This window comes from Apium graveolens, chromosome 10 (assembly GCF_009905375.1).
Source record: "Apium graveolens cultivar Ventura chromosome 10, ASM990537v1, whole genome shotgun sequence".
Taxonomy (NCBI): domain Eukaryota; kingdom Viridiplantae; phylum Streptophyta; class Magnoliopsida; order Apiales; family Apiaceae; genus Apium; species Apium graveolens.
In genome coordinates this window covers 230,372,613-230,444,202 of record NC_133656.1, presented here as the reverse complement: position 1 = coordinate 230,444,202, position 71,590 = coordinate 230,372,613, and the positions used below count along the sequence as shown (strand labels likewise).

At 34.2% G+C, this 71,590-nt stretch overlaps 8 protein-coding genes and 1 long non-coding RNA gene across 12 annotated transcripts; 2 read left to right on the top strand and 7 right to left on the bottom strand.

Moving 5' to 3' along the window:
- Positions 1–11,172: 11,172 nt before the first annotated feature.
- LOC141692988 (mitochondrial carrier protein MTM1-like) lies at positions 11,173–17,080 on the top strand. Its single transcript, XM_074497967.1, has 11 exons — positions 11,173–11,345; positions 11,589–11,908; positions 12,449–12,538; positions 12,963–13,091; positions 13,330–13,389; positions 13,481–13,651; positions 14,235–14,334; positions 14,535–14,626; positions 14,917–15,066; positions 16,091–16,149; positions 16,677–17,080. Exons 2-11 carry the CDS (start codon positions 11,627–11,629, stop codon positions 16,807–16,809), a joined length of 1,266 nt encoding a protein of 421 aa, XP_074354068.1. The 5' UTR covers positions 11,173–11,345; positions 11,589–11,626; the 3' UTR covers positions 16,810–17,080.
- Positions 17,081–21,459: 4,379 nt separating this feature from the next.
- On the top strand, positions 21,460–24,009 carry LOC141693362 (F-box protein CPR1-like). Its single transcript, XM_074498444.1, has 4 exons — positions 21,460–21,617; positions 22,244–23,368; positions 23,544–23,621; positions 23,743–24,009. The coding sequence occupies exons 1-3, from the start codon at positions 21,568–21,570 to the stop codon at positions 23,581–23,583; spliced, it is 1,215 nt and encodes a 404-aa protein (XP_074354545.1). The 5' UTR covers positions 21,460–21,567; the 3' UTR covers positions 23,584–23,621; positions 23,743–24,009.
- Positions 24,010–25,542: 1,533 nt separating this feature from the next.
- On the bottom strand, positions 25,543–26,803 carry LOC141691965 (F-box protein CPR1-like). The gene is made up of 2 exons (XM_074496713.1): positions 26,745–26,803; positions 25,543–26,614 (listed from the first exon to the last, which is right to left on the bottom strand). Exons 1-2 carry the CDS (start codon positions 26,801–26,803, stop codon positions 25,543–25,545), a joined length of 1,131 nt encoding a protein of 376 aa, XP_074352814.1.
- Positions 26,804–29,124: 2,321 nt separating this feature from the next.
- LOC141693590 (uncharacterized) lies at positions 29,125–30,878 on the bottom strand. The gene is made up of 2 exons (XR_012563150.1): positions 29,810–30,878; positions 29,125–29,632 (listed from the first exon to the last, which is right to left on the bottom strand). It is a non-coding gene; the product is annotated as an uncharacterized LOC141693590 (long non-coding RNA).
- Positions 30,879–34,064: 3,186 nt separating this feature from the next.
- Positions 34,065–35,039, bottom strand: LOC141691964 (uncharacterized). Its single transcript, XM_074496712.1, has one exon. It carries the CDS (start codon positions 35,037–35,039, stop codon positions 34,065–34,067), a length of 975 nt encoding a protein of 324 aa, XP_074352813.1.
- On the bottom strand, positions 35,036–36,222 carry LOC141691963 (uncharacterized). Its single transcript, XM_074496711.1, has 2 exons — positions 36,116–36,222; positions 35,036–35,963 (listed from the first exon to the last, which is right to left on the bottom strand). Exons 1-2 carry the CDS (start codon positions 36,220–36,222, stop codon positions 35,036–35,038), a joined length of 1,035 nt encoding a protein of 344 aa, XP_074352812.1.
- A 7,982-nt stretch (positions 36,223–44,204) lies between these two features.
- On the bottom strand, positions 44,205–46,218 carry LOC141691962 (uncharacterized). The gene is made up of 4 exons (XM_074496710.1): positions 45,369–46,218; positions 44,968–45,233; positions 44,460–44,867; positions 44,205–44,369 (listed from the first exon to the last, which is right to left on the bottom strand). Exons 1-4 carry the CDS (start codon positions 46,216–46,218, stop codon positions 44,205–44,207), a joined length of 1,689 nt encoding a protein of 562 aa, XP_074352811.1.
- Positions 46,219–47,833: 1,615 nt separating this feature from the next.
- On the bottom strand, positions 47,834–50,595 carry LOC141692594 (F-box protein CPR1-like). 3 transcript variants are annotated; one of them, XM_074497485.1, is made up of 4 exons: positions 50,132–50,595; positions 48,361–49,471; positions 48,193–48,274; positions 47,834–48,076 (listed from the first exon to the last, which is right to left on the bottom strand). In XM_074497485.1, the coding sequence occupies exons 1-3, from the start codon at positions 50,179–50,181 to the stop codon at positions 48,242–48,244; spliced, it is 1,194 nt and encodes a 397-aa protein (XP_074353586.1). In that variant the 5' UTR covers positions 50,182–50,595; the 3' UTR covers positions 47,834–48,076; positions 48,193–48,241. The 3 variants fall into 3 exon arrangements, with proteins under 3 accessions (XP_074353586.1, XP_074353585.1, XP_074353587.1); XM_074497484.1 differs by having other exon boundaries at positions 48,347–49,471; positions 50,132–50,591; XM_074497486.1 differs by lacking the exon at positions 48,193–48,274 and having other exon boundaries at positions 48,347–49,471; positions 50,132–50,594.
- A 392-nt stretch (positions 50,596–50,987) lies between these two features.
- LOC141692470 (uncharacterized) lies at positions 50,988–57,536 on the bottom strand. 2 transcript variants are annotated; one of them, XM_074497324.1, is made up of 4 exons: positions 57,424–57,536; positions 56,503–57,104; positions 54,489–55,812; positions 50,988–51,304 (listed from the first exon to the last, which is right to left on the bottom strand). In XM_074497324.1, the coding sequence occupies exons 2-4, from the start codon at positions 57,074–57,076 to the stop codon at positions 51,109–51,111; spliced, it is 2,094 nt and encodes a 697-aa protein (XP_074353425.1). In that variant the 5' UTR covers positions 57,077–57,104; positions 57,424–57,536; the 3' UTR covers positions 50,988–51,108. The 2 variants fall into 2 exon arrangements, with proteins under 2 accessions (XP_074353425.1, XP_074353424.1); XM_074497323.1 differs by having other exon boundaries at positions 57,306–57,445.
- Between the last annotated feature and the right edge of the window lie 14,054 nt (positions 57,537–71,590).

Genomic DNA, 71,590 nt, shown 5'->3' with positions numbered 1-71,590 from the left:
TGTCCTCTCTTTTCGGTCCAAAATTCGAACTGGATGTTCCACATAAGACAAATCAGGTTGGATTTCCACTGGTTCCAACTCGATCACATGGCTCGCATCAGCATTATACTTTTTCAAAAGAGATACGTGAAATACATTGTGCAGATGTTGCATTAGCGGAGGTAGCGCCAATTCATATGCCACTTTCCCAACTCGTCGCAATACTTCAAATGGTCCAATATACCTAGGGCTCAACTTTACTTTCTTTCCGAATCGGGTTAAACCCTTCCAAGGAGATATCTTTAATAAGACTTTGTCTCCAGATTCGAATTGCACATCTTTTCGTTCTTGATTTGCGTACTTTGCTTGTCGATCTTGAGCTGCAATTAATCTCTTTCGAATCATTTCTACCTTTTCCTTCGTTTATTGAACTACCTCTGGGCCAATTAATTTGCGCTCACCAACTTTGTCCCAATATAAAGGGGATCTACATTTTATTCCATACAATGCTTCATAAGGCGGCATGCCAATACTCGCATGATAACTGTTGTTGTAGGAAAACTCAATTAACGGCAAATGATCATCCCAATTTCCTTTGAAATCTATTGCACAGGTTCGCAACATATCTTCAATTGTCTAAATTTTCCTTTCACTTTGTCCGTCTGTCTGCGGATGATATGTCGTACTCATTTTCAACTTAGTTCCCAAATGATCATGGAATTGTCGCCAAAATCTCGAGTTAAACCTTGGATCTCTATCAGATACGATAGATACAGGGACTCCGTGACGCATCACAATTTCATCCAAATACAATTTGACCAACTTTTCCAATGAAAACCTTTCATTTATCGGCAAGAAATGCACTGACTTTGTCAACCGATCGATTACCACCCAAATCGCATCATGATTTGTCTTGGTTTTAGGTAATCCTACCACGAAATCCATCGCTATATGCTCCTATTTCCATTCGGGTATATCCAGTTGCTGAAGCAATCCGTTCGGCCTTTGATGTTCCTCTTTGACTCTTTGGCACGTATAACATTTACTTATCCATTCTGCTATTTCCCTCTTCATGTTTGGCCACCAATAACTTCCTTTTAAATCCTGGTATATTTTCGTACTTCCAGGGTGAATTGAAAATCTCGAGTTATGCGCTTCTTGCAAAATCTCGTGTTTTAGTTCCACAACATTAGGTATTCAGATACGTGAGTTAACACGGTATATTCCTTTTCCATCTTTTTGAGCTTTAATTTCTTCTCCTGTCAACTTATCATTTTCGTGATTCATCACTTGCTCTTGACAGCATCGAATCTTTTTTAAAATTTCAGGTTGAAATGATATTGCATATATAGCTTCACCTCCAAATTCTGGAGTCTGCACCTCTATTTCCATATTTTCAAAATCCTTGATTAATTCTTTCGATGGCGTTAATATATTCAACCTTTCCCTGCGACTTAAAGCGTCGGCCACCACATTTGCCTTTCCAGGATGATAGTTTATCTCACAATCATAATTTTTGATCAATTCTAACCACCTTCTTTGTCTCATATTCAATTCTTTCTGAGTAAAGATATACTTTAAACTCATATGATCCGTATAAATCTCACACTTTTCCCCGTACAAATAATGCCTCCAAATCTTAAGGGCAAACACAATTGTTGCCAATTCCAAATCATGCGTTGGATACTTTTGCTCGTGCGGCTTGAGTTGCCTTGACGCATATGCTATTACTTCCCGTGATGCATTAATACACATCCCAGTCCTTTATATGAAGCATCACTGAATATCACAAATTCCCCTTTTCATCTGGTAACACTAACACTGGGGCGGTTACCAACCTCTTCGCTAACTCTTGAAAACTTTCCTCGCACTTTTTCGTCCATACAAATTTCTCGTTCTTTCTTGTCAACTTCGTTAACGGAACGACAATCTTAAAAAAAATCTTGCACAAACCTCATGTAATATCCGGCTAATCCCAGAAAACTTCTGACTTATGTAGGAGTCTTGGGTCTTTCCCAATTCATTACAGCTTCTATTTTGGCTGGGTCCACTTTGATTCCTTCTTTATTAACTACATGACCAAGAAATTGCACTTCTTTTAGCCAAAATTCACACTTTGAAAACTTAGCGTACAGCTTCTTTTTCCTCGGAATTTCCAAGAAAATCCTCAAATGCTCCTTATGATCTTCTTCCGTCTTGGAGTAAATCAGTATATCGTTGATCGAACTTATCCAAATATTGCTTGAACACTCTATTCATAAGATCCATAAATGCGGCTGGCGTATTTGTCAAGCCAAATGCCATTACCAAAAACTCATAGTGCCCATATCTCGTTCGAAACGCAGTCTTGGGTATATCTTCTGCTTTAATCTTTAATTGATGATACCCAGATCTTAAATCAATCTTGGAGAAACACGAAGCTCCTTTTAACTGGTCAAACAAGTCATCGATCCACGGTACAGGGTACTTATTCTTAATCTTCAATTTATTCAGTTTGCGGTAATCAATGCACAACCTCATACTTCCATCCTTTTTCTTTACAAATAACACAGGTGCGCCCCACGGGGATACACTCAGTCGAATTACTCATTTGTCCAACAATTCTTGTAACTGAGATGCCAATTCCTTCATTTCAACTGGCACCATACGATAGGTAGCTTTCGATACTGGTTCCATTCCAGGAGCCAAATCAATCGTAAACTCGATCTCTCTGTCTGGAGGTAGTCCAGGCAATTCATCAGGAAACACATCCGGAAAATCTCTTACTATCAGAATATCCTCGATCCTTAAAGATTCCTTCTTCATATCTATGACATGAACCAAATATACTTCGCATCCTTGACGTATTAATCTTCTCGCCTCAATAGCCATTAGAAATTTCTTCTCTTGCCTCTTTCCTTTAAATATTACCTCTTCTCCATCCCTGGTTCTTAACTTCACGTTTTTACTTTTACATTCTATTTACGCTTCATGGTTTGACAACCAATCCATTCCTAGTATAACCTCAAATTCTCCTAACTTAAAGGGAATTAAGTCAGCAGAAAAGTGTCGACCTTCTATAGTCACATCACAATCGGGACAAATCTTATTAACAATAACTTTCTCTTGATTTGCTACCTCTATAATCAAATTAGGTTCCAGAGGGTACGCAACACAATTTAACTTATCAAGAATACTTTCAGAGATAAAAGATCTAGTTGCTCCAGAATCCATCAATACTTTTACTTCTACTGAGTTAATAACAAGCATACCTGCTACCACGTCCACATCTTGCACCGCATCTTTCATCGTCATGTTAAAGGTCCTAGCTCTGGGTTGAGCTGGTGGTGCTGGGAGAGACAGCGGTACAGCAATCCTGAGAACATTAGCCTTCTGAACAGGCTCCTTGCAATTCCTGGCCATATGGCCCACTTTACCACACTTGAAACAAGCCAAATCAGGCTTCCTCGCTCCACTTGGGCATTCTGAAGAGTAATGCCCCTTCTGGTTGCACTTAAAACACGTTACATCCAACTTATTACACCTTCCCGGGTGTCTCTTTCCACAATTCTTGCATTCTTGAATCTGGGGCCTGTTATTCTTCCCCGGTTGTCCTGCTTTCTGGAAACGGTTCTTCTGAGCTCCGTTACCGGGTTTAAACTTCTTAAATTTTTGGTTCTGACCTCCACCATTCTTTCCAAACTTCCCTCTAAACTTTGAACTTCCTTGCTCTTGCTCTGAGCTTTCAAATTTCCTCTTCCTTCCTTCATTTTCTCTCCTTGCAGCTTCCCGCTCACCTTCCACTATCATTGCCTTTTGAACCAAGGCAGCATAATTCTTGATCTCCAGCAATGCTACTTGACTCATAATCCACGACTTAAGTCCCTGTTGGAACCTATTAGCCTTCTTTGCTTCTGTATTCACATATTCAGGTACGAATCTAGACAATTCCGAGAACTTCACTTCATATACTGTTACTGACATATCCTCTTGTGTAAGGTCCAGAAATTTCATTTGCAATTGATCTTGCATATAGCTCGACAAATACTTCTCCAGAAATATTTCAGTGAACTTCTCCCATGTTAAGTCCTTGCCTTCCAACAACGCCTTCGAAGACTCCCACCAGAAACTTGCTTCATCTTTCAAGTAATAACTTGCATACCGAGCTTTCTTATCGTCCTTAACTTCTGCTAACTCAAAAGCTTTTTCCATTTCTCTCAACCACGACTGAGCTTTAATTGGGTCTGAAAACCTAAGAACTCTGGGGATGAACAGATTGAAAGTGTTTGAAGTTTCCAACTTTAGGGGCCACAGGTTGTTGCAAAAGCTGAGCAAGTCTGCTCATCATGGTGGTTTCTGGGTTTACTTCTGGGTCTTGGGTTGGAATTTCTTCTTCTTGGTGATCTGGTGAGTTGGCCATTTCTTACAAACCTGATTGAACAATTATTTAGCAATATGATAGCATGGCATAGATATAACAACATTTTCCATAAAATCTCTTTTGCGGGTTTTTAAGATTTACCTAATTCGCACATGCAATCTTATTACTACATAATTCTCATGTCAGTGTTGTTTTATCATGGCATAAAATAGGGTTTTACGATCTTTAAACATGGTTATATGGAAACATGGTTGTATGGAAATATGATATTGAGAACAGTTTATGAGATATTTAAGGTGCACAATGGAAAACAAGACAATGGATTTATTTAAACAAAGGGTACATAAAGATAAGTCTGGCTATCACAGGTTCTGAAATAAGGTACAATAATATAGCATGGTTAAATCGAGGAAAAACTGGAAAATATCCCCTATCTACCCCTAACTTCTAACAGCTACTGCTACAACATAGTTCTGAAATACAGCAAGATAAATGAAAAAGGGATCCCGACATCTGACCAAGTATCCCAAAGCCTATCGGCGCTGAAAAACAACAATCTACGGGCTCAACCAACAGTCCCGTGTAATCGTCCAGAATCTCCCTCAACACAACCAACATCCAGCGAATGATCTTATGCAGCCTCCGGGCCTCAACATCAGCATCACTAGTGGATGGTGCCTCATCCAGTCTCCTCCTGGCAACCTGCTCCACCAACTGAATCGTAGCTCTCCACTCCTCCATCACTACTGAAGTCCTCTGCCTAGAGTCTCGAATCAACCTATCCACCAAAGCTCCCAACTCATGAATGCGGGAGTAAACAAAGTCTCGATCCTGGGCTAACTTGCCACCAACACTGACAGGTACAGTCTTAGGCATGCTCAGGGGCAGGGGTCTCTGAATCTGGCCTCAAGGGTGAAATCTGCATAGGGTTCTCACTACTCTCAGAAGGGTCCTCCTCTGGGTCTGAACTAACATACACAGGCTCTTCTGGAGAAGGTGGAATGGGGTCCACTGGGGTACGAGTCAAACTAATCTCTGAGTCTGAGTCACTAACACTACTAGGATCCTGAGAGAGAACACAAAACAACAACCAAGAAACAATGTTAGGGTTAAATAAAGCTTCCAGCTAACTCACGCCCTAACTCTAGTTTCCCACTTCACTAATAAACACTTTTCTTATACTATACCTAATAGTCTAACTCAACCCTATATGAGTCGAACTCTCTCGCAATATAGATATATACCCAAAATACCCCTTTTATTCCTAACTTGTCTCAGGGACTAGATCCTGTAGCTCTGATACCAACTTGTGACGCCCTCAATCTCGGGATTAGGAAATGAGGACTCACATACCTTTAATCTAATAATTAAATAAGCATAAACCCCGATTAACTACTAACATGATCAACGGGATAAAGTATGAGACAAGATTATAACTACCAATCATAAAATATAACTTACAACCACAAAATATTATTAAATAGACAATATCGATTCCGGCTGGGAATCGACATATAACCCATTGTATCTTTATAGATTTCCTTCTAGGCGCGTCTCACTCAAAAATACCACTACCTGCTCTGACAACCGGAAGCCCTCAACACGATAGGGACCACCAGGTAAGCTCTTACGAGCAGTGCGCCTAAACCTGACCATCTTCTTGCTTAACTGCCATGGTTAGATTAAAACGAAACATATGAGTATAAAACTCGACAAGTAACTATAAAGCAGTTCTACGATATCAATTCACAATATACTTTACCAAACTAAGGGCATTCTACTTTATTTGTTCTAGGTGGCAGATTTCCAGCTTTTGGGTTAAGGAAAGGTTTTGAAGGATAATGTGGGGCTTTCAAGGAACAAGGCTCTATGCAGGACGGAAGCCGACATTCATCACAAATCATTAAAGGATCAGAATAGATCTTTCAAAAAGAGGAAAGCAACAGTATTTCATTATATGGAATCAATCATATGATCAACAGATTTAAGAATCAGGGTTCTCGAGCTTTACTGAACATAAACCATTTTCATTTTCAAGAATCAATTTACTGAACAGAAAGTTTCAGTTCCCTTTTTAAATAATCATTTAGAACCCTTGATTGGATCACTTTATCTTTCCATTTCATTATAATACGGGTGATCAGCCCGTACCGACCTCCATCCGGTCTTTAAGGTACCAATCGTCATAATTTCAGCCTTAAGTTGGACTAGCCCCGCTAGCCTCTTAGCATGACTGGACTAGTCCCACTAGCCTTTTACGTCCCAATCCAATCCATCAGGAATTTATTTGGAAAACCTTGAGTTGGAAGAAAACAAATAGGTTTTCTAAAATCCATTTTATCATTACCAAGAATATGAAATCATTCAGACTCTTTCGAGTAGAAACTCATTCTTAAGTCAAATTTGAAGAAAACAAAGTTCAGGGAGTGATTCAAAGATAAGCAAGGAACAATTCTTAAGGATTCGGTATCAAGGATAACAAGGTACTTAAGTTAGAGGAATCAACATCTGTTGAGGGACCAATAGGGTGATCAGGAAATAAAGTATCATTAAACAGGGTTCGCAAGGATAATTATAGGGTTCAATACAATTCATGGATTAATAAATAACTTGAACAGAAGGATAGGTTATCAAAGGGTTAAATCAGTAAGCTTATCAATAACCGTATATCAGAATCAAAACAGGATATCTCAAGTCATTAACATGGTTCATTAATTAACACTTCATACTCTACATGGTATGAACATCAACCTCTCTATAATCATTTTCACAAATAATGAGTGTTACTTGCCTGAATTTGCTTTCCTGAAGGTTGAACTAGTGCCACCTAGTATACCCTTTCATTTCCTAGCCTGAATGCCCTCACGCTCCGAATCTACAATAAAAAAACCAAAACCTTAATCAGTTTCTCAACTCTCGTTCCCAGAACGATCACTCAATACGATAACTCGATTATATCCTTGACTCGAGTATACGAATATTGCTTATACATATAAGCACATAGCACATCATACGTCATATATATTTTACTCTTAACCTTTATATCTTTATATATACTTATCGATCGACGCGTACTTGCTTGACCTTAACCATTTCTCAAATCACACCAGTACAACTCTTACGAGTACATGATTTATTCACAACTAAACCTTTTGCGACCATAACTGTCACTTATAGTTCTTTAATAACAAACCATTTAATTCCGTTTTTCTTTTATTCCTTAATTCGAACCATAACAACAACCAATCACACAAATGAATCACATATCCCCTAGAATTTCACATGAAATCACTTAGCAAGGTATTGGAAATCAAATCAGTCATTTTTCTACTTATATACCATTCGGCCATACACATAAAACACAACCACGTATAGTCAATTTCAATCTCATATAGTCAAACACAAATAATATAAATCACAAGAGTCATTTACGCTATATAAACTTCATCCTTTTTAATCAAAAATCCGAATCATAATCACATTAAGAATCGAAAATCAACACCTTCTTTTAATTTTCAAAATTCGAACATAAACACCACACACTCATGGTCATGCAATCAAGTTCTCGTTAGCCACTAAGATATTTAGCAAAATCAACTTAATTCTCTTTTTAAGCCTAAGACCCATTCGGGTTTTTCCAATAATCATGCATGCAAAGATAAATTTTGACATGCAAAGTCTTAAATTACATTCCCAACTTGTTTTAAACCTTTTCTTAGTCATTCAATTCATTAAACACCAAAACCAAGCATTACATAGTGACTTCAACTTTAATCAATTCATTCAATCAACATGCATCCACTTAATCATCAAATTAATCCCTTCGAAACACATTTTCTATTCGGCAAAAAAATCCAAAATTCACAACTCAAGGACTAAACATTGACATGCATAACTTGATCTTCTTTAAAACTAACATGCAATTACTTTATATACTAAATAAGTCAAGATCAAGTCATCAAATTCAATTCCCCTTTTTAATTAGCACAAAGCCGAATTATAACCTAATATGCAAACCTTAATTTTTGATTTTCAAAGCAACAAATCATTTACACACATCCAGTTTCTCTTTTTAAAACAATCAATGCAATCCATTTATCAATCACATACTTGAGTTTCTAAAAATATAAAATCCTTTTTCAAACCTTCAAGAAACCAAAACATGCAAAGCTTAAAAATCAAATTATCATATCATAAAAACTCCACCGGCTCTCCTTGGATCATAGCCAGTGGTGGTCGAACTTAAGAGAGCCCGAAATGGGTCTCCTCTTGAGTTTTAAACCACATAATCCACTTGAATCCACTCTTATAGTTTTGTATCAAGAAATCAATTTCCTTGAACACAACCATAGAGATCAACATCAAAACACTTACACAACACTTACATGCAAATGGAAATTGAGATGTATACCGAAAATAGAGACTAAAGAGAGCAATATCTTTGAGTTTGAGTGAGATTTGAGTGTTGCATGCAAGAGAGGGAGAAGAGAGATGGAGAGAGCCGAGAGAGAGTGTGAGAGTGTTCGAGAGAGAGAGAGTGAAAGAGAAAAGAAAATGAGGGAGAGGGGGGGGGGGAAGGTGCTCACGGGAAAGAAAGAAAGAAAAAGGGGGGGTGTATGTGTTTATAAACTATCAAAGGCAAGGGCATTTTAGTAATCTACTAAATCCCTTTTATGCCTAATTAATTCTTTTCTTTTTACTCAAATGTAATAAAAATCAAATATAAAATATATCTCTCTCGAAAAGTCGAAAATTATTGCAAGTGACAATTTTAATACGTAGATCTCAAAATTAGCTTTTCAATCATTACTCATAATAGATTTTTGAGCGGACGGTTGATTTTATATGAATTTCGCAAGCTCGCCTTAATAATAATATTTTTTCACATAAAAATCAATAAAAATGAAATGACCACCAAATAAATCCAATCATTATTTTTAAAAAGTCTTTAGGACCACTATGAAGATAACAAATTAAATCCCATGTTTTTATCTTACTCAGATAATTTTATAAAAATGCATGAAGGTTAAATAAACCTTTATTTAAATCAAATAATTCCTTCAAATTCATAAAAATGTCACAAAGCACATAGTCATGCACACAGACAAGAAATCACACATATACGGTCACATAAAAACTCAGGTCTGATCAGAGAATTTGTCCTTCTTTAATCTTTTATCCTTTTTACGCGTACCGGGTCACGTTCAGCCTGACGGCCCGACGCTCAGCGTTTCGATTACGCTTCTTATTATTATTATCGACCGACATGTCACTTATGACGAAATACTTTATTTAAACATTCATTTCACTCAATGACACATAATTCACATTTTATATTCTTTAACTCCTTATTAGGACGAGTTCCGTTCTAACTGACGGCCCGACAACACAGCTTAACTTTTAAGCTGACTCTTTAAATTGGAACGTTTTTATTTACGCTCCTATATTCTATTATACAGAAAAGACAATTAATCAACACTTAATCACATGATTATAATCACATCACATAAAACATACTTTATTGACTTAATTACGTCGAAAAATTATCAGTCGTCACAACTGCACTATTTGAAATATTTTTACTTTAATGGTATTTGTAATAATCTACTTATAGTGTTTGATTTGTGAGGGTGACAATCACCAAAAATATTTAAATATTTAAGTGCTTAGAGGCCAAACATGCTCATAATTTTCTACGGGCTCTTATTATCGAGGAATTAGACAACGTATGACATTAGTTAAGAAACATATGGTTTTGCACTATATACTTATAATCGACTTATTTCTGGAGGGTGCACTTTATCTTTTATGCTTATCTTGTGTATACATATTTGAAGAACATGTTTTTCACTGTTAAAAGAAATCCAGGTTTTAAGTATAGTCGTGACATAGTCGCGAGTGTGTTGCAAAAAAATTCAAATTTTGAATAAGAAAGGGGCGTCGATGAACTTCTCACCCATTTAAAAGGAGTTAGATCTACTAGGCCGGCCGATGTTTTGATTACAACTATAATGCATGAAAACACACTTATATTGTTTTATAAAACTTTTCCCGCTAAGCAGTTTTGATAATAAGGTATTACTTGCTGGTAAAATTACAACCATTAATGTTGTTGAAATGAAGTTAAATAAGTATGATCATGCATATGAGATCATCAATATAATTGTATACCGTTTGATTTTGACATATTCAGATTATTGACTTTTAATACTTTATTTTTTTTAATAAAGCACAAAAAATTATGAATAGGAACGTAACGACAGTTCGTTCAACTGTATACATATTTAATTGACTAGGATTTGAAATTGAACTTGATCTCGTAACACATTTGTTACCTCCGCACACTTGTAACTTGATTGTTTACATTATTATTATTTAAGAAAATAAAGAAAGTAATAAATTTCTAAAAGCTAACTTTCCTTTCACCAGATAAGAATATTTTTCAAAATAAATATCTTATTATTATATCATCAAAGCAGAAGAGGAGAATTTTTCTGCAAGACATATTCTTTTTGAGAAAAATTTCCCAAAATTTTTTCTAGTAGAAAAAATACATATAAAACATATTTTTTTTTTGACTAATATCGTTCTACCATATTAATATCCATTTTGTAAAATTTTTGGGATGATGTGAATTCGAAATAGAACCCAGTAACGGTGCTCGTATTTTTTTTTTGAGACCGGCAATAGTGCTGGCATAAATGTTAAAAAGCATAATATCGTATATAAATTTAATTAACTCTAAAAAATAAATATAAATAACCAATTTTAAAATTAAATAATTAATTATTATAATTAATTATGAGACCCGTTCATTTTACGTGGCTCAACAGAATCAGACCTAATATAGTCGACCTCTGTTGTTGGCCCCTTCTCATCGCCCCATTTGTGCGAGTTTATTTTGTTCCCTCTTGCCGGGGTTTTATATACTCCACAGGTTTGGGAACCCTTTTGGATTTGATTTTCATCTGCAACGCAAAACAAAAATCAAAGCTGCGATCATAAGGTATTTATTTCTGTTTATTTTAATTAAAAATTTATTTTTTCTTGGTTCTTGAATGTAAAGATTTGATTTTTCTTAGATTAAGCTCATATTATTGTCTTTTTCAATGACCCATTTCGTTCTTTTGTGTAAATTAGTATGCTTTTTTCAATTTTTCATTAGTGTTAATTCAGGTTAGTTATTTGATTGTTTATGCTTGTTAAAGAACACATTTTTACAATGAAGTGTTTTTTTTTGTGATCTTAGGTTTTGGGAGAGGTGATATATTATATATTTTAAAGAGAATGGTAAAAGAAGAAGTTAAATCAAAGGGGTTGCAAAATTTATGGATTGAGTCGGAGTCGAATAAATCTTCAGGAGTTAAATTTGATGGAAGTTGTGTTTCCCTTATATCGGGTTCGGTGTTGGGGGCACAGGGAAGTGAAGAAGTTTGTGTGCCTCAGAATAAGATTGTTAATGATAAAAGCACTTCTGGTGGGAATTTAGGGTTGACTGAGAGAGCTTTTTCTGCTGCCGGAGCTGCTTTTCTTTCTGCGATTATTGTTAACCCGCTTGACTTGGCCAAGGTAATTTATGTTAGACAGTACTTTCTGTTACCTACTGTTGCAAGTTAATTTGCTTTGGCGTTCTATGCTTTATTTTCTAATGTTTTCAATTTGTTATTGAAAACTTTTCTTCTGTCCAGTTATTTTGACATTTCTCATCTTTGATGGTTTATTTTGTTATGTCATTTCAGTTTTTTCACATTTTAATTGTAAAATAACTAAATAAGTCTAATTATATGTTTTTTATGAATTGCTAGCAGTTAAAAAACAGTATATAATATCTGCTCATTTGCATTTTGTTTGTCTTTGTGTGATTTTGAGGATAAAAAAGTAATAAGGTTTAGACATTTCAAACCTATGTATATTGTTTTCTTTCCCCAGTGTTGTATAGTCTGTATGTACTTATCATTGTCTTAGTTTAGTCTTTCTCCTTTTGCTAATTATTTTATTTGTAGCTGGATTTACATAGTCACGGTGATTGACCTGAAGCATTTTCCCCATTTATAAAGTACTGTTGATTGATATATGTTTGGACTATTACTGAATAGCTTCTATTTTCAGACAAGACTACAAGCACAGGCTGCTGGAGTCCAATACTCGCATCCACTGAGCAATCTTACAAGCCGTATGGCTTTCTTTGGACCAAACATGGTATGTGTTATTTTGTAATTGTAATTTTATTTCATTCTTCTGCTTGATTTGTAAAATGATATTGCCATTTTTATAAATCTTTTACACCAGAATGTGTAAGAAAATATTTTTTTTGACTGCTGCATTTTGACTTTGGTATAAATTATGCAAATTAATGTCTGTTAAGGAAGTTATTTTTCAATCGACCCTGTGTAGACCTTAATTACAGAGTTAGGGGTGACTTGCTTGTAGTTGGGAGTTAACCTATAGGGTTCACCTAGTAAACTAGTGGTCGTTGACTTGTAGTTTTGATGCTCAAGACAAACGATGTCCACTTTAGCTAATAAGATGTCGTATGTACTTACATCCATTTTGCATGTGCATTCTTTAAAGAATTATTGGTACTTGAATATAAATTTAAACAAATATCTGCTTTGTACTTCAGATGTTTGCTGACTTGAGATGTTCAACGTCATGCACCCGTGCTGGCGTTCATGGTACCGTATCTATTTGTCCTCCGGACTGCTTTCAGTACAAAGGAACACTTGATGTCTTCTACAAGATTATTCGTCAGGTTTGTGTCTTTATTTTGTCATATACTCAGATTGAGGCAAGATTTGTACTTTTTTGGTCATGAATTTTCTTGTTAGGCCAGACTAGTTGGGTATGTTGGAATCATTTGGAAATTGATGCCAAATGATAATCCTTGGGCTATTGTTGGTTATGTTATATATTATTCTCACATGAATGCTTGTATCTCAATGTTTTATCTTTTAAATTGTTGTCAGATATCAACTTAGTTTATTTTGCAGGAAGGAATTTTAAGACTATGGAGAGGAACAAATGCAGGTCTAGCATTAGCTGTACCTACAGTAAGTTATTGTCTAGGTCATTGTTTTCTTATCATTGGTTTTCGTTCTTTCACTTGCTCACCATATGTGATTTTAATCGAATTTGATGCAGGTTGGAATCTACCTGCCTTGCTATGACGTTTTCCGTAACTACTTAGAAGACTTTACAGCAAAAAATGCTCCAATAATGACACCGTATGCTCCTCTATTGGCCGGTTCATTGGCTCGCTCATTAGCATGCATAAGTTGCTATCCTATTGAACTTGCTAAAACTCGAATGCAGGTAAATTTTTTAATATAAATTTGAGTAGTGCCTTGCATCAGTAGTTGTGTGATTCTTACTTCTTACTTCCCTGCAGCGAGATTTTATTAACTAACTTTTCTACGAGTCATGATCAATTACTTTGAAATATTTTCATGACTTGTTTACATTTTCTGAAAGTCGATATAAGATTGATTTTCACATTTAAAATAGAATTTGTTTGCATGAAAATCTAGTGATCTTAATAAAAATTTGTCAAATTTGACTGCACAACTGATATTATTTCTATATATATATGTATTTTTATGGGAATGTAATGAACCTAAAAAAGCTTTTAACTCTAAAGTTAGAGCTGGAATGGTCACATTTACTTTAGAACAGAACTACATGAGAATAATTACCATGATGACCTACTTCATCTTGTTTGTGTAAATCATTATAGCTTCTATACAAGTTTGAGAATTGGAGGTACTGAATTTCTTAAATTTTTCCGTGCCACTTTGCAATCCATTGATCATTTCAGTTATACATTTGGGCTGCACTGATTTTCTCTCTACCCCTTGACAACTCTTTCTTTTGTTGGTACAAATTCTCATCTGCCTAGGCTTTCAAAGAGATTAATCGCACTAAGAAGCCTCCCGGGGTTTGGAAGACTCTTATTGAGGTCATCTCCAGTGTCAAGAGCACAAGCAATCTTCAAAGCTGTAAGAATGATCTATATGACGTTTGACTGTTATAGTTCTTTATTGAAATACTGCCCCAAGATAATTTTGACGTTTCAATTCCATCTTTGTCAGTCAGAAAGTTGATTAAATGTCGTTTTTTTGGCATATTTTATTACAAATTGATTTGTGCAATTTTTATGTTATTGCTTGTAAAGACTGGTCTATTTTCTTTGAAGCAGTGCAGAACTATCGTGCACTCTGGACAGGTCTTGGGGCTCAACTTGCTCGTGACGTACCTTTCTCTGCCATTTGCTGGGGTACCCTAGAACCAGTAAGTACTTTTTAACATTTTTCTCTTCATAAAAAAAGGAGGTAGAGCCAATAAAGATTTTTTTTCGATGAGTTGGTATTAGTTCTATATTTATTTGTTTATACAAAAAGGCTGGTATTTTTTTTTATCCTCTCCCTCCCGAAACATTTTTCAAATACAAAAGTTCAGTCTCTTCCCACGAATTCCTACGAGCTCCTCCTTGCCCCCCCCCCCCCCACTTCAGACTATTAAAGAAACTGTGCATATAATAAATTTTGTTTTAACGTAGTTATCTAAACAAAACTGTGCAGACCAGAAGAAGACTCTTAAGCTTGGTTGGTGAGGATTCCAGTGCAATCGGTATCCTTGGAGCAAACTTCTCTGCCGGGTTTGTTGCAGGAAGTCTTGCTGCAGCTGCTACCTGCCCACTTGATGTCGCAAAAACAAGAAGACAAATAGAGGTTTATCATCCATATATGACTTTAAGTTTGGATAAGTAGCTCTATATATCGTACTACAGTTATTATGCATATAATGTCTTTTCATCGTGGTTGTTACGATGGTATGTCAGAGTCGAACGTGGTCTGGTTAAATCGTCGAGAAGTAATTTATATATAAAACCCTAGCATATACTTAAGGTGTATTATTGTATATAATGCTATCTAATATATTGAACTTGTAAAGTAACAATCTGGTCATAGCTACAGTGTTCAACAAACTAACTATTACTATTACACCCAAGTATGTGAAGTATGAACACGACTATGGTTAGGCATATTGCGTAGAGTTACTCTTTTCTCTGCAACAGGCAAGCCTGCCGAATGTTAATCTGATCCAGGGATAGATCTAAACTTAACTATTAATTTATACAAATTAACAGGAGGATGAAAAGATGCCACTAAAGTGAACTTCTGTAACCGCAGAAATCCACCACCAGTTTATAAAAATACAAGACAAAGTATCTAATTTTCTTTTCACTGTCTATGTAACAAGTGAAGTTCTCAATTCCAGTGAACTATAATCAAGTAAAGTTTCAGTACATGCCGGTTATGAGGCATATAGGGATCAACCTTAAAAGTCTAATGGACTAAGCCTGCAAGGCCCAAATAAATGTATCAAAAATAATTAAATGAGTACTATGACTATTGAGACCCCCCTCCCCTTTATATATAAATATAGGTACTTGTCTCGGCTAAGAATGTGATTCTTGTATTTATTAACGAGGAAGATGGAAGCATGTATGCATGAGCATGACATATTAGGTTCAGTCATTGTTAGTGAAGTTACTGGAATAACCAAAATATTTCTTATTTACCTTCATAATATAAATGAAAATAGTAATAAAATGCATTAGTTAAATAAGGCATCTTAGACAATCCATGCTTAGACCTAGTAAGCCAATAAAAGATATATTTAGTTGCACTTTCTATCTGTGGCGTTGTTATGCTACCTGCAAGTTAACTTTGAAAATATGTATTGTCACAGAAGGACCCTACCAGAGCATTGAGAATGACGACAAGACAAACTCTTGTGGAGGTTTGGAGGTACGTATATATAGTCAATTAGTCATAATAATCAATGTCAACAGTTGTATATAGCAAATTAATCTGCTGTGAAGGTAGTTTATAGGGAAAACTGTATGGTCGTTTCTCGGGTTGTGGCATACTGCAATACTACCTCACTAAAGGCACTATTAGCTCATTTAAGTTAAACCTTCATACTTCTGTAAGAGAAGCAAAAAGTAGAATTTAATCATCCGTTCCTCTGTTCCCGCATCTATTACATCAGTTCTTTCTGCGAACTCATTTAGGTTTGTGTTTTGACCCTGAATTTATCGTACTGTGGTAATTTAAGTATTTCATTATGAGTATTTTTTAGTTATAATTTAGAAGCTTAAATGACACAATGTTACACAAGGCAATCCCTTTTTTCAGACCATGATTCTGTTTTGTTTTATAAGTTGGGCCAGTTGGCAGTATGTTTATTTATGTTGTCAGTTTTAATATAAACGTACTCTTTATATCGCATGCTATGTTACTCTTTTTACTAAATTAAGGGGTCATTGAATTAGGGATGGAGGAATGAGGGGGCTTTTCACCGGTGTTGGTCCTCGTGTTGGTCGGGCTGGTCCATCTGTTGGAATTGTAATTTCCTTTTATGAAGTTGTAAAGTATTGTCTACATCACCACTACGCGACTTCTTGATTTATATGATGCAGTTTGATCCATTTTTACTAATCTTAATGAGCCGTCTTGCTTTCACCTTCGTGAAAGGGGATTATGTATACAGTAGTTTACAGATGGAAAGCAATTTTTGTCACGGTAGTGTAGGTGCTCTCCTGAACTCCTGCTAGCACTGATATTTTTGTCCTTTTTGCATCCAGTTTTGGATGTTAAGATGTAAGTAAATGTGCCTATTGAGAACATAGTTTGTAGTATTTGGTTAATCATTTTGTAGACGAACTTTTACTGGGTTGATCTTTAGACTTCTTGCAAGGTTCATTGATAAGTATTTTCCTACAGATGTTGTAGGCAAAACTTTTGAACCCACTGCATTAACAAATAAAGAAATGGACGTTCCGCTACTTCAAATATAGTAGTAGTTTTCGAAGTGTAAGGATGGTTTCTTGTTTATGTTGAATTTGTACTTCTACATCATTCCCAAATCAGTTTTATCTTAGAATCTGCTGAAAATTTAATCATATACAAAAAAAAACAATGGATTGATATGATTTGTAAAGTTAGCAAATCCAAATTTAAGCATAATTTGAAGGTCCTTGATTACATCTTGCGCAACCTTGTTTTTATTTTTGCTCTATTGGATTCAACCAAAGGGTTTGCTGTGTGTATGTAACTTCTAACAATCAGGGGTCAATTGAGTTAAAACCTCCGAGGGAAAAAATACTTCAAATCAAGGAAATTCACATATGCTACAAAATGTATGTGCACATGAACTCTGTTAACACACAGATATACTTAAAAGAAACTTGACAATACAATCACTGTTTTATCTTTTAGTTACATTTGCATGTTAGAAAACGATTTTAATTGCTCAAAATCAGTTATCCGTGAGTTCGATCTGGCACATAGATTGGACCTAAAAGAACAACCCATTAAACATGAGGCTTATGAGTTAATGAATGATATAGGTGACAACCAAAGCCAACAACATCAGCACATACGCTATCCCTTGATCAACAGTTGTCCCTGCATTCACATAAGTTTCACTTTCAATAACAATTTGTCATTATGTTACGATAAGAACCATTTTACCCTACACGTTCTATAAATCATTTGTCGGGAAACTACTATGAATCACCGTTTGTACTTTGTAAAGTTAAATAATTTGTATTTAAACAAACGCCTAAACAAATGTATATATACCGCTAAAAATGACATAAAAAGAATAGTACCATCATTAGTTGGAGCAGGAGCAGGAGCCGGAGCAGGAGATTGAGAATCATCAATGGCGGCAGCTGCTGGTAGAGAAATGGTGAAGAGGAGAGCCAATAAGAGAAGCATTGCTGCAATCAAAGCAGCTTTTCTTGCCATCACCTCCATTATTCTCTAATTCCCTTCCTTGAACTCTCCTCTTCACTATTTCTATCGAATTCAATATTTTTTAATATCCTTTATACTTGACAATACTTTTAAATGTCAGTTCGCCGGACACAGAGCTTAAAACTTGGAGACAATTTCAACCAACGGAAGAGGAGCCAAGAGGGTGTGTAATATGCCCTGAGCTTTCCATTTTTGGGATGGAATGAATGAATGAAACCCACTTAGTTTAAAATTGAGGCATGCATGGAGACAAATTCGGTGAAACACCACCACAAATTAGCTTTGATGTATAGTGATGTGTTAAATAAAGAGGAAAATGAGGACTCGTTTCTTTCATTTTCTTAAATCATCAAATCTTCCGATTCATAAATTTTATTTCTTGTTACAACATAAACCGAAACCAATCAAACATATTACGCCAAATTATATTGTGAGTGTTAAGACGGAAACAAAACTTAAATTCGATATTTAATGATTTGTCAAATAAAGAGAAAAAGGATGACGCATTTCTTCATTTTCTTAATTAACTAACTCTTCAATCGACACTAAATTATAGATTTCTTGTTACACCGTCAACCAAATTGAACCAAACATATTAAGTCGGAATTATAATGACACACGCAAACAAAACTCTAAGAGAAAACGATTACCTCTACTATACTATCACAAATACACAAAATTTCAAAACTAATCTGTCTATGTAATGCATAAACAGGAGACTAATCGATCCGAACGGAGCTTAATTTTCCGAAACTGTTATTAGCTAGCTAGCTAATAACTAATTACTGCCAGAGAAAAGCACCCATAGCAAACTTCTTCTTATGTTCCAAACTTCCAGTGCAGGGGAGACCATACTGAGAGAGCAAGCGATCAAGCTGCCATTCAGGCATGTTTTCGTAGTCCGATTTCGAGTACCTCGGAAAATGAACAGGCATCTGGAAAAAGCAAGATGACGATGATGCATTGCCACCATTGTTTCTACTAGTAATATTTTCCTTGGTGTGATCAGCCAATGAGCCTTTGCTTGAACCATCCACCCCCACCGCCATAAGTCTGTACAGAGAATGGCGAGTAGTAAGATGTTGGTAGCATGATTTTACGTTTATGAATCATGTATTTATACTGTACAAAATGCAAAACCCTCGTTAAGTTGGCCACAAAACTAGGAATATTCGTTTGTGACAATAAGCAGCTAGCTGTAAATGTAGAGTTTTACTTTTACACAACAAAAAATTGTTTGGTTAAGTAATCAGTTTCATTTTTAGCCTCCGGTACGCGTACATAAAAAATATAGTTATGTAACTTATTTTTATAATTTTCTTTTCCTGAATAAAATTTGAATGTTTTAATTTTTATTCAGAAAAACAAAATTGTAAAAAAAAATTACAGAATTATACTTTATAAGCAACTTAAAATACGTGTCGGACACTATCTAAAAAATGTAAATAATTGAAAGGGACGGAGGGAATACAGTCTTAAAAAAAATGTAGAAAACGAATTAAATCCTAGTCTTTCTTTTGTTAAAAATGACATTTGTCGTCCGTGCCATATGAAACCTTTTTTTTAGGGTACCGTGCCCTATGAACTTAGAAGTTAATTATTATACAAAAAGATGTGAAAAATACAAAATTTAATTCGATCTTTTTTAATTATATATTTACTTGGTACTATCTTCCTATTATATAAAACAGAAAAATTTAAAATTTAATTTGATCTTTTTTAATTATATGTTTACATGGTACTATCATCGTATTATATAAAATACTAAAATAGTATGTTCAGTTCCTAGCTTGGTTACTTAATTCACACACATTAAAATTTTCAATTAATTGATGAAAATCGTTAAATGTATAATTACAAGATACATAAAATTTAGATCCCATCAAAATATTTTTTTATAGACATATTAAAATTATCGTACTATAACATATAATGATAAAAATAACCGTATATCTTTCGAGTTATTTGAGAGTTGTTATATTTATAAAATTAATTAGAAACCGTCATAAAATACCTTTTTATCCACATAATCATGTAATCATTTATAATTTTAATTCAATTTTAAATACAAACTATTTTGAATTTCTTTTTATTTTATTAATATAGCTTACAATTACAATCTTACAATTTAGTATCTATTTCAAAAAATTCTCAAAACTCAACAAATATTAATTAGTCAATTTTTTAAGTATATGATGAGGTAGAATCACAGACATGATAAATAATTAGCCACGTTAACCACTTGTGTTATCTAATCCAATTTACCAACTTTATTGAATTAGTGGTGGCACAATTATTTATATATTAGCTAAAAAATATAGTACTTAAATGATATGTTAGCAAAAAATATATATATTCTCTATCACATTTTGTATATATGTTATATATGTTGATCATATAACCATGCATGCACGTTCAACTTTCTACCTTATTTTAATGAAACACACATATATTCATATTATATTTGTATTTTATATATGTGTTAAATTTTTTATTTTTTATTTAATATTTTAACTTTATGGCATATTAAGTGTCAAAATATGATTTCTTATTGACCAATTTTATTAATTATTTTAATAAACTTTACATATTTATTAAAATATTAATTAATATAATATAATATAATTTAATATAATATAATAAAATATAAATATAAATATAAAATTTTATTATACATATAAATATATATTTTTAACACATATAAGTGTCTTATTATAATTCTATAAATATATATTCAATATTTTTTCATGTAATAAAATTTTATTTTTAATTGTATTTAATTAATTATTTTAAATGTATTTTAACATGTAAAATTTCCATATATATATAAAATAATTTAAAAATACATATAATATATTATTGTTGAATTTAGCTAATCAACACCTGAGCAAATGACATTAAGATTCAACAAAATTAAGATAATGATAATTTAGCTAGATGCTCTTAGAGCATCTTAAATAGAGATTGTTAAATCTTATGTGATATGACATCTTAATTGCCAACCTTGACAACTTCATAAATGGTTAAAATATATATAAAAATGCAAAAATTTTATATCAATAATGCCCTTGTCATTTACAATTTAATTTTAGGGATCTAAGACAACAATTAAAGGTTGGTAACAATTGGAGTATAATGTTGCAAGTTGATATAAAATTAAGTAAAAATAAAATATCAATATATATAATTATATGACAAAATTGAGAACTAACTTGACAATTCGGTATTGAAGATGCTCTTATATCTTCAATATTGAAAGGGTAAAAGAAAATATGGAAAAAGGGAAAAGAAAAGATAAAAAAGGTTATAAAACAAAGTATGTGTGAGAGCTTGATTTGAGTGTTGTAATCAGGTACATTTACAGGGCCTGAGTTATAACATTTCCGGTGAAGAAGAAAGAGAATGTCGACCATTGCTTCTGCCTCCACAGCCTCTTCCCCTGTTCAACCTCTGTAAAGTTTTTCTTTATTCTCTTCTAACCCCTTTTTTACCTTTATTATTTCCTCCATTTTTACCTTTATTATTCATCCATGTAACTTATATCAATATTGTACTCTCTCTCTCTCTCTCCCTCCTTCTCTTCCCCCCACCACACATCTTATAAATACGTTTTATACACATTGTTTTGTTCTTGTGAGATCTGATAGTATGAGTATTTACCCCCATTATATGTTTTTTTTATTCATTAGGGTTTTTGTAGCTTATATTGATCTCTTCAATTTTAGCTTGATTATATATAAATTTTCTCAATATTAGCATTTTTTGTACTCATCACGTTTGTTAAGCTACCTGTTGTTGTATGGATGTAGATTACTTTGTTGGTTCGTGATAGATGCAGATTACTTTGCGTGTTCGTTAATATTATGGTGCCGTTTGGATTGTGACATTCCAACCTGGTTAACAAGAATGAGAATGAGATTTCAATACAAAAAATTATTAGTTTAGAACTCATTCCATTCTTTATAACCGGGTTGTAATCACATTATCCAAACGGCCCCTATGTTATTATGAATATTGATGGTGTAATTTAAAAAACGTACCACAGGTTGTGTACTAAATTACTACTTGTTTTATGTAGATGCGATGGTTACCTTGGTGGGACTTCCCACATCACTGATGATTTGGTTAACAATATCTTACTCCGTCTTCCCGTCAAGCATCTCCTCCGTTGCAGATGTGTTTCTAAGCTGTGGTGCTCTTTGATTGATAGCACTAGCTTTGTTAAAAGACATCTCCAAAGAACCATTGAGTGCAGCCCTGATTCTGGTATTGTTTGTAAATCTGACTCCAACTTTTACTTGGCGGAAGTGGATTCATCGTGTGATTTCACTGCTGTTGAAGTAACTGATCCACTTAAGACGTTTCTATCTGGTACTGTGATTGTTGGTTCGTGCAATGGCTTGGTTTGCTTGTGGAAGAATGACTATAAGGTTGACAATGATATCTATCTTTGGAACCCCGCAATCAGAAAGGCAACACGATTACCTAAACCACCGGATCATGTCCCTTTTCCTTCGTTGCTTATAGGGTCTGCCCTGGTCGGCTTTGGGTATGATAATGTCAATGATGACTATAAGGTTATGACAACCGTTGATAGTCAGATTTGGGGCATAATGGTAGCTGTTTACAGCTTCAAAGGCAATTCATGGACTCGGGCTGAAACTATTACGAACAGATACCGCATAAGTGGACATTTTGGTAGGTATGCAAATGGGTCGTTGTATTGGCTTGCAAGGAAGGACTCTGATATAATCTTTGCTTATGATCTTGGAGTTGAAAGACACAGGGAGCTCTCCTTTCCTGATGGTGTTGATCAAACTAATGAGAATGGCATGGGTCTTACTGTCGTGAATGATTGTCTTTGCCTAGTTGATCTATACTCCGACTCTCATGCGGATATATGGTTAATGAACAATACTGGGGTGGGAAATCCCTGGTCCAAGATAATTTCAGTGAAACAACTAGGCATAGTTGGATCTTTTGAAATCGTTTGGCCTGTTGCTTTTTCAAAGAGTCGGAATGATATTCTTTTGCAGGTAGATGAGGATGGATTAATGTGGTATAGTTGTGCAAGGAATGAAGTGAAGAATGTCACAGTTCATGGGTTACCAAGTCAATTGTATTTGCGTGCTTATACCGAGAGTCTTGTCCAGCCCTGTCGTAATTTCAAATTGGATGGGAAGCAAAAACAAAAGAAAAATATGTAAGGAACTCCTAAATGTTTTAAATATCAGTAGTTTTAGCTTAAATTTAGCTTTTGAAGTGGAAAAAAAAGTCATATAAGAGTTGTTGCCATATGTATAGTTATAAGCATATCAATTTGTAGGTAACTACCATAACTATATTTTAGCTAACTTTTGAAAATTAATGTTGTACAGGAGCGATTTTCTTTCTGAAGGATTCAAGCTAATAATGTAGGCCAGTACTGATCGAAAGATGGGTGAAATATTGGTTTGGTAATATAACTGTTGCAACTCCATTTGTTTTATTCATTGTTTTTTCTTGCCGTTCGATGTAAAAGTTATTTTTCATGTTAAATTAAGCGAGATAATTAACTTTATTCATACATTGTTGTAGTTTGTTGTCAAGTCCACGAGGAAGCAATTTAGTGGAAAGATGGAGCAGAGTGCACAATGTAGTAATGCTATAATCCTTATATGAATTCTATTTTAGGATGGTGTGGAAGACCTATCTTTTTGTTAGTGCCAAACTTTAGTATTTCTGTTTGTAATAAACTGCTGTTACCTACGTATATGTTGGCTTTGTGACTGGATTTTGAGGAATGTTGGTTCTCTGTTGATGGTAGTGAAGGATCTTGATTATCTAGCTTAAACTTTATAAGTATTTCTTTTGCATCCAGTGTCCTTAATGTATCGTTACATGAATTCTATAGCTGAAAGCTTTGATGCATTCTATAGCTGGTCTTCTACAGGGTTTACATGAATTATTCTTTTGTAAGGTTTTGTAGAAGACCGTAAAGCCTTGTTGTCTGTTCCATGTCTCGTGAGATAGTTGAGTCAGGTTCAATTGTTTGGTATAGCCCCTTTTAATGTTGAGGTGCAAAGTTACAATAAAATTTAATTTGGTACGTTTGCATTTTCCTGCTGTATGTATTCATGGTGAGAAATCTAAGATGGAATGTTACAGCCAGTTGTCCAGTTATAGGCTTATATGTGTTATACTGTTATGCAACCTCTTTTTTTAGCACAGACGCTGATTGTTCTGTTTGGTCATATTTGTTTCTTCCTCTCAGAATTTTAGAGTTAAATGTGTCCATGATTACCCAAGGTTTTGCAACTTTACTAGCTTCTGCAATGCCTTATCTTTCGTAAGTTCTTTTTTAACGAACATGCACAGAGCGTCAGTTGATTAGTTATACCTATACCATCTATGCTTAGTATAGAATATATTACAAAACGAAAGAAGTCCGCAAAACCTCCTGCTTTATTATGTGAAAAATCTAAGTGATGATGACTTGTGTTCTTATTCTATGTCTCTGTCTTTTTGATTCTGATTTGTTACAGTTGCATCATATACATCACAGGTGAAAGGACTTTTAGTTACTAAATCTTTGTTTTGGTGACACTCTACATGTTAATGCTGTTAAATTATTTTGCACCTCATCAATAAAATAGAGCCTCAATTACCTCAACAAAACAAGGCTTTGCTGTTTTGTATAGATTGATGTAAACAAACAGATACCAACATATAAAGTCATAATCAATAGAATCAAGATAATGTCTGAGATTAGTCTTATACTGTATCATCAACCGAGCCCCAGCATTTCCTCGAATTCCAGTCAACAAAGCGAGCATCTAGATTATAAATGTTAAATGAAACAAGAACAACTAAAGTCCGGTGATAACAAAAGATAGGTCTACAACCAGCTTGAAATACTGCATAATAGAAGCAAAAACATGAAACATTCTTAAAGTAGCATTCTACTCATCTTCTTTCTACTACATTGTCCCTCCATGCACGCACGCTCCATCATCCTTAATGCAAGACCTATCCAAAAATATAAAAGAAACCAATTTAATTTAATTTTTTTAAATTTCCTAATAAGTAAATCTTTATCTCATTAACACACAAGATAACAAGATAAATGGAACTAGGAATATGTCAGTTATCTTACCCAATCAAGTTCACTTGTTTCTTTTTCTTAATCCATAGTCATAAATTAAATTCCTTAGAAAAACAACAGCTCCTGTAAATATTCTCAAAGGTTAGCCAGATATTTTGCTTATACAATACATTCAATTAACACCCATTTTTTCACCTTGTATCAATTACTCTGACACTATTTTTTTTCCTACCTCACTTGACAAACTCGTATCGTAGTTATTCATATTGATAACGTTTAGGAGATTGAGTATCTTACATCTCAGTGTAAACGAACATTTCAAAGAATCGCGGAGCCCCCTGAACTGTGACATTCTTAACTTCATTCTTTTCATGGTCATACCGCATAAGTCTATCCTCGTCCACCATTATTAAAAAATCATCCCGATTTTTTGAAAAATGATCACCATGCCAAACAATTGAAAAAGATCCCTGTGTTCCTTGTTGCTCCACTGATAATACAATGGACCAAGCATTTCCCACTCCATTATCGTTCATCAGCCATGTATCCAAACGGTAATCAGAATCGTAACCAATTATGCGGAGACATTTATTAAAGACAATCAGACCCTTGTCGGCAATCTGATCATTCTCATTATTGTAAACAGGAAATGGGAGTTCCCTGTGTCTTTCAACTCCGAGATCAAAAGCAAATATAATGTGAGAGTCTTTCTTTGCAAGCCAATACAACGATCCATTCACATACATACCACGTCTTTTTGCATATATGCAAATTCCATTCAGAATAGTTTCAGCCTGTGTCCATGAATTGAATTTTAGGCTGTAAACGGTCACCATCATGCCCCAAATCCGAGTATCAGCAAATCTCACAACCTTGTAGTCATCATTGACTTGATCATACCCGAAGCCAATTATGTAACGCTCCACAGGTCTGATAGGAAGAGGGATATTGGTTGGAGAAGGCAATTCTCTACACTTTCTTGTTGCGGGATTCCACAGTAAAATATAATTATTGTTCCTCAGCAAGCAGACTAAGCCGTTGCAAGAATCAATAAATTCTGCACCAGATAGAAAAGTCTTGACCGGATCATCTATTTCCACAACAGGGGAATCACATAAAGAATGCACATCCCCCAGAAAAAAGTTGTCACCCCTTGCGTAAGATCTTATAATAACACGAGCATCAGGGTTACATTCAGTGTTTCTTTGAAGATGTCTTTTGATAAAGCTGGTGCTATCAATAAGAGAGCACCACAGTTTACATACACATCTGATACGAAGGAGATGCTTGACCGGAAGATGGAGTAATACTTCGGGAATCAACTCTTCCGGAAAGTAAAAAGTTCCATTAAGGCAACCATGGCCACTGCATGAAAAAAGCAATAGACATATTCATTAATACCATGTTTAAATAAGCAAATATATCTGTAGATGAGAAACAAACAAACAACCATTTCAAAGTTTAAAAAGAAAGAACAATTAAACTAGTTTATCACATGTAGTTTGATGTGTGATCTCTTCCCTCAAGTCTAGCTAATCGTTCAAAATCACCCATGAAAAAGAAACTACCGGGCTATAGTTCAAGGATCACAAGTTCATAATAGTTTGAAACAAAAATAAGCTACTATGCTAGTAATGCTACATTATTACCGAATGTTAGAATTTTAATATAAGATCCTGAAAATGACTTTCTTCTATGTTCTAACACGCATTAAGGTTTTTAGAGTGACTCGCTCAGGAACAAAATCGCAGCTACTATGCTAGTAATGCTACATTATTACCGAATGTTAGAATTTTAATATAAGATCCTGAAAATGACTTTCTTCTATGTTCTAACACGCATTAAGGTTTTTAGAGTGACTCGCTCAGGAACAAAATCGCAGCATGATTTATCCAATCACAATAGAATAATGTAGAAATTATAACTAAAAAAAAATCAAAATATTATGTTTATAATGAAATACCTGGTGACAACCCAGTTACATAACTAAGTGATTTATAAATTTATAAGTGTGGGACAAACAGACCCTAATTATTAGGTACTAGAACTGAACAATATAACACAAACAAACCCTAAGAAGTATGAAATGCAAATAAAAGTTCTTGAAACTGTAATATTTTAACATATAAAAAAAGTGAATAAATAATAGCTCGATCATAATTTTAGAAAGGGGGGAAGTAGAAGACGAAATAACTTGCAGTTTGTGTGCACGAGAGGCTGCGGAGGTTGTTTTACTACGGTTTTTCGACATTCTTTGCCTCGAAATATAGAGGGGGGCAGGGTGTAGTATACTACTGTTACACTATATATTCAGTATATAGTACAAACAAAGAGGGAAACTATTTGTATTCTCGCCTAATAATTCGCTCAAATCTAAATACCAAAATTTAAAGTTTAAATAAACCCGTATAAATATGTGGGAATTTTAATTTTAATTAAGAGAAATGCTAATTTATCAAAACACATTCCACATTCTAAAATGCTTATCGGTTATTTTCTTATTAATGATATGAACCTTTCAATTATATATACATGAGTTTCACGAATAAAAATACGTAAAAAAAGTTTTATGGAAAATGTGTGAAAACATAAAGAGTAGAATTGTTGCGTCGAGACCTTAAAAAAGGGAAAGTTAAGTGAGTTCCCCCGAAACTGAGATACTCGTAATTAGAAAGTGAGTCCGTGAAAACAAATTTCCAACAAAAAAATGAGGAAGAGAAGTGGTCGAAATGGCTAGTAATTTTGACTAAAAAAACAAAATTGCCTCCCCTCCTTTTCCTTTTAATTCGTTGGATTCTATGGGTCATTTCAAAATATTTTTTGGAATCATTTTTGGACATGTATTATTATTCTTAAATTAATTATTATTCTCTTATTGTTAATGATTTTATTTATTGTATTTTGTTATATTCTGATTATATATTAATTTATCAAAGTTATTGTTGTGACAATTATAATTTCATTGAGATTTTACTATATTTTGGGATTCGTATAATGATTTGAAAAGACTTGTGTTTATCTTGAATACATCTATATTATGAGTTTTTGCAGCTTGAAAGAGTCAGAAGACTCAGAAGTAGACTACAAATTTTAAATTTAAGTTTTCAGCATCTTTCTATGTACAAAATATAAATGTATTTGGAATACAAGCCAACCCTCTAACTAGCAAAAATAACTCATCGCAGCTTCAGAAAGATATATCATATATGTAATGTTTTTTTTATAATTAATACACTGGGGCGTTTGGATTATGGTGTGTAATCGGAATTTGGAATAAAAATGAGAATGATAAAAAATTTCGAGGGGACCCAACCTTAAAGAAATATATCAAAATTACTAATCTAAATACTAATGCATATGATTAAGGTTGCGATTTTCGTTAACCGAACAATCAAACTGCACCTTAAATCTGGTGTTCGACGAGATTTGAAACTTTGATATACACGAAAGAAAATCATAGTGGTAAGTAGACCAAGAGGTCACTTTTCAAATATATGTAATGTTCAAGAAAACAGGTAATGTGTACATGATCCGTACTTCATGCATGATTGTTTAAAAGAACTTGTAAAAAAGGCGGCTTATAGAAGCTGGAATTTTGTCTATAGAGCCTTATTGAAGTCAATGCATTATGTTTGTGATAGTTAGTTAGTCTGCAAGGGCATAATAGTCTTTTTACTTAGTTTTCAGTTTTAGTCTTCTCGCCTAAAGTTTGTTACAAGTTGTGCTTAGTTCTATAAACTCAGATTATTGATCTGAGTATTGGATATTATTTTTAGTTTTTGTAAACAATATACAGTTACTTCTTGATCATTTTCAAGCTCTCTTCAATGTTCTTTATGTCTTTCATTTCGTTTTCATGAATGTTAAGAAGCCTCTGGGTAATAATTGACTTCTGCATTTTTCAAATTCCAGAGATAGTAAACACCACAATCAAACTAAAGCCCGAGCTTTAAAAAAATGGTTATTGAATATCAAAAGGGCTAAAACATAACAAGTGTGCAGATGTAGCTGTGAGCCTGTGACGTCTCAGCCAAGACGCTCCTAGCCATGAACATAGACTGCAGCTATATGCAGCACAACTGGTTCAAGTTGTTCCTCACTTTGAAGTTCAAAGTAAAAGGCTTATGAAGCAACTGAACCTGACAAACTACTTATAGGCATTCTGTCATCTTCCTTCCACTACAATGTCTCTTCAAGTACAACATATAATAAAAGTGAATCTAATTTAATAGCCTACTTACTAATAATGATTTATAAATCTCACTTGAAGAGATAAAAAAAATATAAAAATAAATGAAGCAAGAACAAAATCGAATATTTTACCCAACCATTTCTTCTCCATTCTCCTCGATCTGTCCTGAATTAGAGCTGTAACTTCAATCCCTGTAAACATGCTAACATATTATGGCAGTTTATATAAATTGACATGCTAATTTTTTATAAATTGACATGCTAATTTTTCATCCTATGGCAGCTACTCTTATACTCTTTTTCCAGCTTCACTAACTAAACTTAGATTAAAGTTATTGACATAAAAAAGAAGAAGATTAAGTTTCTTACCTTTGTTTTTTTCTCGACTTGCTTTCCGTTTCATTATGTCTTCTGGTTGCTTCTTTCGTTTCTTTTCTTCTGATTCCTTCCCGTCTGAGTAACTGAGTTGAACAAGACTCTCAGTGTAGACAAGCAAGTTAAACGAATCTGGAAAACCATTAATTGTAACATTCTTAACTTCATTCTTTACATGATTAAACCACATAAAAGTATCATCTTCCGCCACTAAAAGAAGATCCTTCTGAGTATTTGAAAAAGCAACATGAACAACATTAATAGATCTGCATATGCCTGGCTGCTCCACTGATATTAATTTAGACCAAGAAATTTCCGCCCCATTATCCTTCATTAGCCATATATCAGTACGACAACCGAGAATTAAATCAAACAACCACAGACATCTATCAAAGACAGTCAAACCCATGCGATTTTCATCAGTCTTGTTCACGCCAGCAGGAAATGAGAGTTCCCTGTGTCTCTTAGCCCCGAGATCAAAAGCAAAAATAAAGTGGGACAGATTGGTTGCAAGAGAATCCAAACCTCCATCATTATTGGTTGCAAGCCAATACAAAGACCCATTAGCAACCTACCAAACGGTTCAGTAAGATTAGTATCATTCTCAATAGTTCCATCTTTAGTTTCAGCCTCTGACCATGAATTGCTTTTAAGGCTGTAAATAGTCATCGCTCTGCCACAAATCTGACTATCACAAGTTCTCACAACTTTGTAGTCATCATTGACATGATCATACCCAAATCCCACAAAGAGAGATCCATAAGGTCCGGAAGGAAGAGATGCATTAGTCGAAGGTAGTTCTTTAGCCTTTCTGGTTGACGAGTTCCATAGTAGCATAACAGGGTTCCACCAATGTCATATCAGTCAATTTTTTACACAAGCAGACTAAGCCATTGCAAGAAGCCAAGAACCAACTAAATCCGCACCAGACAGATAGGACTTAAGCGGATCAGCTACTTCTTTGTGGGAATCGAACCTTCATTCTTCTATACAATCTCGTACATGATAGCTACTTGAATTCAGCAAAAAAAATGTACAATTAATTTTAAAGAACTGAATTTTAAATATAAAATTAGGCATAATACATAAATGGATTATTATTTTAATTATTATTATTATTTTTTTTTTGACGAAATGCAAGATTATATTAATTCAAACAATCAGCCAACATACAATTCTTCAACTCGATAGGGACAGAACTCCTATCAAAAATACGACCTGGGTATAAATACGATGCTCTAGCAAGATGATGAGCCACCATATTTGCAGACCGCCTAATAAAATACAAATAAAAATTGTTCAACTGTTCGATTTTTCTGCGACATTCCTTAACAATCAGGCCAAAAGGCGATCTCATATAAACTCGACTCCTTATAGCCTGTACCGTGACCAGGCTATCAGTCTCTAAGATCACCTTTTCCCACCTCATCTGCTCCACTTAGCTGAGCGCCTCCTTAACCGCCATGACCTCGGCTAATTCTGGAACAACAGTGCCTTGGTGAAGCACAGCTTTCGCCTGAATCAACCCACCATTTGAATCTCTAGCTACCAAACCAAGCCCAAACTCCTCTCGATCTTGAAAAGTAGCTGCATCCACCGTTACCTTAACTGTATCAGACTGTGGCTTGACCCAAGAAGAAGCTCCATCACCTTCAATCATTGGCGAAATCGGAGCTGTGTTCGAACGACCTTGGGCTAAAATCCATTGTGTAAGGTATTCCTTGGCTGACTCAACTACTCTGCCTGCGTAAATGCGTTTTTGATTCCAAACCAACTCGTTACGTGCTTTCCATATTGCCCAACACACTATAGCAACTTCAGCTCTTTTCTGCAGGTTACTAGTGGCAAAGACATAAACTAACCAATCTGAGAAACCGCTCACCTCACCTACTTGACTGTTTGGCAGAATAAATCTCCAACACTGTGCTGCAAAGTTACACTGCACCAAAGCATGAACAATAGATTCCTCTTTCCTCAAACATACTGGACACGTCGCTTGCACCTGGACATGCTTCTGTTGTAGCTGAACATTAGTTGGGAGACAGTGAGATAAAGCACGCCAAATAAGATTTAACGCCTTAGGAGGGGCCTTAACTTTCCAAACCTTCTTCCATAAACTAGCAGAATCCTGAATATTCCACCTGTTTTTCTGAAATTGGAGAAGTTTATAAGCACTTCGGACAGAGTAAACTCCTGAGCTCTCCATCCGCCAGTATATATGATCCTCACTGCTACCAGCCTCAATGCGAGTATTCAAGATGCATAACTGATCTCTCTTGTCAAAAATATCTCTTATAACTTCTACATCCCAAGCTCTCCTATCAATACACAATAGAGATGCAACCTTTTGATCTACAATCGCCTCTGACTCTGACATGACATAAGGATTAGTGACATCTTCTAACCAAGGCTGTCCTTTTATGCTAATTGACTCTCCTGGACCAACAAGCCATCTGACTCCACTCTTAACTAAATCCTTAGATTCCCATATACTTCGCCAAATAAAGCTAGGATTGGTCCCCAAGCTTGACTCTAAAAAATTCCCATCTGCAAAATACCTTGCTTTATACACTTTAGTCGCCAAGCTTTCTGGCATTATAAGAAATCTCCAGGCCTGCTTACCAAGCATTGCGATATTAAAATCACGAAAATTCCGAAACCCCAAACCTCCTGCATCTTTATGTTTGCTTAATCTATCCCAACACATCCAATGAAGCTTATTGCCATTATCCTGCGAATAACCCCACCAATATCTAGCTAGAGTTCGTTCTATATCATTGGAAACCTCAAGTGGCAGCAGAAAAACGCTCATGGCGTAAGTTGGTAGTGATTGAGCGGCTGACTTAATAAGAACCTCTTTCCCTGACTTCGAGATGGTCCTACTATTCCAACTGCGGACTCTATCTTTCACCCTCTCTTTTAAAAAACCTAGAATAGCCGATTTGTTTCTCCCAACTATGTTAGGAAGGCCCAAATACTTTGTTTGCTCATTCGCTTCCTGCATTTGAAGACACTGACATATTGCATTTCTGTTATAGGTAATAACATTAGTGCTAAAAAACACCCACGATTTGCCACGGTTAACTTTCTGACCCGAGGCCTTCTCATACTTTTCCAGTAACTCCAGAATTTTATTTGCTTCCCCCACCTCTGCTTTGCAATAAAAATAACTATCATCCGCAAAAAGCATGTGGGAAATAATCGGAGCCCTACGACATATGCTAACACCCTTTATCCACTTCTTCTCTTCGTAGAATCTCATAATCGCCGAAAGACCCTCCGCACATATAATAAAAAGATACGGGGATAGAGGATCCCCTTGGCGGATACCTCGACTTGGAATTATAGGCCCAATACACTTATCACCGTGGACAATATCATACGAAACTGTGGACACACTTTGCAAGACCAGATGCACCCACCAAGGACTAAAACCCATTTACCTTAAGATTGCTTTCAAAAAATCCCATTCAATACGATCATAAGCTTTACTCATGTCCAATTTTAACGCCATATACCCATCCTTACCAACTCTCTTCCTCTTGAGATAGTGCATTACCTCGTAGGCTATCATAACATTGTCAGAAATCAACCGGCCTGGAACAAAAGCGCTTTGAGTTTCTAACACAAACATACCTAGCATCTCCTTCAACCGGTTAGCCATCACTTTAGTCACCACCTTCATTAAAACATTAAACAACGAGATGGGCCGCAAGTCTCCCACCATTATCGGGTTTTTCTTCTTAGGAATGAGGACAATGTTTGTGGCATTAAGCCCACTCTTGATTTCCCCATCCTGAAAAAAATTCCTAACCAAATCCACAACATCATCCCCTATAATGGACCAATGTCTCTGAAAAAATGTTGGGGTCATTCCATCCGGTCCAGGCGCTTTGTCCGGATGCATTTGGAAAACAGCCCGTTTCACCTCTACATCTGTAACTGGCTTCAAAAGCTCGGCATTATGATCAGTAGTTACTCTCGCTTGCACACAGTTAACAATCTCTTCTGTCTCCGTTTTCTCCGCCATAAAAAGATGATGAAAATAACTAGCGATCAAGTACTGTAACCCGTGCTCCCAATCGACCCACTCACCCTCAGAATTTTGCAGCTTATGAATCGTATTCGCACGTTGGCGAGTTGTAGCTGCAGTGTGAAAATATTTGGTATTTTTATCCCCTGATTGGAGCCACAATTATTTCGAACGCTGCCTCCAAAATATCTCTCTTTGATCCAGAACCAGAAAAAGCTATTTTTTCACTTCATTATACCTTTGCAAAGACTGAGTATCTCGTTTATTTCTAAGCTGCTTGAGCTCCACTTTACACTTCTTGATACGAGTGCTAAAGCTGCCAGTTACATCTTTACCCCATAAGTCTAACCTTTCGCCACACTGTTTAATCTTCTGCATAATATACAAATCTCTGCTACCCTCCCAATTGTCCTTTACTATCTGATAACATAACGGCTCAGTTAACCAGGCGTTCTCAAACCGGAATCTACGCCTCCTGTTCTCCGTACTACGTCTTTTAGGTTCCAAAAAAATTGCAGCATGGTCTGATGGCGATCCCTCCAGACTGTAAAGCTTAGCAAGCGGGAAAACATCCAGCCATGAGTCACTAGTTAACACTCTGTCAAGCCTCATCTCAATCCAATTCTCTGTGCCCCGTCCTCTCTCCCAAGTATACTGATAACCAACCATATCCATATCAACCAGCCCTACTTCTGCAATTATTTCATTAAAACCATCGACTAACCATGTAGGATAATTGGCGCCTCCTCTAGTATCCGCTTGCGAGGTTATATTATTCATATCTTCAATCACACACCACGGCAAATTAGAGTCCCTTGCCAAGGTTCGAAGCAGATCCCACGTTCTTCTGCGTTGATTCCTAACTGGCTCTCCATAAAACCCAGTAAGACGCCAAGGAGCTATACCAGACATACTAACTTCAATATCTATATGATTCTGAGAATAACTTTTGAGACTAACTTGATCGACATCTCTCCACATTAACGCCAAACCCCCGCTTCTACCCTGCACATCCACCACAAAAACACCATCATAGCCCAGTTTAGAACACAACCAATCCATCTTCTCTTTTCGACAAAGCGTTTCACAAAGAAAAACAAAATTAGTCCTAGTTTGACGAATAACGTCCGATAGGAACTGAATCTTCCAAGGCTGCCCAACACCCTGGCAGTTCCAGCTACACGTACTCATAATCCTAGGCGGGCCTGCATCGCAGCACCCGCCTCTAGCAAGTTTTTTGGATTGGACATAATATTTCCTTCAGAGTCCACCATATTTTCGTCATCTGGGCTATGCCCTTCAGTAAGCCCAACATCCTTATTATCATATACTCGACGTCTTTTTGGGTCCCCAATAAAAAGCCCAATAGAAGTCATAACATTTTCCCCCTCTTTCCCAGATTTTAAATTTTGAACTTTCGATAATTTGGCTCTACCGTCATAACTATTTCCTTGATTGTCTCCAACCAACTGTATCCCGTAATTTTGGGATCTTGTTACCATGATTCCGACGCTTTCTGTTCTGGTCAACTCATCATCCCCTACATTCTCGTTCATCTTCTTAGGACGTAGCTTTCCCCCACCAGCATTACGAAGCCACTGATTCTTACCTGCATCAATATTATTCCTCATTGGGGCCCTAAGCGAGGCATCATAATTTCTAACTCCGATATTACCTGCCTCATCGTACAAGGACTCACAAAATTTCTCTGAATGACCAATAATTCCACAGTAAAAACAGAACGAAGGAAGGCGCTCGTATTTAAATTTAACCCACATCCAGTCACCCCCCGCCTTCTTCATACGCATTTGACTCTTTAAAGGCTTGTTAACATTAATGGCCACTTTGATACTTACGAACTGCCTCCAGATACTTTGGAAATTCTTGGGATCTACCATTAAAAACTTACCAATATAATTGCCTATAGACCTCAACACGATCTCCGAATTGAAACCAACAGGTAGTTCATGAATCTGGACCCAAATATACAACTCATTCAACTTGATATCAGATAATTGTTCTCCCATTTCCAGCCTTCTGACCATCAAGGCTTGGTTATTAAATGTCCAAGGACCATCATCTAGAACTCTTTGCATATCGAACTCATGGAAAAACCTGAACAGAAACAGGTTAGGTACATTTGACTCTCCATGAAAACGCCCTTCACTGGTCTCCAAAGGTTTGCTAGTGTGTCCTGCATTGCCACAAAGTTAACTTTTCTGTTCGTTATGAAGCTTCCCACCAAACAAAAAGCCCATTCTGCTGACTGAACCTCCTCGTTGATTTCACCCAGAATTAACCCATCTTCTTCTCCATCATTAATGGACATACTTGCATATCTCTGTTCAATATCTTGCTTTGATGAACTCGCCATTTTGGATGACAAGCAAACTAATAGAAGGATACGATTTGATAAAACCAGGAAAGCAAAAACACGTCAATGGACGAGACTTATCTCAAAACTCATCATAAGATGAGACTACTTTATTAAAAGTTTTTCGCTTTCTAATTTATTTCACTGCTTCTGCCAATGTAAATCTAATTATTATTATTTTTTAGTTTGAAAATATATCTCATATATTTTTAACATTTTTTTATTATTAAAAGTAAATTAAAATGTATATATATAATTTTTAAAGAAAATATTGAAAATAGAATCGCCTATATATAAATAATCTAGATTGGTATTAAATATTTAGATAAGTTCGAATTATAATGAGTTAATGAATTTTAGTTTATTTTGAATTTGAAATCAAAATTTGGCCCATTGTTCAAAAAATACTCGAAATTTGACTATATGACTAGTCGAAAAACATTGTCACATTCTACGTTCAGTAAATTTAAATTACAAGTTCGACGAGAATATCTTATCAATAATGTAAATTTTTTTGATATCTTATATTAATATAAATTAATGTGTTTGAGGTATTTATAAGATCAAGTCAATTAATTATTTGTATTAAAATTACTAACTTCACTAATTGCGCAATAGTGTTGTGAGACTTGTCCCTATTTTAAAAATATTTGAAATTTGATATGAAATCTCAGGAGATTTGTTAAAACTACGATGACATATTAAATCAATTTATTTTTCATTTTTCACTTTTAAAAAAACTAGCATTTTAAAAAGAATTCTTTTAGATAAACAATATTTATTGATCAAGATAATATTGTACAAATATTTTGAATTATTTTAATATTTTGAAAATATTTTAATTTTTTGAATTATTCAAATAAAAGTTATATCTATACTATATTGTAGTATTTGATTCAATACATTTTATACTATTTAAAAAATATATATATTGTTCAATAATTTGAAGGAATTAACCAGTTCAACTAATATTTATAAAATTTTATCGAATTGAAAAATATTTAATTTTAGGAAAATAGTATACAATATTATCAAATTATTATATGAAGAAATATTAGAGTTGTAATGAAAGAAACTTAAAAATAGTTTAAATAACAATATAATTACAATTTTTCCTTCAAATTCTTGAAAAAAATCATGAACATCAATAATAAGTCTTACAATATATAATTTATTTTTATGTTACATGATTGATACTCGGTCGCGTAAAAAACAGATATGGATTGTTTGTCAGTGATAATGTGAATACCATATATATATTATTGCAACTTATTTATTACATAATTTTAATTTTTAAATAATTATAAATACATGTTATTTAAGTAATCAATTGCCTCGCTAGATATTAATATTGATTATACATGTACATAAATCAGATATTTAACATATAAATAATTGAAACCATCGTAATTTTCTAAGAAATGTAACATATGATAATTCACATGCTAACATAGACACATATAAGTTAATCTTATTTTGTTAAGAGTAGTGTAAAAAAAATAACATTTTTCCAAACATACATACGTTAAATTTCAAAAACTAACATTTTTTCATTAAAATCGACTTTTATATTAACAGTAGTGTAAATTTTATATTATTTTATATTATGATTGCAAGTAGTTCTGAATTCAGTTATTCATTTTTTATCTTTTGAAATTGAGTAAGTTAATTGTAAGTTAGTAGAGAACACCAGTTATATAGTTATTTAAATGAAATTCAAAATTTTTGGTCAACTTTGTATTCAACATATATGTTAGTTTTTAACTTTTTCTTTGTAAACATATCAACGACATTCTACATATTAAATTTATTTGTTTCATTTTAATCGTACACTGACTACCTGTTTATATTCATTCATTAAATAAAATTATACAATACAAACAAGAATACATATATTTTTCTTAATAAGCTATATTGAAAATATTGTGTAATTTAGTAATGTCTTGTATGAAAATGATACACAGATAAATACGTTAGACATTATACAACATTTAAAATAAGAATATAACTAAAAACATTATAATTGCATGCATTAAAAAAACATTATAATTGCATGCATAAAAAAACTCTACATACTACTTTATAATAATAACATAACAATGAAAGTAATGAGTGATAAACCCCATACATAATACAACACAGGTAGGTTAAGATATGAAACACACATTAAAAGAAACAAAAGCTTTTTCAAACTAAAAATGCTCAGATCTCACAAAAAAAAAACATCAACATCTTTGTAGTGAAAATATTTTTGTTTGTTTTGTTCTTATACATGTTATATGAATTAGTATCATATCAAATTTAATATAATAACTTCCTCATGTATGTTTGTAATAATTTTTGACTGAAATTTTATTGTATTTTAGTTTTCAAATTTTGTTTGGACTTGATGAAGAAACTATCATCTTCAAGTGTAGAAACTCCTCAAAACATATTCTTAAGTGTGTAATCTTCTATTTGCTATAACTATTGCTAATATACATTCTGAAACATTATAAAGAAAAGATAAAAGAGACACTGACAATTTATACATAATTGGATCTTCCTCCCTAGCTTGTCCCCTCTTTTGTCACGAGGATGTTTTTCATTTACAAAATTCAATAGGCTAGAGCTCAAACATTAATCACGTGCCAACATAGTTTAACATACACCAAGCGTAAAGCTCCAGAAGGTTACTAGCAAAATGCACCGTTACCAGGTCCAGGTTGTTCCTAACTTTGCATATCTGACACTAATGGAGCTAAAAAAAAAACTTTTGACCCCGACTCAACTACTCAATCAAACCTCCACAAGAACTGGCTTTACAGTGATGTAGACAAGCAGATGCCAAAAATAGATTGAATTACTGAAGTACTAATATAATCAGAAGAATCAAGTGCTTCAGAACATAATATATACACGTGCAGAGTGGTTTCTGAGTTCTAACACCATTGTAGAGAACATATAAGATTAAATTATTGCTCTATTTAGATTTTAGGTCACAGGATGCAGGAATCTGAGTAAAAAACCGACTTGAGAAACTAATAAATGTGCAATTACAGTTATTGGAATGAATATTTAATTTTTGTTAGTAGAGAAGAAGGGACTGCAAAGTGCAAACAACTCGAATATACTTAATAGAGATTAAGTTAATATGTCCAAGATAAGTCTTAAATCATCAACAGATACCCAGCATTATCTTAAATTCACACTAATTAAGCCACCTAGAATGTAAAACTTAATTGCAATGAGAACTACTAAAGCTTGGTGCTAAAGATATAGGTCTACACCAGCTTCAAATACTGTATGATAAATACATCAAAAGCATATGCAACATTTGTAAAATAGACATTCTGCTCATCTTCTTTATTTCTAGTATGTTGTCCCTCCATGCACACACACTACATAATGCAAGACCTAGAACAATATATAAACGAGGCTAATTTAGTTTTTCTAATTTACTAATAAATAATTCAATAGCTCACAAGATGAAATAAAATAAACAAGATAAATGGGACTGCAATGATGTCAATTATATTACCAAATCAAGTCTACTCCTTCCTTTTTTTGAATCCATAGTCTTCCAGCTTTGACTGAGATCCCTTAGAAAGGTTACCGCTCCTGTAGACAATAATTTTTAAAAGTTAGCTAGATATTTTACTCATACAATTAAATAAGATTGACAAGCTTGTTCTTCACCTTATGGCAATTACTTTTCTTTTTTCCTGCTTTACTTGATAAACTCATATTATAGTTAGTACTGTTAATGTATAGGAGATTGAGTTTCTTACATCTTGTTATTCTTCTGTTGTCTTTTCTTCTTTTCTTTTGATTGCTTCAGCAGCTTCTTCCTGTCTAATTCGAAATCATGACCGAGCTGAACAAGACTCTCAGTGTAAACAAGCATATCAAATGGACGTGGAACCCCCTGAACTGTGACATTCTTAACTTCATTCTTTGCATGGTCATACCAGACAATTTTAAGAGATCTGTTTGGGCCTTGTTCCACTGATAATACCATGGACCAATAATTTTCCACCCCATTATCGTTCATAAGCCAATTATCAGTACGGCAATCAGAATAATGATCAATAATGCGAAGACAATTATTAAAGGAAATCATACCCATGCCACCAATTTGATCATTCTCATTCTTATAGGTAGGAAATGGGAGCTCCCTGTGTCTTTCAACTCCGAGATCAAAAGCAAATATAATGGGCAATTCCTTGGTTGCAAGCCAATACAAAGACCCATTCGCATAAATACCACGTTTTGCGGTCAAGGGAATTTCTTTCGAAACAGTTTTAGCTTGAGTCCATAAATTGTTTTTGAGGCTGTAAACGGTCACCATCATGCCCCAAATCTGACTAACAATAATATTCACAACCTTATAGTCATCGTTGAGATGATCATACCCGAATCCGACTACAGAGCCCTTGGTGTGTAGTTAATTCTCTAAACTTTCTTGTTGCTGGATTCCATAGTAAAATATCAATATAATTCTTTAACAAGCAGACTACGCCATTGCAAGAACCAACAAATTCAGCACTGGAAAGAAAAGTCTTGACTGGATCTTCCATTTCCACAGCAGGGGCAGTACATAAAGAATGCACATCCGCCAAGAAAAAGTTGCTACCTCTTGAGCAAGTTCTTAAAACAATACGAGAATCAGGGCAGCATTGAATGTTTCTTTGGAGGTGTCTTTTGACAAAGCTTGTGCTATCAATAAGAGAACACCACTGTTTACACACACATCTAATGCGAAGAAGATACTTGACCGGAAGATGGAGCAATATTTCAGGAGTCAACTCTTCTGGCAAGTAAAAGGTTCTATCAAGGCAACCATTGCCGCTACATGAAAGAAGTAATAGACAAGTTAATATATATATACCTTGTATAATTAGAAAATACATATGTAACTGATAAATGAATAACATCACATTCTAGAGTTTAAAAGACAAATGATGCAGCATACATTGATGGCTACATACTTATATGTCATATCTGCCCTGAAGTCTACCTACCTACACTAGTAACTAGATTATAGTCCTAAGAATCCTTGTGCCGCAGAGAATAAGATAGAGAACATAAAATAGTATTACAAAAATGTAAGCAGTGGTAACTTCAAAACATCTGTCTGTGCAACTAAAATCATATGTTACAAATCAAGCAAAACCAAACAGATCAAGTATATCCCAATACCAATATGTCCAACTAGAAAGTGGAGTTTTTCGAGACTCGGGAGTATGCAAGCAGTGGATGATGTTAGGGAAAAGAAATCAGCAGGGACACTTGTACAAAATTTGGAAATATTGAAAGTAAAAGCAGAATTACATTTTGTTTACAAAAGAGAAAATATATTTCATTTTACCATACTTTTTATCCTTACATGAATCCATATATATAGTACAGACACCTTACAATCAAGCTACCTATAATCAAGCTAATGCAATCAATCAAGCTACCTACAATATCAATTAAGATACCTACAATCTTGTCCTATCTTTGACAATATCAATCAATATCAATTAATCCAATAATCGCAACACTTCCCCTCAAGTTGGTGCATAGATGTCACACATGCCCAACTTGTCCAAAAACTTTAAGAACACTCGACTTGAAACAGCTTTTGTTAGAATATCTGCCAACTGATCTTCGGAACGAATCTTAGGTAACTCGACAATTTCCTCATCCAATTTTTCCTTAATAAAGAATCTGTCTATCTCCACATGTTTTGTTCGATCATGCTGTACTGGATTATGAGCAATATCACGAGCTGCTTTATTGTCACAATAAAGTCTAATCGGTTGCGTAGGCAGATAACCCAAATCCCTCAAGAGAAATCTTAGCCACAACACTTCACATATTCCAAGTGCCATACCTCTAAATTCAGCCTCTGCGCTTGAACGTGCTACAACATTCAGCTTCTTGCTTCTCCATGTAACGAGATTACCACCTACAAAGGTGAAATATCCCGAAGTAGATCGTCTGTCATCTATCGCTCCAGCCCAGTCAGCATCACTATATGCATGTATACTTTTACAATCAACATTTTTTGTGAACAAAATGCCCTTTCCAGGAGCAGACTTCAGATACCTTAGAATACGCATAACTGCATTCATATGTTGTTCTCCAGGATTATGCATAAATTGACTAACAATACTCGATGCATAGGCAAGATCTGGTCTAGTGTGTGCTAAGTACATCAATCTTCCAACGAGCCTTTGATATCTCTTTTTATCAACCGGCACCTGATCAGTCTCATCACTTACTTCAATCCTTCTTCTACTGGTGTATCAGCTGGTTGACATGCTGACATGCCAGTTTCTTGTAACAAATCTAAAGTATATTTTCTTTGAGACAAGAAAATCCCTTTATCAGATCGAGACACTTCGATCCCAAGAAAATATTTCAAGTCACCGAGGTCTTTCATTTCGAATTCGCTTGACAAGTAGCTTTGTAACGCCTTCATTTCATCAAGATCATTTCCTGTAACCACTATGTCATCAACATAAACAATAAGGGCAGTAATCTTACCATTTTGCCTTTTTAAGAATAAAGTATGATCCGAATTACTCTGATGATAACCAAAGGACCTCATGGCCTTCGTGAATCTTCCAAACCATGCTCTCGGGGATTGTTTTAGCCCGTACAATGCATTTTCCAATTTACACACTTTACGACGAAACCCTTCAGGTATCATGCACCCTGATGGCAAATCCATGTACACTTCTTCAGACAATTCACCATGTAAAAAAGCATTTTTACATCAAATTGTTGCAAAGACCAATTCAGATTCGCAGCTAGAGATAATAAAACTCGAACTGTGTTGATTTTAGCTACAGGTGCAAACATATCTGTATAATCAATTCCATAGGTTTGGGTTTACCCTTTAGCTACTAGTCTTGCTTTGAAACGTTCAATTGTACCATCTGCTTTGTGCTTCACAGTATAAACCCACCGACATCCAACTGTTTTTTTACCTAAAGGACGATCAACAAGTTCCCAAGTTTCATTCTTCTGCATGGCTTTCAACTCCTCATTCATGGCAGCTTTCCACCTTGGGTCAGCTAAGGCTTCCTGCACACTGTTAGGAATAGATACAGTAGATAATTGATTTACAAATGACTTATTTGATTCAGACAAACGATGGTTAGACACATAATGACTCATTGGGTATTTAACTTTACTTGAAAGCTCAGGTTTATACGTGGGACTGGGAATACCTCTAGTTTGACGTTGTGGTAGTTGTTTTCTTGGTGGTTCAGATACTATAGAAGGATTATCTGCAACAGGCGATTGGTTTGGTGTATCAGTTGCATGTGGTGCGAGAGATTCAGATGGAGACTGTTCCACAACTCTATCTGATGTATCTTCATCATGTTCATCACTATTAGTTCCATGTGATGATATGGGTTCAGATGAAGGCTTCTCCACAACTTCATCACTATTGTGGTCTTCATTTATACCACTCAAATCCAATTCACCATTATTCTCATTAACAAGTTCCATTTCATTTCCATTCAGATTGTTACCAGGTTTATTTCCATTCAGATTGTTACCAGGTTCATAGGATTCTCCTCCTATAGAGATGAGGAACTCATAGTCTAGAGCTTGAATTTCTTCCAAGTATCCCCGTTGAAGTTCTGGCTCAGAATAAAAATACATCGAGTTTTCATGAAAGACTACATCCAATGTAACAAACATTCGTTTGCTTGGAGGATGATAACATTGGTACCCCTTTTGATAAGCAGCATATCCTAAGAAAACACATTGTAAAGCTCGAGGTGTCAACTTGTCGCGTTGATGCTGATGCAAGTGTACAAATGCTACACAACCAAAGACATGAGAAGGTAAGTTTGGAATGTCCGGAGCTACAACTGCTTCAGTAAGAGACTGGAATGGTGTTTGAAAATTAATAGTGCTGGACGGTACTCGATTGATCGAATATGCTGCAGAATTAAGTGCATGCCCCCAATAAGATAAAGGCATATGTGCTTCTATTAATGAAGCACGAACAACCTCCAATAAGTGATGATTTTTCCGTTCCGCCACCCTATTTGTTGGGGTGTATAGGGACAAGTAGTCTGATGGGTGATTCCATGGGCTTCTAAATACTGCTTCACTTCAAAACTCAGATATTCACCTTCATTGTCACTCCGGAGTACCTGAACATGTGCATTCTACTGACTACAAATCATTTTATGAAATTTTTGGAATAACAAATTTACTTCGCTTTTGGATTTCATCAAACATACCCAAGTCATCCTAGTACAATCATCAATAAAAGTAACAAACCAACGTGATCCATCCAAAGTAGGGAATTTAGATGGTCCCCAGACATCAGAATGTATAATCATAAAAGGAACTGGACTTTTATTTAGATTTAATGGAAACGATGTACGATGACTTTTTGCAAGTTCACAAACTTCACATTTAAAACTAGAAACATCAAAGTTCACAAATAAACTAGGAAATAATTTCTTTATGTAGCCAAAAGAAGCATGCCCCAGACGTCGATGCCATAAAGATATCTCAGATTTTTCCTTTGATCCATCAATTGTTAAAGCTCGACCCAAGTTATCTAGATTTTTGGGCACCAAGTCTATGTAATACAGCTTCCCTCGCCTAACACCACAACCAATCGTCTGCTTTGTCCGGATGTCCTTGAATACACAAAAGTCAGGCCAAAAAAATGACAACACAAGATAAGGAAATGGTTATTTGAGAAACTGATAAAAGATTATAACTCAAAGAGGGAACAACCAAAATAGAATCTAAATTCAAGGTATTAGTAAGAGACAAGGATCCTTCCCCAATTATCGAAATTGAGTTACCATTAGCAGTGGTAACAGATTTTTGTGAGGAAGTGTTAATAGGAGAAATTTGTCTGGAATCAAACGTCATATGTTCCGTAGCACCAGAATCAGTTATCCATGCACTATTAGAAACAGGTGTAGAAATATTTAAAAAATTATCATCATTACCTGTTGCTGCTGCTGCCAATGCCAAGAGCTTTTTATGATCATCATCTGTCTTTGTTTCAGTAATTACAGCAATAGAGGCATTCTTAAAATTTTTCTTCCGAGAATCACAGCTATGATCCCACCATTCAGGATATCCCACAAGATCATAGCATCAATTCTTTGTATGTCCTGATTGATTACAATGGGTGCATTTGTATGATGATTTGTCACCACCATTAGCATTCTTAGGATGGATGTTTTTTCGTTTGTCTTGCTGGTATTGAGAAGACCAGTTTTGATTAGACCGATTCTGAATCACCATGGCTGAAGCTTCAGTATTTTCCAATTGTCCGTTCATCACCCCGCGTTGAACATCTTCGCGACGGACCAGAGCATAACACTCTTCTAAATCAGGGATAGGATCCTTCCTCAAGATTTCACCGCGCACTTGTTCAAAATTGTCATCTAATCCAGCGAGAAAGATATGAACTCTTTGTCTCTGAAGCGACTTTTGGTATGATGCAATATCTTTCTCATTTACCATAACCACCTTATCACGATGATCCAACTCACCAAAGATTTCAGTCAGTTCCCCATAATATATAGAGAGCGATCTACCATTTTGTTTGGCGGAAAAAGCCCTCTGATTCAAGGTAAAAACTTGTAATTCATCAGCTCCATCATAAAAGGCTTTAGACAGAGCTTTCCAAATATCTCGTGCGGTGGGTAAGCGAATGTATCGCTTCATAATCTCCGGTGACATAGACATCAATAACCATCTTTTGACCTTCTGATTGTCTGAATACCATTTTTCATAACCATCTTCTTTCTCTTTAGGCACCGTTGATGTGTCACGAATGAAAGAGAGCTTTTCTTTCTCAGCAATTTGCATCTCTAACATTTGAGACCATAGTTCATAGTTGGTCTCATTAAATACAATTCCTGCATTGAATGATGAACCTTCATGTTGAATAATGATAGGGTTTGAATCCGACTTGCTCATGGTTGATGAATCTTCGTGTTGAATGATTGATGAATCTGACGTGCTCATGGTTAAAGGTTTCAGAAAAAGATTTTTTGTGGCTCTGAGACCATGTTTACAAAAGAGAAAATATATTTCATTTTACCATACTTTTTATCCTTACATGAATCCATATATATAGTACAGACACCTTACAATCAAGCTACCTATAATCAAGCTAATGCAATCAATCAAGCTACCTACGATATCAATTAAGATACCTACAATCTTGTCATATCTTTGACAATATCAATCAATATCAATTAATCCAATAATCGCAACACATTTTACACCTGTTTCTCCATTTTTTTAGTTATTAAAAGCAAGGACATGTTACCTGACAATCGTGTGTCAGGAAACGATTAACGAACACAATGTTTCCTGGCTGTTGGATTAACAATCGTGTGTCAGTGTGTTCGTTAATTATTTCCTGACACACGATTATCATGGAACAAGAGCCTAAAAACAATTTAATTATATTGCCATTGATAACGTTCACTTTTTGTTCATTGCTTATTTTTATTAGCCGTGCTTTTGTTTGAGTCAAGCGTTGGACATTTTAAACACGACTAGCAATGTCAAGAATTACGTCCCGACACACCAAATCTAGCCCTTGTAAAGACACGAAGGTTAACCAAATGACAGATATGATATGACATGTATTATCATAATAATAATAAATTGTTGATGAAATAATATCAGTACAACAAGAGTGTAGACATAATATAATTTAGGTTAGAATGAGCGAGAAACTCACGGTGGCGATGGAGATCGGTTTACGAGGTATTGACGACATTCTTAAACTTGTTGCTTTGCCCTTAAAAAATTAGAGAGGAGGAGCCAATAAGAAGGTTTGTAATCTTAATAAAAGGGGGGGATTCAATTTTCGCAATTACTCCGCCATTAATATTGGCTCCAAAACTAACATCTTAAATGAAATGGTTATGGGCCGAAATGGCGTGCAACGGCCCACAATATAGTGTAGGTTAATATTTTACAATCATTTGTTTATTCTTGGTTGTTTTTTTTTTTGCTAAATATTCCTGGTAGTATTATTTTACAACCCGTAAAATATTGGGGTTTTTTAAAAAAAAAACATTCAATTTGCGAAAATATTGTCATTTTTTAAAACAGTTTGAAAAAACATATTTTTATTTGTAAAAATATAATATTTCAAAACTTTTTTACAAAAAAAGACAATTTTTCTACAAGACACAGGCTGTTTCTGTAATTTCATACAACTTCAAATTCAATCAAAAAAATTTGATGCAACTAGGTGAACATCCGGTTAATTTTGATTGCATCATATTTTTGCAAAAATATTTTCAAAAAATAATAAAATCGCAAAAAGACTTGAAAAATTATTATTTTTGATAAATTCTCTGAATATTTTAGAGGCTCGGCAGAGTACAGTATGGGTCAGATTTTGGCATAAATAACAACTTGAATGCAATACATGATTGTTTTTAAGAACAACATATGATTGTTTTTAAGAACAACATAAATAGGATTGAACTATTGCTTGCAATTACTATCACATCACATGAAGAATACATACCATTATGAGTATGAATACTAGTTTTCTATTTACTTGATAGAGAGATAGAGAGGTCTTAAGATAAATTTTAGATACTCAAAGACCAAGAATCATCATATTATTACATCAAACAAACTCAAGTGTTTCCTCAAATTCAATCAACAAAGCCACATCTAAATCATTACAGTCAATTACAAACAGATCTACTGAAGTCTGGCATCAAGTCCACAATAGCTTTAGAAATACAACATTAAAAGCATGCAACATGTCTGGATGGAATATGCATTGAACTTATCTTCTTTCTACTACATTGTCTCTTCATACACAAACGCTCTATTATCTCTGAGTCACCTGGAACAATATACAAACAAGGTCAATCTATCTATTAGTACTTATCTATTATTCTATATCTCACTTTGATAAACAAAAGAGTATATAGAGCTAAAAAAAAATATCAACTATAGTACCTAACAAGTTCTTCGCCCTTCTTTCACTCCATCCATGCTGTCTTACAGCCTAAAGTTGGTTACCATGGAAATAAAATTGCACCTGTAAACATTAAACCATAGATGTTAGCTAAAACATTATTTAGGGTAGTTGCATATAAATCGATCTGCTTACATGTATATATAAACCTTCAACAGGTCCTCCAACTCCAATTTGAAATCATAACTGAAGTGAACAAGACTCTCAGTATAAACGAGCGAAGCATATGAACCCGGAAGCCCTTGAATTATGACTTTCTTAACTTCATTCCTTTCACTGTCATACCATGTAAATTTATCACCGTCCACTGCTAACAGAATATTGTTTCGAGTCTGTGAAAAAGCAACAGGCCAAACAATTTTAAAAGATCCAAGTATGCCTGGTTGCTCCACTGCTAAGAACTTGGACCAAGAATTATCCACCCCATTTTCGTTTTTCATCCATATATCCGTATGAGAGTCGGGATAGTGATCAATTAAGCATACACATCTATTAAACACAATCAGACCCATGCGATTCTCTTCAGTCTTGTTCACACCAGCAGGAAGTGGGAGCTCCGTGTGTCTTTCAACCCCGAGATCAAAAGCAAGAATAATGTGGGCTCCCTTAGCTGCAAGCCAATACAAAGCCCCATTCGCAAATATACCAAAATTCATCCTTAAGCGAATTGTATTAGTAATTGTTTCAGCCCGTGTCCATGTATTGCTTTTGAGGCTGTAAACACTCACCATTATGCCCTGAAGCTGACTATCAACAAATCTAACAACCTTGTAATCTTCACTGAGATGATCATACCCGAAGCCGACTGCATCAGACTGCATAAGCATGAAAGGTATAGGGATATTATTTGGTATAGGTAATACTCTAACCTTTCTGGTTGCGGGGTTCCATAGTAGAACATCGGTCTCATCTTTCCACAAGCAAACTACGCCATTGCAAGAACCAACAAATACAGCACCATATAGTTGAGTCTTGAGCGGATCGGCTAATTCCATAACGGTGGAATCATTTAAGGAATCCACATCCGCCATGTAAAAATTGTTACCTTCCGTGTAAGCTCTAAAAATGATCCCAGAATCGGGGTTACTTTCAATGTTTCTTTGAAGATGTTTATCGACAAATTTTTTGCTATCAATAAGGGAGCACCACGGCTTACACACACATCTGCAACGAAGGAGAGGCTTGACAGGGAGACGAAGTAATATTTCAAATACCGACTCTATAGGACAGTGGAGAGTTCCATTGAGCTTACCGGGGCCACTGCATGAAACAAGTATTGGACATGTAAACATATATCATGGTTGAAGAATCAAATTCTTAAGTAGCTAAAAATGAATATTTTGACATTTTAGTCCAAAAACCGAAAGAATAATACAGTTGATCACACATCGTTTGGCTTAAATGATCAGTGGGACTGGGCACAAATTTTAGATATCCATTGAGAAGTATATTATTCCAAATCTTGATAATGGAGAACTCATGAATGAGTTTGCTAGCAATGCAAAATTGCTAGAAGAACAATTTTCCAATAAGTAAATTGTATATTGTTGGGCACAATATTTTGATTCATGCAATCTGATGTTAAATGGTAACACACAAACACAGAAAATAAGTTCAAACAATTTGTTTGTACAAGTAAAACTATGGATTCATTATATTTCAATAACGAAACTGTCCAAACAGTGCACCTTAACTAATAGTAGTATATATGTTCTTTGTATTAAAGGTCGAGAGTTTAAGTTTCATTAGAAGCATGCTTGGAAGGAAGGCAAGCTGTTTTCCTACCCAACAATTGAACAACACAGCCTAATCAAGAATCTAATCACTATAAAATGCAGATATGTAGAAAATCTTGATGATGTATAGACGGATCGTAAGCACAAAAGTTAAACAAAAAGCTTTGAAAGATGAAAAACTCACAGTGTTTGTGCAGGAGAAGAGGCTGTGGAGTTTGATTGAGAAGGATTCATCGAAATTCTGTTTCCTGGAAAACTTCAAAACTTGCTGCTACATAAACAAGATACTAGGAACAGAGGAAGCATGTCATATAAATACTATGATCTGCATCAAGTCAACTCACATTTTTGATAAGTTATGTTCATTCCTTTACGAGATTCCAAAATAAAATAGAAAACAATACATGTTTCTTCCTGTATGCATCCCTGCCCAAGTTGCACAGAATATGTGCAGTATTTTCTGAACTAGTATTATGAACAAATGCATTTCATGCAGGGTTCAGAATTATTTGACAGCCAACACCTTGTGGCCTCTGTTATTTTATAGGTAAGACCCGAGAATAGCGGGTGACTGTGTATATAGTAGTTAATTAAACCCATTCTCACATCTTAACATCTTTTATTTACTATAATATTATAAAATGTTCAAAAGTCAAATTAATAATTAAATAAATAGAATATAATTGTATGGAAAAACCTTTACTAACGTCATATTAATAATTTTCTATTTAACACATTTAAAATAGTTGTAAAGAGGTGTTTGGCTAAAATTTTAGGAATGCACTGTTGGAGTGCATTGTTGGAGGGGAGAATTTTTACAAAACTTCTTTAATTAAATTTATGACATTGGATCCGTTGAAGATGCTAGTACTTATAGGACAGAAACGTACCAATGCGATGACATTTTTAGTCTAGGGTTGAAAAAAATGGGGTTGCGAATTCGATGATTGAAGTACAAAAGCTAAGACCCCTAAAAAAGGGTACAAACGCTAAGAAAAAAGGGGACTTTTCGCGAAAAAACCCAAAAAAACACACAGTCAAATCACGGAAAATTCTTCAAATTGAAATAAACAAAAACACTAACATCCCAACTTACTACTCCGTTAAAATTACTCTATGTACATTTTTTCATTAAGATAGTTAATAACAATAAAACATAAATCAATCACCGATCTTGTTGGGAAAGAAATAGGGATCCTCTTTGTTTTCGTAGATTGCAAATAATTGCTTAGAGTAGCGTTTTGCCAGTTCTCTACACTCTTCGATGCCCTTGGCTGAATGCTGTTTCAGCTCCTCCACGGACTTCCGCAACTCTCCACCGCTTCCATCCGTAAGAAACTCCGCTAAAGACGTACCCCTAACAAAAGTAAAAAAGACAGTTAATTTACACAATATGCCTAACAAACAGAACGGAACAAACTTATGGTTATACAATTATGAATATAGAGATAACAACTTCAAAGTAAAAAAAAGGGGTACCAACTACAAATACTACATGCAAACATTATGAATATAGCAACCCTGATGAATTACAATATGAATATCAATCCCATAAAAATGCACAATGCACATGTTTATTATCTAGTACGATCAGTCACCATTACATACTTATTTAACCCTTATATAAAGCACTCTTAAAGGATGCTGCTTAACTAGGCTTCAAGGCTCAAATGTCCCAAGTTCAAGTCATCTTCACACTCGCTAATTACTGCCAATGAGATAAATAAAAGCAAATTTTACCATCACCAATGACATTAGCTGGAAATGCAATAGTGTTTATAAATGCAAACAGATTAGCTCTTTATTAATCCTCCAATATGCCAAGTTCTTATAGTCACACATACAAACACCCTCAAACTCCTCAAATTTCAAATCTTACAGAGAAGAAAAGTAAAATGCACAAAGGATCTGTGCCTGCAACATAAACAATATAGGGTTTTATATAAACCGCCCATTATTCTTGTCAAAAAACTATCAAGTAGCTAACCGATCTCCACGGAGACTCGTTTTGGCCACTAGAATCAAAATATATATCACTCTTTTAAATCTTGAAAAAAAATTAACTGAAAATTATTACATGAATTATAAAAAAGAATTTTATGCTTCTTTACTATTAATTTTTCTAACAAACCTATCATCGGTTCATTAAATTTTAAATCAATTTTATTTAAAGATTTGTTGTAGTAATATATAAAGTGATTATAGTGGCCAAAATGAATCCCAGTCGAGATCGGGTAGTCATTTGATAGTTTTTTACAAAAACGGTGGATACTTTGATATAAAACCCAAACAATAAAAGAATGGAAAATGATTAGCAATTTGATATGTCGTCATAAGTAAATCGGTAACGAAGGAAAAGCAAAAAGTTAATACATAATTATCAAATGGATCATTTATTCCACTCAAATATAGCAAGTAGGTCATTGCGAAATTTTTGGTCTACTTTAAATCACTCAATAGTTGAATGGTTGTACTCCATTAAGTTATAGTATTAGGTTAGCCGTTAAAATGAAAATTGCAAATATAGCTGTTGCAATATCATATCAGTTTTTTCTGTGTATTATTGTAAAAAATTTCAAACGGAATGCTACAAGTCATCCATTAAGTGATTCAATAGAGATCAAAATTTCTCAGTGACCAGCTTGATATATTGGAGTGGAATTTGTGATTCATTTGATAATTAACCCATTAGTTTTATCATTGAGAATTTTAATGACTATACCTAATACTGTTATGAAATTCTCTCTATTAGTCTCATGTATGAAAAAAAAATGTGAGGTTCAAACATTTATACTGTACTTCAAAATACTACTAAACAATCTAGCGAGTGAAATGAGTTCCAAATGCGCTTTCCAGCAATGTTTCTGAAGACTTATCGCTATTAGCCTTTTCCAAAAACTACTGACTACTGAGGTAGGTAGCTTTAGCTTTTAGGATCGTAAGCTATAAGTCGGATAAAACCCGAGTAACATACAACAAAGTTAAATATCAGAAGCAAGTACTTCTCTGATCAGCTTATTAGTGTTTTATTCTGCCAGATTCCTAGTTGATAGATATATATTAGAACATACCTTACCATTGTTGCATATCTTTTTAACAAGAAACAAGCACGCTCAGCAGTATTTAAATCTATCAGATATAACAAATTACAGTATTACTTCTACGACACCTATTTGATAGATCAATATTTGTACCCACGGCATACTTTTAACATCATTGCATTTTTTTCCTCACTAAGAGCAACTCCAAGAAGCTCTCTATTCACCCTCCTAAGTTAAAATTTGAGGAGATTGAAATGAAAAACATCTCCGACACACTCCTAGTCCCTCCCTAGAAAGTTAGGATCTTCAAACCTTTCCTCAATTGTGAGGAGCATACCTTCTCTCCTCAGTTGATTTTTTATTAATATATACTGATTTCAAGGATCTTCATGGCTGAGAGTTTATGTTGGGTTCAATAGTTTGAAATATATGAGACTGGTTCGGTTGAAAATTATGCTAGCGTCTCATACTCGCATCCAATGTGCTTAGTTTTTCAATAAGGTTTTCAATAAGGTGAATAAACAATTTTAAGTTTATAAGAAATATATTAAAGTTTTATTCATGTGCATTCTCTTTCTGGACAGTGATGAGTATCACATTATGCTGAAGTGATGCAGAATTGCAGATAATAATTAGAAATTAGAACATTAAAAGTATGTATGGAATATAAAATAAATTACAATAAATGGAGATGAGTGTTTGAGGAGAATTGGAGTGAAAATATATATAGGGATCTTAAATGACTAAGAGTCTATTTTATAATATTTTTTTTGAGGAGTGTTCTAAGTGACTCTTGGAGTTGCTCTAAAACAATAAAATCTAAGGTTCCTTTCTTTAGTTATTCCATATATTTTACTATAATGACGACCCCATAGACAATAGTAAACAATTATGTCTACTTAAATATTAACATATTTTTATATGAATCACCGATCTCCATGATGAGTTGTATACTTGGTAGTAGCAGAAGAAGAAGCCGCAAAGTTAGAGAGCAAAAGAATCTTGGTTGATGTTAAATTTGCTCGATGCCAATTTCTCATTGTCTATATTGTGTTGAACCAAACAGAGGGATGCTGTCACACCAACAGATTGTAATTTGCATCGGATGAAAATGTTTGGTCAAAAAAGGAACTTGTGATTAGTTCAAATCAATTCACTTAACTTAGCATATGGATTTCTTAAGAACAAACCTAGCAAAAAGATTATTAACAAATTTTGGCAACAAAACAAAAGGAATTAGTAAAAATTAACATTTAAAAAAACAAGGCATAAACCAGAAATAATTTCATAAAACGCAAGAGACTACATATTCAAAAAACCAGGAGGCTATTTTGTATAATGTTGACCAGGTACCTGAAGTCGATATCACCTAAATGCACTTTCGATATCAAGCAAACAAATAATTCATAATGATAGACACAAGCATCCAAATTAACTATGCTTTCAAAAGTGACTAGTATAAACTATATTGGCATGAATGTCACTTGGTACGTTACTAACCTATAGGCATCACAGTGACTGAAGCCTCGCTTGTTGCGGTATATTGCTCCTTTAGCAGACTGCTCCTCAGATGTTTGCTGCCGATAGAGAGCACATACAGCCTTCATGCACATCACTGGGTCCTTCCCAAAATCAGCAAGCATTTCAGCCTCGAACTTCCAATTTGGAGTCTGACTATCTCTCTTCCTTCGCAATTTGGACATAATCTCCCTATAGTTTATATCATCACCAGATATATTTTCAGAATCATCAGAAGCTTCGTCATGGTCAGAATTTCTTGATAAACTATTGCCGCTATCAGATTTAATTGATAAAGAATCATCACTGTCATATTTCTCAGAAATATCAGAACGGTCATCAATAAAAGCCTCCATACTTTCACCCTCGCTCTCTGATTCATTCTCGTCTATACTAGCATCTTCATCATCATCCTCTTTCAAAATTTCAGCGTGATAATTATTTTCCATAGTATCCATATTTCTCTTAGTATTTGAGCTTTTCTGTAGCTGACTTTCTTTAATTTTTCTTAAACTCGCTAAACGCCGTCTTGAAATAGATTTCAGGACTCTGTTCTCCAAGACAACAGCTGGGACTGATCTGACGTTAGTTACAAGCTTGCTGATTGGTACATCATCATCTTCATCTTCACTCGCTTTATCATTATCGACAATCTTGGATTCTCCTTTCCTTTTAGGAGTTGAGGCAGCATTTCCCAAAGTCATCAGCCGCCTTTTTGATGTGGTTTTATGGACATTGTTTCCTGAATCAGTTCCGTGCAGTGGGGAGCTGTTTGACTGGAAATCTGTGACTGTATCAGGCTGAGTATCAACATTTACCTCCGAAACTAGAAAATTTTCATCCTCACTGTCACTGTTCACAATATTTGAGGCTCTTCTTCTTTTGCGAGTTGCATTAAGTGGAGAACTCCTTTTGTCACCAATCATGTCCTCATTATTATTCAGCTGTAGAAAAGTTTCCTCAATCTTATTATCTGAAGCAGATTCTTTAATGTTCAAATTTATTACCAGAGGATCAGTTGAAACAGTCTTATTATCTTCATTCTCAAGAGTACTAACATTAAGAATCTTTACTTCCTGTTCACCATCACTTTCACTGATTTCAATAACAACTAAAGGAGCACATTTAGAACCACCAGGTGTAGATGGCGCCATTTTTTTGTTGGGGATTCCTTCTTCATATGTCAACTGTTTCCTTGCTTGGCCTGCATACACAGTTCCGGTTCCACTTCCAGGAAGGCTACTTTGTTCCGCACATTCATCATGCATCAAGTGCTTCTGAGGTGTTTCAGTTAAAAGTGTGTCTCCTGGACAAAAAATAAAATAACATTATGTCAAAACCACTTTGTGTATGTAATTGTATAGTTGCCATTTGTTAAAACCAAAATGCATTCGAGCTCTCCTGACCCAAATGAGTTCTAAACTTCTAACAGAGAACAAAAGTAAGGATATACTCCCTCCATTCTGATATAAGACTCCAAGTTAAGCTTCAACCAAGTTCATCGATATAAAGACAGAAAAAGGTGATTATAATTGTTTGATGATTCACGTGTAAGATTATAATTGTTTCATAAGATGAGTATAGATAGTAATTTCTAAAGATGAGACAGTTCATGGGTCATATCAACAAAGTTGCCACTAACAAATTATATTAACAAAAAAGAACGAAGTGTATTCTATATATTACGACCAAATGATAATGTGTTGAGCAGCAACTAACTAGTGAAGAGAAAAGTTATGCGGTAAATTACGATGAGACATTATATGCGATAATTATCCATCTCGCCGTTTTATGTACTACAAGACATAAAAAATGCAACACAATATTCAATATAGTCCATTCTTATGTTCTTCGATGATAATAGGAAAAGTTGTGTATGATACTTAAGTAAGATAACTCAAAATTTAAAAATATATAAAAAGATGGCAGAATTCAAACTAGGCTATACATGAACTAATGGAGTTCTGACAACAAGTTATAGACAATCGCACATTACCTGAGACATATAAATTCTTGGTTCCTTCAGTAGAGGGCTGGGCACTTGTTATCAGTCCAGGGACACTATGCACTTTGTCGCTGCTGACTGCACTTTCTGCTTGTAGCTGTTTGGAGCACTTTATGACCGATGATACATCTCTTAAACCACTAACTTCAGTCACCTCGTTGTTTCCAGTTTCCAATATCCCCATCTCTGTTTTCACCTTTCCAACCAAGTTATAATCCTTGTCCCTACCTTCCAACTCCCTCACTCGTAACTCAAGCGCCTCAAATTTTGCCTTCCAAACCTCAACCTCACTTTCAGCCTTTCTCTTCTCACACTCCAAAACTTTATTCTCCGCCATCAGTTTCGATAACTTGCCTTCCACATCCTCCTTCCCTATACCCACATTACCATTTTCCACTACACTCTTCTCGAGTTCATCAAACTTTTCCTTCCAAACCCCAACCTCTTCTTTAATTGCAAGATTCTCAACTACCAAATCATTAAACTTATCCTCGAGACACTCGAATTCACTATTCTTCAGTTTCATCTCTAATTCCAAATCAGCACACTTCTTCTTGCGCCCCATCAATTCTCTCTCAAAAACCCGCTAAAATCTACAAAAAAAAAATAGCAAGCTAACTAAATAACTCAGTTTCTTGAAAACCCTAACATCGAAAACCCCTAAAACTCACTTAAAACATGAAATTATCCAAAAAAGTGAAGAATAAAGGTATAAAGATCCAAGAAACAACAAACCCATATAAAAAAAATTCAAACTTTCATTCAAAACTTAAAAGATTCAGTTCAAAAATTACCCATAATTTAAAATTCAAAAACAGAAATACGCCGAAACTTTGTTCTAAAATCAGAAAAGATATAGGCAGGGTGTAAATGTAAATATATGAGCACTGTAAAATTGAATAATTGATAAACCTGACTAGTTTGCAAAGCGATCAACTTGTTGAATCGTTGTGAGCCAGTATCGTTTGAAAAGCCTTGAAAAATGAAAATGCGATAACTAAAAATTGATTAATTTAATTTTTAAAAAAGAAATTGTGATGACTAAAAATGGTTAAATTTCCTTTTTGAAAGATACTTGCGTTTAAATTATTATATTGATGTAAATGTGAAATGTAAGTATTTATAATTTATTTGAGATTATAAAAACTTCAAAATTTGATTTCTTATTAAATTTTAAATAGACACAAACACAAGTAATTAATTAATTTTAATATTTATTTCGTTTCTGGTTCTGGTCTTGGATATGAAGAAAATTAATTCAAATTTCATTACTTACACTTTTCCGCTTTTTTTTTTAAAATTTAATCCGTACATATTTTCAGCATGAACTACACGCCCCATTATTCTATTTTTTCCCTCAGTTTTTTGGAAGTGAATTGTCTTTTTCAAGGTTTTTTGTAATTTAATAGTTAAATATTAAAAATTTAACAACCATTTTTTAAAATACTTTATTAGTTTATTCACTTTAACCAGTTATGATCTTTTACATTTTTTTAACACAATAAAACCTAGGTTGCGTTCTTTCTCAACTGCAAAGGCCCCGAGAACTATACAAGACTTTAATTATATATTATTAAATCAAAAGGTAAATCTTAAAAAATCCCTTCTGAATTAATCTAATTAAATATTTTCCACGAGATTTGTTCAAAAAGGAAAAATAAATTTGGCATGAACAGAAATTCTGGAAAACAGCCATATGAAAAAACACGATACGGACTTGTCATGTAAAATATAGGGCCTTGGCCCAACCCTGGTAGCCTACTTCCAGGCCCAGACTCTGTGTCTTTAAGGTGTATCATCAGTGTACAAAAAGATTTGTATACGGAAGCACTTGAAGAGTTTTGGAAACATAAATGTAGGGGTGACCCTTCGTTTCGGTTAACCGAATATCAAATTCAAATAATTTAAATAATTGGGTTATGATTTTTTATGTAATTCAGTATTTTGATTTTATGTTTTTTTACAAAAATACCCGAATTAATGAAATAATTGAAATATAATAAATAATATATATTAATATATACATAAATATATTTATTTATATATTACTTATTTTTACCTAGCTCATTTCTTTCTTTTTTCACTTGAATTATTAATTATCTGTTCCCAACTTCACTTTTCCTCTCTTTTTATATATTATATTTAATTGCTATTTGCCTAATTTAGATTTTAATGTATTCACTTTTCATGATCTTCAATTTAGTTGCTAAAATAAAAAAACCAAACTAACTATTAAGAATTACTTTTATTGTAATCCGGACACATGGAACTGCAACTAAGAGTATAAGTTCAACTGTTGTACCATCATTAATCTTTGTTGTAATTTATTAAATATTTTATTATTAGAATTTTAATTTTTTTCCTAATTCGGGTTTTTAATTCGGTTTTTGATTTTAACCGAAATAATTATTTAGGTTCGGTAAATAACCGAAATTATTTCAATTCACTATTCGGTTATGATTTTTACCCTTATTCGGTATTCGGTAACCGAATTATATTTCGGTTCGATTACCGAATAACCAAATACTCAGCCCTACATAAATGCATGTAAATTTAAATTTTTTTCAAACCATGTACATGACCTGAATATTTTAATACATGTTCAAAATTAGTTTGATACATTTTTTGATTCGGACATTGGTGATACTCATATACGAACAATATTGATTTCATTGAAAATTACGACGACGAACAATAATAATTTCAGTAGAGATAACGATTTCATTGGATTATAAACAAAGCATTTTTAGTGAAACAATGTTCTAAGGCAATAGATACATGTTAACAGGGAAAGTCATAAATTTCGATTTTACCGTAATTAAATTTGGACGCTTCAAATATCTAATAAATTTAGATGACATAATAAACTAGAATGATAAAATAAATTTAGATATTTCACTTAAAACGATGAACATGATATTTAGATAACATGTTATTTATATTCTTCAACAATTCTAGAGAAATATGATTACTTCATTTTTTTGCAGGATTATTGATAAAGGTAATGCGTCTGGTCAAACTGTCAATCATGCAGCAGTAAAGTCACTAGTGATTCCTATTTATACCGACAATAACATTGAAGGAATTCAGTGAATTAACAGATGATGATTACGTAAAGGTACTTGCAGATAAATTTTTATAAAGTCTGATATTATTAAAAATCTCTTGAACAAGGAAATTTCAGCTTTTTGCTATATAATTCTACCTTTTACAGAAGCATGTGTTTTGTGAAGTAAAAGTGATTAATGTTGAGGGAAATAGCAGTTGGTGGCATCAAACGTGTGTGAGCTATAAAACATAAATAGAAAAGAACCGGTATTCTCTTACTGAGGTACTTGCAAAATTCCAATTCCGGTGGTTGAAAAGAGGTTCTTATTAAAGTTTCGCAAAATAATCTTTTACATTGCATGATTTTAACGGTCTAATAATATTATGCATATATTTGGGAATAATTTGACAAAAATGTTTAATTTGATATCAATAATAGATATAGAATAGTCATATTAGCTGAAGATCTGACGAAAGCATACAATGTTATCTTAATAGATCGTGCCAGAAGGAGAATGATTGGAATTAGCGCAACAAAATTGCAAACAACCTTGATCTAAGTACATTTCGACTTCTCCAATTCAGGTTTTCAATAATTTTATTAGTTACGGTTATATTAAGTAATATACTAACGATATATTTTCCTAATCTAATCTTACAGAGTACTAAAAATGAATTTTCGCAACTGATTAAGAATTTGATTGAGAAAATTTTAAAACTTAAGTTAATGCTCTCCAAAAATAATACTGTGTCGAAGAATAAACTCTATTATGTTATTGACGTAAATGACACTAATACATCAAGCTCTGCATAAATAGAGCATCATCGTCAAGGCATTATACGTCAACTTATGTTGATGTGAGTACAATTTTATTAAAATTTCCTTGTCGAAGAAGTTCATCTTTTCCAAATCTGTTTGCTGAAGAAAAAGTTAGTGGATTGAGACATTATTAGTTAGTCCTTTACAATAGATTTCGTTCATTGGATTTACAAGCAAGTATGATTAATTTGACTGATGTTGAGAACACACCAACTACATGTAAATCAACAAAAAAAAGACGGTAATAGTATGATTACATTTACATAACAAAAAATATTTTGTATTTAGCGATGTTATCTTATTTGGTGCATAAAATTCTATTAACTTTTTCATAAGCCATAATATATTTTTAAAGAAAAAATAATATATGGGTGTTCAGAGGAAGAGCTTTACGTGCTGGTCATGGATTCAGATGTTTGCAAATGACGTGTATTTGGAGTTCTTTACTTTTATTTAATAAAATTATTATTCAGTTTACGTGAACTTTGCAATTTGTAATTTCTATTCTCAATGTGGTTGGTGCATTTTCACATAGAGATGCACAAAAGGCCTGTTGGGCCAGGCTTTTATCCGGGCCTAAAAACTCGGGCTTTTTTCAAGATAATATGGGCCATGATTTTCTAAAAATCGGGTCGGGCCGGGCCTTTCACTGAAATATGCGGCCTGTTTTGGGCCCGTGGGTCGGGCCAGGCCGGACCGGGCTTTAACCGGGCCAGGCCAGGCTTCATCCAAGCCTGTTTTTTTAAAAAAAATTGTACAAATTTGTTGTCCATTACAATTTTAAGATTTAAACTTCAAAAATAAACTTATAAAATAATATGTTGAGTTACAATTGAAAACCAAGATTGTGAAAATTATAAAGGAAATTACAAGCTGTGAATTACGATTTATTACTAAAATATTAAGATACAAATTAGATGATCAGTGGTGAAAAAAGGTTCCCAGCCTACTCACAGCTTTCACAATTATTATCAGGCGCACAAGGAAAACAATGATAGGAGCTTAATCCACAACATTCATCAAGGTGCACAATCAAAAGAATAAACTCTAAATAGTTGATAGAGGACATCCCTGCCAAAGAAAAAAATACATAAATAACTTCACAAATCAGGATAGGCTTTGCTAGACTTTCAGATAGAAAAAAGATAAAGAGATAAAAACTAAAATACTAGTAATTAGTATACAACTAAAATGGCGGACAATTAGACATAAAGAAAATACTAATAATTTGATTATATCCTAGGAGAAGGAGATTTCTACAACAACATTTTTTATTCTTACAATCATTAGACTTTTATAAAATCCCAAAAATTGTTCCAATGAAATTCATAGAATTGGCTTTTCGTTGAACCCTATACAAGCCCAAAATGATGCATGTAAACTAAAGGGTTTATCTTTCCAAAAGTCACACAAAAGCAACTGCTAAAAATTGTTAACATTACATTGTCAACTATTAAGAAGCACAGAACAGTTCAAGAACGATACATTGTCAATGATATACTCTACCTAATTTATTTTTTTGTAATGTTGTTGATAAAATGGCATGTTGTACTATATCTGGTAATTTCTTGAATCTGGTAATTATGATGTCTATTATGTTCGGGTTTTCATGATAAGAGAAACTTAGTACTGTTATTTTTCTTTTATACAAGTCTGTACCTGGACAACTTCATAATTAAGGTTCTTTACAGAGTAATATCGATCATATAGGTCGATAATAGAAATGCTTGTATATAATAGATATCGAAACTACCTGGTGTAGATATGCTATCATAATCACCCACAGCAGAATAGTATATTACTTTCCTAAGTTCTATCAGAAACTGTATAATGCAGATCAATGATCACTAGAACAAAATGCTAGCAATACCACTCCATATCTCGAGTCTCGTTATAAAGAATTCTTTGGGCTAACTGTATACAAGTGCAATTGATAACCAATACTTATATTGGCATATACACAAAGGCATATCATCAGAAATTAGCAAAAAAAGAGAAAGACCGGTTAGCAAAAAAAATTAGATTCAAGAAATTATCAGATAATTGTGCAGAATGCAGACAAGAACCAACACAACAGCCTATGACGAATCTTCTTCATCTGTACAATAATCTTCTTCCAATGAGCTGTCTTCACTGGAAACAACATTATGTGCTCTGTTTTCAGCAGCCATATAATCCTTATAACAGATATATATATTTCCAAAGATTGCAGACTTAGACGGCTCCTTCTTTCATTTAAAATCCTGCCACTCAAAGAAAAGGCAGATTCCGAAGCTACTTTACTAGCTTGGACAGTTAATATATCACGAGCCATAATGGCCATAACAGGATAATGACAAGCTTTGGTTTTCCAAAATTCAAGTATATCTGACTGTTCACTCACAAAATCAGTCATTTTATATTTTGCTAATTCACTAGTTGAACTTATGGTTTTTAATTTCTTACGTGACATAGCCAACTACAGCGCAATATCCCTACTACTACCGGTTTCAACAAGAATATCACGTGGTTTTGCTCCATATAACGATTCATAATGATCATAAAATACATTTAGTGTTTCATTAAATCTTGAATACTAGTAGTGGTTACATCACCGTTGATTCCTAAGTTGTTATTAATACACTCTATTAGGCTTTCAACTCCATCAACTCCAATTTTGGGATTTAAAGTCGCGACACAACAAAACATTTGTAGCATTTATTGATAATATTTTAAAAAAATTCACGCATTTTAAGAATAACAGGCCCCCAGAATGGATCAGTATGCCATTTTATAAGAGTCAAAGTAATCAAGTAAAATTCTTCTAAAAGTAAAGGAGTTGTAGGATAATAAACCCCGAAAAATCTTTTTGTTGACTTGTAAAAATATTTAAGAATACTTATTAGCTCTTCAATTCTTATCCAATCTGATGTGCTTATTTTAACCGGACCATTCCTAGAATTATGAAATTCCATTAGAACAACTCTTTGTTTAAATGCACGTTTTAACATTTTATAAGTCGAGTTCCATCTAATAGGCATATCAACATCCGTGTTTAAGTATTTAATGCCTTGAGCACAAACAAATTTACTAAAATCTTGTCTCCTCCTACTGTTTCCATAACAATATAGTACCAACTGCCTGATTTTAGAAGTAACATCTACAACCATTTTAAGTCCATCTTGAACAACCCTATTTAGAACATGGCATGCACATCTACTATGAAAAAATTCACCATTTATAAAGGGATATAAATCTGCCTTCAACCTGTCAACAATTGAATCATTATTACTAGCATTACCAAATAAATACTCATAATCTTATCTTTCATTTTAAATTCTCTAAGATATGACATTATCAATTGATAATTATATAAACCGGTATGGGGAAGTTCAAATAATTCAAAGCATATGATTCGTTTAGACATTTCCCATGTTAAGGGATCAATCCAATGTCATGTGATACATATAAAAGACAAGCCTAAATTCTGACAAGCAGTCCAAACATCAGAAGTTAAACTAACCCTGCCTTCGAATTTGCTAAAGTATTTGATTAAAGCCTTTTTTGCCTTCGAATAACTTTTTATTGCATCTCGGCGGGTGGTACTTTTGCTGACCTTTTGATAACATGGTTGCAAAGCCCGATAAATGTACCTCGTTGTATCATCATTGTCAAACGAATTGAACGGTCATCCCCGAGAAATGACACACTTTATTTGCATCTCCCTTTATAACATTTGATCATAAATCCACGTTCGGCCCGTTTCATCAATTCTTGCTTGAGTATATTCAGGATTTTGTTTTGACTCGCATTTCGGATGATGTCTAGAGAGTGTTGAATTTCCATTAGGACCAAAAATCTTTCTACAAAGTCGGTGTCTTGCCTTTTGAGTTCCATCTGGAAGCTGCACTAGATCATAATAATCCCAACACTTTGCCTTGTGCTCATGTGAAAGCACTGTATAAGTGGAAGCTGTTGTCGAAACGGATGTGACACCTGTATGATCAGTGGTATGGTGACTTGAAGTAGCCATACCGGAAAATTATAACAAATCAAGAAAAAGCTAAACCAATAAGAGGCTAAATCAGAGAATTATATAGACTAGAGCATGAATATAGACTATTGAAAATTATAAATGAATTTATATCCATGTTGAAAGCAAACAACGGCTAAATCAAACAGCTATATTCAATATTCTAATCAGCTGACAAAGTAACGACTATAAATCAATCTATAAACAATTAAACATATATAATATAGAGAATAGACATACAAAAACAAGAACAAGATATATAAATTAGGTATTTTACCTAAATTAGGTGAGGCGTAGTCTGTAGAATTGGGTCGTAGCTTTATTATCGTTGAGGCGTCGCCGTGGAATTAGGCGAATTAGGGATTAGGTTATTGGATATGGACCACAAAGTGTATATCGTATATCATTAAAATAGAAAAGTAATTGGACTAGACTTAGGATCGGGCTTTTTGATTTTGAACTGGGCCCAAACCGGGCTTTATCCGGATTTCTAATTATCCGGGCTTTTATCCGGGCCCAATCCGGATTTTTATTCGGACTTTTAAAAATCTGGGCTTTTATCCGGGCTTTTCGGGCTTCGGGCCGGGCCGAATTTTAGCAAAAAAAGCCGGCCCATTTTAGGCCCGTAGGCTGGCCGAACGGAGCCAGGCTTTTTTCGGATCGGACTTTTCGGGCTTTTTTCCGGATCGGATTTCGGGTTTCAGATTTTTTGAACATCTAATTTCATAGACACCAATTTTCCTCCATTTTAATTATCCAACAATTTATGGATTCTAATTTTTGTGATTTAGCATTACCTGCATAATTCTATATTTCGTTAGTTAATATTGTTAATACCCGTATAAAGTGAGTCAAAATTTTTTGATTGTTTGTTAGCACGTCGACATAAGATGACATTATAAAAAAATCTTCAAGACTCTATTTTTAAAATTAGAAACTGAGCATTTATCGAGTGCGTAGTACATGTAAATTACTAGTTTCACATAGTACAGTATATTCAATTGACACAATAAATTTCAACAAAGTAACATAATAAATTTAATAGGACTACAAATATGATATTATAAATTTAAAATCCAAAACGACAGAGCAAACACGGTTGACATAATAAATTTAAATGATATATGTAATCCGGATGATGCAATATTTTAGATTCATCCACATGACAATATCATAAAGATAGATATCAAAATTTCTTTAAAATATAATATTACGGTATAAATATTTCTCTTTGTCTGTAATGATGATGAAAATTACACATATCATGATCATGCCCATGCATATTGGTCATTTAGCACCTTTTAAAAATGTACTTAAAATACACATCTTACACGGTACAAATATAGTGTGGTGGGCAGTTTCAATTTGATACATACACCAAAATATAGTTAAGTATAATTTTTGCTTTATCATTTCCTTTTCTAGATCCATGCTTATTTTTATATTGAAATTGTGTTTCAAAATTTCTAAGAATGTGTTACTAAAAACAAATTAAAATGTGTAATGGCCATAGTAAATAGAATGTAAATAAAGTAACACAAATGATGAATATTTTAGGGTTTTGAGAGTCGACCCCCGAAATTAAAGTTCTAGTCACCACTTCTCCACTCTTTAACCTTTATCCATCGATCGATCAAGCCTCTTTCGCTCTCCCATCTCTTCTTTTATTTATCTATTATTTTTTCAATAAATCCAAGATCAAATCCCTTTCGGGTCTTGTCGAGTATCTTGTTATCAAGATTGTTAGTCGTGCCCATCTTTTTGGGATGTTAGTTTTTTATGTCATGATGTTCTTTTGTCCTTTGTTGCCGGTTTCGGTAGTCGCTCCGAGAAGGCTTTATATGATATCTTTGGAGATCTGTAAGGCTTGTATCAGATCTAGGACGGTGGTGGATATCACAAAAGTTTACCTTTCATAACAGAAAAATGTTCGTATTTTAGGGGTCTTTGTTACTCTAATATCAGTTGATATAATTGATATTTTTGAACATTGGGCTACAGATGGTGCTTATGTGAAGGTCAATTGTGTTACTACTAGTTTCGGAATTGATATAGGTTGGATTGTAAAAAACCAACACCTCTTTATGTGTCTATATATAAGTATATCAGTGAGACAGCTTCCTGGGACAAAAACTCATGGTGTATATATTAAATAATGTATTCCACTAATGATAAAATGAATGATTACAAGTAAATATAAAGCATCTAGTGTGCAACGTGCATTAATAACTAAACCTATAAAATAGCGACTACTCCTGATTTTTCTCTAGTACTTCTGTTTATTAGTGAGACCACGACTTATTCTCTACTGAATGCATGACCTAGTCATACATCTACAAGCTGATCTAAAACAAATAAAATAAAAACTTTAACACAATAAAACAAGTTTAGATTAATTTTCCAACAATCTCCCCCTTAATATAAACTTGTCTCATGCAATCCTCTCAGCCCGTATGGCTTTCAAACTGAGCCCGTGTGGCTAATAAACTGAGCCTGTATGGCTAATAAATTGTGTTGGGAAAAAATGATAGTAACTTGGATTTTTCTGAAGTCGTGTAAACACTTTCAGGTTGAAGTTATTTGTGGTTCACCAAATAAATCAATCGGATGAAGTTATAAATTCTGCAAGAAGAGAGAATGTGTTTTTGTTGTGAATTTCAAGAAAATGAACCAACCTCTAAAATTGATCAATGAAACACCTATATATGGATGTCAGCAGATGTGTCTTTTGTCAATAGACACATCTCAGTCTTTTGCCAATAGACACATCTCAGTCTAACAGTCATGGCTAAAACTAACAGATACATCTTATTTCAACAGGTGTGACTACTGCCAATGGACATGTCTCATAAATAATAATACCAAAATCACAATAAACTCAAACAAAGCGTGCATTCCGCACTCTCCCGACTTGTTCAATTTAATATTATGATTATATTGATCAACTAGTCAATTGAATTACACTAAAATATCCAACAATCCTCCCCTATTTTAGCGTAATCCATGATTAACTAAAATAAATTCAAAACAAACAACAAACTCATGCATAAATAAAATATCATGACGATTGAATTTCATATTAGTATATTACACATTCCATATATTCGAATATCAAGGTATCACTATGGATTGAACCTCTACTATTCATAGAGAATATACGAAGATAATATATACATAAATTTACATTCTCAAATTGTTCTTACTTGACACTATCTTTTACTAGCCTTGTGTCCTAATCCTTCATAAGCATATAAAAGCCAAGTCCTAGCTTCTTGAAGCGGCTAAACTTCATGCTCAAATAGGTAGTTCTTTTACTCTCGCACCTGCATATGCAATTTTTCAAAAGAACTATTAAAAAGATAAGCTTCAACCTCCTCAACTTGCAGGTCTGAACACAAACCTTGGGATGATACTTCTAATGTGTTCCAATCTCCAGATGTTAAGCTTTCCACATTGAATCCAACACCTAATGTAATATTAGGTGAGAATTGGGTTTCTCAACATGAGAGACTTTTAGATGGACTTCAATCCCATCCCCACAGCCGACTTGTGCACAAGATCTCTACTCAACCCTTTGGTTAAGTGATCGGCTAAATTATGTTGAGTTCTTATAAACTCCACTGATATAACACCATGCGTGATAAGTTCACGAATCATGTTGTGTCTAACATCTAAGTGTCTAGACTTGCCTTTGAACACTTGTCTATAAGCATTAGTCAAGGCAGACTCACTATCACATCTGATAGATATGGGTGATATCAGTTTAGGCCACAATGAAATCTCATAAATCAGATTTCTTAGCCATTCCGCTTCTTTACCAGCCGTTGATAATGCCACAACTTCAGATTCCATCGTTAAATCAGTAATGCAACTCTGTTTCTTTGATGTCCAAGAGATAGCACCTCCTCCAAGAAGGAATACCCAGCCACTTGTGGAAGAATGATCTTCCTTATTGGAAATCCAACTTGTCATCTGAATGACCTTCAATAACCAAAGGAAATCCAATATATATCAAACCATAATCCATGGTTCCTTTCAAGTACTTGAACACTCGACTTAAGGCTTGCCAATGATGTGAACTTGGTTTGCTTGTATAACTACTAAGCTTTCCAACAACATAGGCAATATCCGCTTAGTGCTTATCATTGCATACATAAGACTACCAATAGCCCTTGAGTATTCAAGTTGAGATATTGCCACACCCTTATTAGGTAGGAGTTTAATACTAGGGTCAAAAGGAGTGCTAATAGGAGAACAATCCTTAAAGTTAAATATTTTCAAAATCTTCTCAATATAATGAGATTGAGAAATTGAAATACCATTGTTCTCACGCTTGATCTTTATACCAAGAATCACCTCAGCTTCCCCCATGTCTTTCATATCAAAATTAGATGACAAGAAACTTTTTATTTTATTCACTTGATTTTGGTCAGTACCAAAAATCAACATGTCATCCACATATAAACAAATTATAACTCTTTTACCAGAAGCATCAAATTTGCTATATACACACTTGTCTGCTTGGTTAAGAAAATAACCATTAGACAAGACCACATTATCAAATTTATCATGCCAATCCTTCGATGCTTGTTTTAGACCATAAAGTGATTTCTTCAACGTACACACCTTGTTCTCATAACCAGGCATAACAAACCCTTCAGGTTGTTTCATATAAATCTCTTCATCTAACTCACCATTCAAGAATGCAGTTTTCACATCCATTTGATGAATGACAAGGTTGTGTATAACAACAAGTGCTGTCAACAACCTAATAGTGGAAGTCCTAGCAACAGGAGCATAAGTATCAAAATAATCAATCCCTTGATGTCATAGCTTCACTAAAAGTTTTTGGATCATCCTCAATAATAAAACAATATTGGTATTGATATTCAATTTCATCTCTAGAACCTTCAACTAGATAAAGATGAAAATCATCTCCAAAAGACTTCACTTTTCTAGCTCTAGTGCATCTCCTTGGTTCAGACGGTCCATGAAATCTTCAGTAGAAACTGAGTTTCTACTATAAGAATTCTGAAGCATGTCCCTTGGCCTAGGCATAGACGTAAATCTGTTTCCATCAAAGATAGCATCTCTTGACTCAATAATCGAGTTCATAGACACATAGTCATTTGATTCTAACACATAAAATCTATATCCGATGGAATGCTCAGCATAACAAAAAAAAATACAATCTATACCTCGTTCACCCAAGTTTCTTCTTTTTTGTTCAGTGAGTCTTACAACTGCTCTACATCCCCAAACTCTCGGAAAACTCAATTTTGGTGACTCTTTGTACCAAAGTTCATAAGGGGTAATCTTATTTCTCTTACTAGGAATTCGATTCAATAAATAACAGGCTGTTAACATAGCCTCACCCCAAAAACCCTCACTCAAACCCGAGTAGGATAACAAGGAATTAACCATTTCTTTCAAAGTCCTATTCTTTCTTTCTGCCACACCATTTTATTGTGGTGTATAAGGAGCCGTGGTTTGATGTATTATACTAGTAGATCAAATATATACCGGATCATAATACTCTCCTCCTTTATCAGTACGTAGATTTTTAATCATGGTACTCTAATGTAGCTCTAATTATTCTTTATATATTTTAAAGAAGTCAACGGCTTCATCCTTTGCATGTAACAAATATACATAACAATATCTGGAAGCATCATCAATAAAAGTAACTACATACTTTTTATTTCCTAATGATGGTGTAGAATGAAAATCACATAAATCACTATGTATTAGTTCTAATACATCATACACCCTATTAGCATCTTTAAAGGGCATTCTAGTTATCTTTGTCAACATGCATGTTTTACATTTTTCATTGTTTAAATCAATAGCAGGTATGGGACTCATTTTAGACATATCCTTTATTTTTTTATAATGTACATGTCCTAGTCTAGCATGCCATAATTCTGATTTATTCAAACTATTGTTAGTACTAGCAGAAGCCATACAAGAAGATTCGTTATTAAATGGAGTATTTATATTCAACATAAACATACCATTACATAAATAGCCAAAGCCAACAAAATTACCATGTTTTGATAAGATATACTTGTCACTTTCATAAACTTGTTTATATCCATGATTATTTAATACAACACCAGACAAGAGATTCTTTCGAATCCCCGGAACATACAACACATTATTTAATAATATACATTTTCCAGAAGTAAAAACTAACTTGACATTTCCTAGTCCTTTGATCGGTTCAGTTGCAACATTTTCCATCTTTAAGATAGATCCATCTTTGATTGGTTGAAAGTCTATGAACCAACGAAGATCTTTACATACATGACTCGTTGCTCCTGAATCAATCCACCAAGCAACATTACCATCCTGCACATAAAATGCCTCAGATATTAGTGATACATAATTCTGACAAGAATTATAATTTTGTATTAAAATCTGACCTTGTTGCTTTTCTGGATCCTTGGATCCACTTGGACCAGCATTTTGCTTTTCCTGCTTGCCTTTACCAACCCGACAATCCTTCTTGAAATATCCATGTTTACCACACTTCCAACATGCCATCTTAGGCTTTTTGTTAAAAGAGTTGTAGTTTCCTTTAAACTTCCATTTATTACCCTTGCCATCCTTAGAATTCTTCAAAGGTCCACCATCTTCAACCATATTTATAGAAGAATCACCGACTTGGTTCTTGCCCTTAGGATTATTCTCAATTTCTTGACTTCTCAAAACCTCTTCAATTCTGAGGTGACTTCCAAGTTCAACCAACGTCATATCATCTTTATTATGTTTCAAGGTGTGTTTAAAATCCTTCCATGATGGTGGCAGTTTGTCTATAACACCATAAACAGAGATAGATTCATCCATCTTCAAACTGTGTTGAACAAACTGTCCCAGAATCCTTAACAATTCATTGTATTATTCCATCACCGGTCTAGAATCGACCATTTTATAGTTCATAAAATTACTGACCAGAAAATTCTTATTAGAAGCATCTTCTGCCATGTATTTGGATTCAAGAGAATCCCACAATTCTTTTGTTGAATCAACATTTTGGTATACATCGAAAAAGGGAATCAGACATACCGTTCAAGATGTGACCGCGACAGATGTAATCATCGTTTTTCCATTTGTAGCGTTTCCTTGTTTGTTCAATAGTTTCATTCTCAATCACTTCTGGCATGGGGGTACTCAGAACATACACAACCTTCAGCATG

Excerpts from the sequence above, each read along its gene's own strand:
- LOC141692988 (XM_074497967.1), top strand. The coding sequence starts at position 11,627 with ATGGTAAAAGAAGAAGTTAAATCAAAGGGGTTGCAAAATTTATGGATT. Across the intron at positions 11,909-12,448 it reads ACCCGCTTGACTTGGCCAAG|ACAAGACTACAAGCACAGGC; the intron begins GTAATTTATGTT and ends TTCTATTTTCAG. Across the intron at positions 13,390-13,480 it reads TAGCATTAGCTGTACCTACA|GTTGGAATCTACCTGCCTTG; the intron begins GTAAGTTATTGT and ends AATTTGATGCAG.
- LOC141693362 (XM_074498444.1), top strand. The coding sequence starts at position 21,568 with ATGTCGACCATTGCTTCTGCCTCCACAGCCTCTTCCCCTGTTCAACCT. Across the intron at positions 21,618-22,243 it reads TCTTCCCCTGTTCAACCTCT|ATGCGATGGTTACCTTGGTG; the intron begins GTAAAGTTTTTC and ends TGTTTTATGTAG. Across the intron at positions 23,369-23,543 it reads CAAAAACAAAAGAAAAATAT|GAGCGATTTTCTTTCTGAAG; the intron begins GTAAGGAACTCC and ends AATGTTGTACAG.
- LOC141691965 (XM_074496713.1), bottom strand. The coding sequence starts at position 26,803 with ATGGGTGATTTTGAACGATTAGCTAGACTTGAGGGAAGAGATCACACA. Across the intron at positions 26,615-26,744 it reads GATCACACATCAAACTACAT|TGGCCATGGTTGCCTTAATG; the intron begins GTGATAAACTAG and ends TTTTTCATGCAG.
- LOC141691964 (XM_074496712.1), bottom strand. The coding sequence starts at position 35,039 with ATGAGTACGTGTAGCTGGAACTGCCAGGGTGTTGGGCAGCCTTGGAAG.
- LOC141691963 (XM_074496711.1), bottom strand. The coding sequence starts at position 36,222 with ATGGCGAGTTCATCAAAGCAAGATATTGAACAGAGATATGCAAGTATG. Across the intron at positions 35,964-36,115 it reads GAAATCAACGAGGAGGTTCA|GTTTTTCCATGAGTTCGATA; the intron begins GTCAGCAGAATG and ends GTTTCTGTTCAG.
- LOC141691962 (XM_074496710.1), bottom strand. The coding sequence starts at position 46,218 with ATGAGCACGTCAGATTCATCAATCATTCAACACGAAGATTCATCAACC. Across the intron at positions 45,234-45,368 it reads ATCATACAAATGCACCCATT|ATGATGATCATAAAAAGCTC; the intron begins GTAATCAATCAG and ends AAACAAAGACAG. Across the intron at positions 44,370-44,459 it reads ATTGTACTAGGATGACTTGG|GTACTCCGGAGTGACAATGA; the intron begins GTATGTTTGATG and ends GCACATGTTCAG.
- LOC141692594 (XM_074497484.1), bottom strand. The coding sequence starts at position 50,181 with ATGAATCCTTCTCAATCAAACTCCACAGCCTCTTCTCCTGCACAAACA. Across the intron at positions 49,472-50,131 it reads TCTTCTCCTGCACAAACACT|TGGCCCCGGTAAGCTCAATG; the intron begins GTGAGTTTTTCA and ends TGTTTCATGCAG. Across the intron at positions 48,275-48,346 it reads TTGAAGGTTTATATATACAT|GTGCAATTTTATTTCCATGG; the intron begins GTAAGCAGATCG and ends TAATGTTTACAG.
- LOC141692470 (XM_074497324.1), bottom strand. The coding sequence starts at position 57,076 with ATGGGGCGCAAGAAGAAGTGTGCTGATTTGGAATTAGAGATGAAACTG. Across the intron at positions 55,813-56,502 it reads CAAGAATTTATATGTCTCAG|GAGACACACTTTTAACTGAA; the intron begins GTAATGTGCGAT and ends TTTTTTGTCCAG. Across the intron at positions 51,305-54,488 it reads AGTCACTGTGATGCCTATAG|GGGTACGTCTTTAGCGGAGT; the intron begins GTTAGTAACGTA and ends TACTTTTGTTAG.